This window comes from Centrocercus urophasianus, unplaced genomic scaffold (genome assembly GCF_019232065.1).
Source record: "Centrocercus urophasianus isolate 14NV4802_14NV808 unplaced genomic scaffold, USGS_Curo_1.0 seq_23, whole genome shotgun sequence".
In the NCBI taxonomy this organism is placed as follows: Eukaryota; Metazoa; Chordata; class Aves; order Galliformes; family Phasianidae; genus Centrocercus; species Centrocercus urophasianus.
The window spans coordinates 7788837-7860925 of NW_024884789.1; the positions used below are offsets into that span (position 1 = coordinate 7788837).

General features: G+C 39.9%; 3 protein-coding genes across 3 annotated transcripts; 1 reads left to right on the plus strand and 2 right to left on the minus strand.

Moving 5' to 3' along the window:
• The first annotated feature begins 4784 nt into the window (after positions 1-4784).
• On the plus strand, positions 4785-32683 carry IL16 (interleukin 16). Its single transcript, XM_042824491.1, has 20 exons — positions 4785-5111; positions 13028-13164; positions 13675-13783; positions 15979-16075; positions 16518-16660; positions 18628-18738; positions 19669-19783; positions 20005-20078; positions 20172-20385; positions 21272-21389; positions 22522-22654; positions 23607-23694; positions 23973-24448; positions 25874-26006; positions 27255-28347; positions 29362-29545; positions 30021-30122; positions 30506-30758; positions 31864-31989; positions 32246-32683. Exons 1-20 carry the CDS (start codon positions 4800-4802, stop codon positions 32437-32439), a joined length of 4212 nt encoding a protein of 1403 aa, XP_042680425.1. The 5' UTR covers positions 4785-4799; the 3' UTR covers positions 32440-32683.
• A 1597-nt stretch (positions 32684-34280) lies between these two features.
• Positions 34281-38480, minus strand: STARD5 (StAR related lipid transfer domain containing 5). The gene is made up of 6 exons (XM_042824493.1): positions 38391-38480; positions 38259-38308; positions 38044-38176; positions 36942-37059; positions 36206-36299; positions 34281-35680 (listed from the first exon to the last, which is right to left on the minus strand). Exons 1-6 carry the CDS (start codon positions 38478-38480, stop codon positions 35533-35535), a joined length of 633 nt encoding a protein of 210 aa, XP_042680427.1. The 3' UTR covers positions 34281-35532.
• A 1044-nt stretch (positions 38481-39524) lies between these two features.
• TMC3 (transmembrane channel like 3) lies at positions 39525-57520 on the minus strand. The gene is made up of 22 exons (XM_042824429.1): positions 57321-57520; positions 56030-56173; positions 55029-55104; positions 53559-53640; positions 52766-52872; positions 51827-51925; positions 51592-51734; positions 50067-50214; positions 49520-49563; positions 49216-49363; positions 48346-48455; positions 48126-48204; positions 47406-47612; positions 46117-46245; positions 45379-45446; positions 45032-45160; positions 43898-44008; positions 43266-43391; positions 41850-41928; positions 41625-41667; positions 40761-41052; positions 39525-40595 (listed from the first exon to the last, which is right to left on the minus strand). Exons 1-22 carry the CDS (start codon positions 57434-57436, stop codon positions 39740-39742), a joined length of 3336 nt encoding a protein of 1111 aa, XP_042680363.1. The 5' UTR covers positions 57437-57520; the 3' UTR covers positions 39525-39739.
• Between the last annotated feature and the right edge of the window lie 14569 nt (positions 57521-72089).

Here is a 72089-nt window from a genome sequence, read left to right on the forward strand (position 1 = left end):
AATCCTGCACTTGATTAGCACAGATTCCCCCCCACTCCCCAGTAGGTTCAGCATGCTGGGACCCCATCAATCCTAGGACCAGAAAGGGATGGGTGAAAACAAATTACACAAACTCCTTAAATAGTCTTGTCGTCTATGGGTAGCTGGGAGCTCGCTGGAAAGTTTCCCCAATACTGCATCCCATTGCTTTTGTTTATCTATCCTTGCTGACATTTTCTTCAATTAGGAAACAATAGCTCCGTTCCAATGTACTGAGCAGAATTACTGAAACCAAATCACGTGACACCATCAGAGTGTGTTTTCAATTATTCACTCTGTCTTTTTTTGCCAGGCCTATGAAGAGGAACAGCCTTCTGCAGGAGTCAGGTTTGTCTGCCTCGCTGTTGTAAGTTCCTCCTTTTGCATTTTTATTTAAGAATTAGAAGTTTTTTTAAACTGTAAATTCAGCTCTCAAGAGTTTCTTACTCTTTTATTAGAGTGTTTCCAAATCTCTAGCTCTTCCTACTGCCTGGAAATCGTTGGCTTCTGCAACAATTCAGTTCTAATAGTACTGCTCAGTAATGAATCTGATGGAGATCACAAGATCTAGATTAAAATGGGATGCAAGATATCACGCTGTTAGCACTTGGTAACATAAAACTTGTCTTGCTAGTAAAGAAAAAGTTCTAACTTTCCTACTGCATGGTTAACAGCAATGCATTCCCATTCAGCCTGGAAGCTACTTCAAATTATTTACATCTTGTAAATGCTTGGTATAATATCCAACCAAAAATTTGAACCAAATGGGCACTGCTCAAATCATTTACTTTGTTTGCAGAAGACAGACTGAGTTAAGGCTTTTTAGACTTAAAGCTGGAAAAATAAAGCTTGGGTTAAAAAAAAAAAAGAGAGAGAGAAAGAACATTTGGTTTGCATTACAAACCACAGACAACTTCCATCAGGCATGCTGAAGGTATAAGAATGGCGAGAGAAAATGACAAGCAGTGAGTGCACAGGAGGAAGAGATGAATGGTTTGGAGAACTGACTTTGAAGTAATTGTCTGTGCCCATTGAATTACATTTGTGGAATATGGCAATGAATCATAAAGCATCTCTAGCACTTATGATATTGTTTTCTGTGTGAAATAATACTTTTGGATACTTTTATTGAAAGATGTATAGAATATGTTTTTGGTACCTCCCGTATTTCTGTCACTTACGGACCAGCAGCCCTGGAAAGGATGCTGTTTTAGTTAGGAGCAAAATCAAGTATTTAACTGGAAATCTCCAGGTCTGTTGGGTTTATTTTCACTGCAGCTGCTGGCTTTCCTTGAGATACCTTGTAAATCAGGGTTAAATTTGGTCTTTGAGCTAACAGAGTTCTGATGGGGGTGAGGGAATGGGTAGGGGAGATGAGTGATGCAACATGGCAAAAAAAGATGTTCTCTCTGCCGAGGGTAATATTTTGCAGGAGCATTGCTGGGGGGTGGGAAGGAAGAGTGCACTTACAGCAATGTTTCCTTCCCTGTTTCAACAGGTGCTTCTACATGCCCTGCATCCCAGGTGCTTAGAAATAGTCAGATACACCTTCTGAAGCACTTACTACTGATGGCAGTGCTTGGTACTGATGCTCTTAAGATCAGCAGCCTCAGACAGAGTGAGGAAGGGCTCCCGCATCTCTCCCCATCCTTCATTCTAGCATACCAGTCTCCAGAGAGCAGTATTTTGACCATTAAGCTATTAAGTCCTCTGCTTACCCATTGCTTAATGGCTCTTTAAAAATTCTCTCTCTTCAGGGAAGCAAGAGTGCAGTTAATGTTTGTACAACACAGAAATCCGTGAATGAAAAATACTATTTCTTCTAATTTTTCCCTGAAGGCAAGATTGTTTAGGTCTGAATGCACAATTCAGGCTCATTTCTGACACTTATTGCTCATATCTAATAGTGATTGCCAGAACCACAGAAGGATCAACAGTCACTTTTGCAGACTTTCAAGTGCTGCATGTTCCATGGCCAGTTAGCTCTGCTGCTTTCTACCTAGATGCTGAGGAGAGTTACTTGCAGAAGTTACCCCAATATGACAGCAAGCTGTGAAGCTCCCCTCATCCTGACAATCCTATTGTTTTTTTCAAGTCCACACTCTGGCTCAATGGGCCAGATTTCATTTTCCTCTAAGATGCCTTCAGACATGCAGGAAATGCAACACCAACTTCACAAGATAAGCAGGTTTTGTAACTCACATATTGAAAATACATACAAGTTACGGTATACTGAAATTTTGAGCTAGCCAAAATGCTAAAAACACAGTCAATAAAAATCTGTAAACCTTGAAGGTCTTCACGAATTAGTGGCAATAAATGTAAGTCAGCTTGTAACTAATGTAATCAATGAAAAAACATACAAAAATTGCAAGCTTGTGATACTGAATTATGTCAACAACTTCCTATTTCAGTTTTCAAAATTATTGTTCTAATGTAATTCATTGCACTTTTCATCTCCGCATTTCAAACTAAGTTTCACCATAGAGGCTCTAAAAACAAACTTCTCTCAATACTGCAGAAAAGGAGATTAATCCTAGAGAAATAATACTGCAAGTCAACCAAAAAGACCATGTGTTAAAGCTGAGCTCTATGTCAACCTTTTCCCCATTCCCTCTGCGTCCTCACAGAGCCCATGCTGAATAGGACATCTGAGCCTACAGCCCACAAAGGGCAGTCCTCCATCCACACTTGTGGCTGCAGTTGGCCAGGGCTGCAAATTATGTTATTCATAAGAAGAGAAGGTATTCTCTAAAAACCAGTAGAAGATTCTATGCACTGAATAAAATACGCTGTGCCAAAGTGGGAAGGCTGGGAGCCGAGTGACTTCAGTTGCAATGTTCCTACCCAGTGAGATCAGACTCTTCCAGATCAGCAGTGAGGTTCCCAAAGACACACAGGAGAAAGGCAGAAAACACAATGATTTTCTTCAACTTGACATGTTCTCTAGAAATGTTCAAACTTAAAATTTGCTATGGGAAAACGTCTTGCTGGGAATCCTGAGAAGTTTCTGAAATGTTAGCATGAGTTTTTGAAACTGTAGGGATTTTGTTTGGGAAGAGACATCAGGGAATAGAGCAATATTAGGACTTTTGTGACAGTAACTTATACTTGAAAGCTATGGGAGCATCATCTATCAAATACATCAGAAAGGACTGTAGGCCTTGGTGCAAAAAGGGGCCTCCCTTCTCCTGAAAAAACCTACATGCGATTTTTTACTTTAATAAATCCAAACAAACTCTGATTCACACTGAACTGTATATTTCTCCAGCAATGCCATATAGCTCCTTGAGATGGGTACTCAACTGCATAGTGTTTATCATCTATGTATATATTTTTCTTTGTTGTTATTTCTATGAGAACACAAAAAGTGAAAAATATAATCCTTATGATTTATTATATAGGTCTGGCTTGGTCAGAACTTGCAGGCCTGTGTTTCTTGTCATGGCTGTACAGAGCCTTTAGAAAGTCTGCCTTCTGTTTCTGTATCACCAGTGACATTTTGGGTACGAAGTGCAGATGCTCCTACTTAATTCACAGAACCAAAACCAAGCAGCCAACTGCTTTGTAAAGTATTGTGCAAACTTTTCTCAGTGGTATACTTGAGAATGCCTTTTTAAATTGCAACCATTTTCAATTTTCAGTATAACACAGCGTTCTTTCATTTACACAAATCCTTCAGTTTCAACATGTATCAATCAGATGCTGAGAATAGAAAAGTTCTTGCAACAAACAAACCAAAATCAAATGAGTAAGTCAAAGTGATTGGTTTAGACTTGCTTGTGTTGAAATTTTCTTCTACTGCTGCCATATACCTAACAAAATATTTCTGCAAAACTTTTGAGAGGAAGCCCTTTTAACAAAGCTCCCCTTTGTTATCTTAACATGCTCATTACTTTTTTTATTCCACAAAAGCTCCAACCTCTGCCAAATCTTGACTGTATAGCATTTCTTCCACTTTCTCTTAATTTGCTCTGCTGCATCACACACTGAAACAAACCATTCCTGTAATGGAACTTTTTTTGATTGATGTATTGGAGCCATATACCCTTACGGAGTTCAATTCCTAATCAGCTATTCACATCTAAAGTGCTTCACTGGATCTCTGCATTACTGGTAAATGTGAGTCTTAAGTGAGTTCTGGTCTGCAAAGGTAGGAGCTTTACAGCTCCTGACATTCCTTACCTTCTCATGGCTAAAATCTACTTCTGCTAAGCCGCTTACAAATCAGATGTGCCAGGCAGAGAACTTAACGTTGACAATTTGATTAATCTTCTTTGAATTATAGTGGTTTCATGAATTAAACTTCAAAAGGAGCTTCCTCTGTTCAGATAATGTTAGCTGGATAGAATAATGCTTTTAAAGTATCTTCTTTTTCAATCTGGGATTTCAACATGCAAATTCAGCAGAAGCCAAAGGGAAGCAGCACAATGGAAGCATCAAAAACATTTATTAAAAGCACTCCATTGTGCTTGGGGAGCATGTGAAGAGAATGAAAAGGTGAAGGCAAATTTAGTAGAGCACTGCACAGAAACAGAATTAGCAAGTCATGAGCTATCACGTGGCTGTTAGCAGACTGAAAGGCTCTGTTGATTCGATTTATTCATTAGGGCTTTTCAGTAGTGTAGGTTATTAAGTGGGGATATATTACAACTTACATTTTATATTTCCTTTCCTGGAGGATATTTAGCAACAGAGAAGCAGATAAAGTTATTGAAAATATCATGCCACATAAATGGGAGAACGATAGGAAAAAGAGCAGCACCACCAGCTCTCTGAAGATGGATCGAAAGAGCAATGCTGGCAACAGGAAGTCAAGAAAGTTTCGCTCTATTTCAAGATCGCTTATACTGTGCAGTGCCAGAAACAGTGATGATGGATCAAGTCCCGACGAGAAATGTCCCGATCCCTTTGAGATCTCCACCAGCTGGGGTCAAGAGGAATTTGACTGCTGCCCTAGAGCACAACTGCCAAGCACATCAGAGACAGAAGACAGCCCACCTGATCCTCCATGTGTCATCACCAGCACAGCCCAGTCCAAGGCAGCCGCAAATGAGAACTGCAACAACATGAGAAGAAAGTTACTCATCAAGGTAGGCACTGAGGTGTACTATATCGTAAGGTTTTCCACTGCAGTAGTAACAAGATGTGTTAATTCATACTTCTCAGGAACATAGGATCCCACTCGGCATTTTCAGAGCTTATGGGCTTGCAATGTTTCTGCTGTGTATAAACTGCATGAAAATGTATTGGCTTCCTGACCACCCTGTAGCACCCTGTTGATTAGCACTGCACTGAAATCAGTGGCTGCTAGGCCATTCACTGTTGAAACTAGCACAGCTGGTGCTTTCTGCTTGCAATATGTATTGTGCTCAACATACAGAACTGTCACTATAGAAAAATGTACATGTAAAGCATGATACAATGAGACCTCACAAGCTATGCAAGTATAAATCATATTAATACCATGAAAGACACAGGAGATTTCACAGGCAGATGTTCCTTCTCTCTGATCCAGGAAGAAGGGAGTGATGGCTTTAAACCAGAGATGTCACTTTCTCTAGAGATGCAAATATTATATTTTCCTTTAATCTAGAAGCAACTATTTTAACCCCAGGTCTCTGGCCATTTCTCAGTCTAGGCAATATGTTTTAGAAGCCTTTGGAAATGCTTCCTTCTCTCTGATGTATCCTACTTGCTCATTTTTTCTCTTCCTGTTGGTATGTCACTGCAACTGTGACATGACTTTTAATAGCCTGTATCTTCATGGCATCTAGAACCATTCTAATACCCTGTATCACTTGCTTTTCACATGTACAAACAGTGGCTTATATTTCTTATATTATACAATAGTGCTTATATTTCTTTCACCTACACCTACATATTCTACTCTATTTTACTCACTTTCAGTAGAAACTGATGAAACCAGACCTCTACATCAAAAGACAGATTGCACTGGAAATCTGAATCTCCCCTAATTGTTTGAGTTTCTTATTAATGATCACAGCATGTAGTCCCATATTGCAAAGTCTGCAGCACGACAGAAATTGGGTGATGATGCATGTCAGCCCCTAGGCAAAACCACAGAAAAAAGACAAAAAACAAGCCAAGTTTCTGCTGCATTCTGACAGAAAACCTAAATAGGTAGAAATGACTGAAATACAAAAATACACCTGCAAAACCATAGCACCTCCTCTCATTTGGAAACAGCCTGTATACATTCTGCTGATATTCGTCTGGGAGTAATGAAGGAGCTGGCCTCTGTCACTCTCCCCTTTTCTCTTTTTAGCACAGCTGAAGTGTTTTCTTGGATATGTGTCAGTTATTGCAGCCTGCTTTCTTGCATACCTCCAAAACGTCCAGGCTTCAATAACCATTGTGATCCATAGCCTTGTGAAACTACTCAACATCTTACTGCAGACTGTAAGTTATTTGGTCTTCTAGCTGACAAACAGCTCAAACAGGGATCTGGGGAACAGAGTAATTCTCATACCTAATGCTGCTGTACGGATAAGTACCACTGGTGAGGGAATCAACCCCCTCTGGTTGGTGTGTTAGTATCACTGAACATGGAGGGTCAGGAACCTGGATGGACAGTGACATAAATCAGTCAGAATTAGGCCTTTATCAGTGCAGGTGGGGTGCTCACTGACACTATAGGTAATGGGCACACTGAATTCCCTTTTCAGAGCTTTCATAACCATACAAACTTTTTCAGATGCCACTTGCTAATATTCCTGCCTTTCAGAGTCACGGATCAGTGGCTGTGAGAAGCCTTATCTCAGCATGCTAAGTGGGATGAACTTCAGTAACAGCTATACTGACCTTATCTGTACCGCTGACGCTGAGGCTTCGCCCTATATTATGAAAACAGTGATTTCTATTTTCCATACGGCACAAGCCTGTCATCATCTTTCTATACCACGTGTCTTATCTTAAACTTGAAAATTCTCTGTTTAAGAAAGGAGTCAGGAAGTGTTTTTCAAGTCTTAAAGTACGACACTCTCTTCATCTCCACGTGACTCTTCAGAAATTCACACTGTGTGATTCAGAGCTGAAGGATCCTTGCCTTTGTTCAAGAAAATTGATTCCATTCTTTCTGTGGTGTTGTTGAGGTTATCCCACTGCTCTTTTGCTTTCCATTCCCTACAGTCTTAAGTATGTTTCTGAAGGTGACAGCAACTCTCATGCAACTGAACAACTTCATTTTTTTCCTGTTAAACATGGAATGAGAGAAGAATGTTTAAAAGTGCAGCGTGATTTAATGCTCCCTGTGTCTCCCTTCTTCAGGACTAGGGGAGAATCAGAAACATCAGTCTTCCAAACATTAGTTTCATTCTTCTGTTCAAAAACTAAAGTATCTCATAGAATCATAGAATAGCTTGGATTGGAAGAGACCTTAAAAATCGTCTAGTTCCACCCTCTCTGCCTTGGCCAGGGCTGCCACCCACTCAATTGCATGAGATTCACTGTTGCACAAGCCATAAGCAAAATGTTTTGGGACTTCTGCATATGGGTCAGAGGCACATATTTTTCCTCTTCTGCCTCCCTACTGCTCTTTTTACCACACCAGAAAGCTATCATTTCATGCACTTCCCAACCATTTCTTTCTTCCTGTCTGGTTGATTGTACAAAAAGCAAAAGTAGTAAATAACACATCACCATGCACAGCCAGGCAAAGAAAAGCTGGATCAAAACCGTATAGTATGCAATGTATGAACTATAAGATGTTACCTGGGAAATAATTTCTCAGTCTGATCCATTAATCTCTCACACCAAAGACTTCAATGTATGTCCTCTACTTTCATTATATTTTCTAAATAGCCAGGATTTTTTTTCTCCTTTAAATGGAATGCTACAGTAATGAGAAGGGTTTTATAATTCATTTGGTTTCCATGTTCCAAGATTCACTCATATCAACTATAGCTCACTGTGCCTCCAGCACGTGACATTACTTGGGCATCATCCATCCAACCAGCTTATGGACCACTTACCTTCTAAGATGAGGCACACTTACTCTAGCACTGACACAGCTGGGAAACCAGCTTCTCAATTTATAAATAAGAAGATCTCCTTTGTAGTTTGCTTCTCACAAAATTAGCAGGTTTTTGGTGGCCTGTAATGAAAGAAAAAAATGTCAAGCAGCATCTGATACCTGATGCATTTAACAAAGTAAACTGTCAAAGACAGCCTTGCCTGCTCATGTCATTACAAAATCTGAGGCTTTGCAATTTGTCAGACGGACAAGAAGGGAGAATATTGATTCATTCTCTGGAAAGCAGCAGTCTCACGGGGTTGGAGAGATTCTTCCAGAAGCATTCCTTTTCACTCAAGGGCTCTCCTCCCTGCACCAAGGACAGCCTAGGAAGCACCAACAGTTACCAGTGAGTGTGGCAGAAGTGGGTGAAAAACCATCTAGAATAAACTGTAAAAGGGATGGACGAGTTCTTTATGTAAACACTCGATTCGAGCTGATCTGCACTGCCACATTCAGTCCCAGAACATTCTCTGTTCTTGCTTCCCTTGGTTTCTGATCTGCTTGAAGGAAAAAAAACACAAAAGGTCATTTTCTCCCTTGGTTGTCACAGAATTATTTTTATTAACTTGCCTTTGTGCAGAAGCCAGTTAGCTGGCTCCTTGGTACCAGGACAAGTGTTATGGCAACAGACTGTAATGTCTTGAACATGAGCCTATGGCGAGGATGGAAAAACAAAGCAAGTAGAGGAGACTACATTCATTTGGACGTTTCTGCTTCCTCCTCCCTTTTTCTGTTTTCTCTGTCCATCCTCCCAGCCTTCTCGCTTTTGTGACATCAGGGCCATGCTATCCCCAGAGCAAGTTGGGAAAGAGGCAGTAACGCTAAGACGGTGCATGCAGCAAAATATGGGCCAGGGCACAGGCTGCCCAAAAAAACAAATCAAAGCCCAGATGATGGGTGGAAAGGTCTGTCTGAAATACATGATATGCTGATTGTGTATCTAGGGCAGAACCTGAATCCCATGCCCCAATTCTTGCATCATCCCAAGGCTTCCTGGCTTCTACCATTTTATTAATTGCAAAGGGAATATGCTGCTGGGAAAACGAATTACATCTACTATAAATATTTTGGAAGGACCAAAGCTTTGGCTGAGGGATGTCAGAATTAGTGGAGTCATGTCAGTTTATGCCAGAAGAGACTCTTTGTTAGAAATGATGCAGGAAAACAGGTTTCTTGAAGAAAATCCCAAAAGGCTGTGTTCTCTTCATCTTCCACTTGGAAATCCCAGTCATTTCACAGCTGGGAAGGCAGAGAAGCCAAATATTTAAATTCACTATTGTACTGTTGTTAGATTTTTTGCTTTTTTGTGTGTCTTTGGCCTTTTTTTAACCAGCAGTCAATCAGCTCATTGTCATATGCTTAGTTAACAGAGTCAAAGACCTTATGTGAACCAGCCTTGTATAACACTTCATTTCAGACAATCTAACTACTGTGTCTTACGTTGAGAGTGCACAAAAGTTTTTTAGTTTTTCACAGATGCCATGGTTACCCTTAATTCAAAACAACATCTGGAACGAAACGTTTTGAGAAGGGACTCTGGGCTAGAAATGCCTAATAAGAACACGAAGGGAAAAGAAATCTCTTAAATGGCAGATAGACAAACATCCTCCAAAATTTTTCATTTAGCACAACAAAAGAAGGAGGGCAGGAGGAGAAGATTCACCTGGACTTCAAATTACTTTTCCAGAGCAAAGCACATGAAATATTAATTTACTCTCACCTGCAACATAAATGCATTTAAGAAGACTCTTGAACACCCTCTTTGATTTTAACGTTTCAGCCAAACAGGTTCAGCTTAAAGACTAATTTTGTTTATAATGCACTCCTGCAGACCATCTTCATTTCAGTTTCACAGTAATGGGCAATGCAAACACAAGTTTCCCCTGAGTCCTGAAGTGCTGGGTTGCAAAGTCCCTTATAAGCAGATAGATTTTATTCACTGGCAGCAAATACACACTTAAAAATACGCACTAATAATGAGTAGGCAAAGTTGACCTAGAATCCACCTGCCTATTCCCTCCCTCCTCAACCTCTCAGCCTCACTTTAGCAAATTTTCAGCATTTGCTACAGAGCTATAAATCACCATGCAAAAACAGCAGGGCACAGTAAAAGGGAGGAGAATGAAAACAAATGCTGCTTTTACTCTTGGAACCATCAGCAATATTTCTATGCATATAATAATAAGTGAGACAGGAAATAAAGGACATTAAAGAACAAAACCCAAAGCAAATTGACTGCTGGCACGTGAAGTGGTCAAATGTTTACTTTTCTAGAGAACAGCTTTTATTAATTTTCTGTCATGTTGCAATAACTTGGATGTGAACACAGGAATCTATATCCAGGGCCCAAAAGAAGTGCAAATGCTGACAACATACAGATATTGCCACGTGTCCCTCCTGTCCAATAAACTTTTTTTTTTTTTTAAAGTATTTCACATAAATGCATTTAAAAACTGTTGACACACAGAGTCTATTTGAAATGTTGCCCTACTTGGTAAGATGACCACAGAGTTAAAAAAATAAAATAAAATTATTCCCAAAGCTTCTCTACAATGCACAATGAATTTAACTTCTTTCTTTCTAAATGCATACAACTGATTGCTCTTGGAAAGAATATTCTGTTAAGTTCTCACTGGTGTTATTTCACATGCGTGTCCCAATACAAGCCAGAATTTCCAGCCTTGCACTTGTCCCATTGCACAAAACACCTTCCCCACAGGGCTGACACAGCGCACAATAAACAATCTCAGAGCCAAACACACTGCACCTCTGTGATGTCCTGGGAAACTGATGATAGCCAAATGCCTTTCTGACAAATAACTACAAAGAGTATTATAAATACTGTGTGTGCAGCAGCTGTGTACTAAGAACAAGTTCTTCTTAAGGGAATGAGAATGAGAGAAGCTGGGGGCTGCCTGAAGAGGCCCACCATTAAGTGGAAGTTAAGACTGCAATGCACAAGGACAGCTACATGAAGCTCTCAGTGTGCATGCCTGACCAGCAGCAGTGAAGGAACATCTGTATATTTCAAGGGAGCAGAACACAGTCATAATGGCTCCTACATTTAGTATCTTACATCTCTACTGTTTTAGAATTAGCACACTGCTCTTTCGAGAACCCTGTTGATTTAACGGATGCTTCACATATGCAGAATCTGGTCTGTAAGTTTTCACTGATGTATAAAATGAATATTTTTTCTACTCAAGATCTGCCATTTCAAGACATCCGAATTTATTTTGTTACCATGCTGAAGACTTTAGAGCACTGCCATGAGATGGAAAATAATCTAACACAGTCCTGATTTCATGCATATATTTCCCCAGAATATTTTACCTTGGGTGAAAAGTAAATGCAGAAGTTCCAAAACCAATACTAGAGTTCAGACAAACTGGTTTAAAACAGAATCCTGTCCATACTCATACACTTACTTATTACTAACTGGAAGCACTCTTCAAAAAAGCAAAAGAGCTTCATAAAATTCAGACGCTCCTCATTAATGGCAGACAATCTGGAATGCAAGCAAACCCACAGAGTTAACAAGTCAGTCAATACAAGCACAGCCCTTATCTGTTACCTACTGAATTCAGTCTGTAGTGACTGCAGGGCTCAAACTCAAATACTTCATTCATTCACAGCCTTGGATTTACTCTGGCAGGTTTCAGAATGGGAACCAAGCTCCAACAGCCAGCTGGGATGATAATGACCTGTATTGAAATTGCTGTAAATTCGAAGTTTGCCTTTGCTGACAGTCAGGTATAATGTGATCCCTATTGATTTGTGGTGAAAGGGCACAATAACCCTTAGGGCTGGATGAACTCTGCTTAGGGGAGGAAGCAGCTCCAGAGATACTAAAGAAGGTGGTTATATAGCTTCCCTTGTGCTGTCAGAGAACTACCAATCACTGGAAATAGTCCATGACACTCTGAGAAGTGGGCCCTGGAGCAATACAGACAGCTGACCTCTGCTGTGCCTGTGAACAAGACAGTGCTGCTGACAACAGCCTGTCCTGATGTATGGAGTGTGCATCCAAGTCTGAAATCTCAGCCGTACAGCTCTGCTGGGAACAAGCGTGGATCCAAAACACGCTGAGGACCTTGTTCACTTTGTGTTGTCTGGGGAGGCTGGTGTGGGCAGGGAGAGTGGATTTAGCTCAGTGAGAATGAATACTTGAATTAGGAGGTGTACTGAGAAAATGGAGAAAGAATTCTGCACTAACTTGCCAGCTTTCTTTGTCTCTTCAGACTGTTTAAATGCTTAAGTATCTGTGCTGCAGGACTGTGTTTCCTAGACAAAAGTGTTTCCTTTGTATGCTTAGTCAGTCCATTCTTTGCTTTATTTACTCACATGACTTAAGACTATTTCTCTTTCTGTATGCCCATATGCTAATGATTCATAACTGTGTTACAAATGTGCTTACAATTAGCCCTCCAGATGCAGCACACAGACTACAGCAACGTCAACCAGACTGGAGATGACAAAACCTTCCAGTGCTGCAGTCATCTTTGCTCCCCTGCCCACTACTTAACAAGTCAGCAGCCAGGGTGGAGCTCCTCATGTTTTGTATACACTTACTTTTCATTCACAGCTATCATATTTTTTTGGAGTATTTCCTTTTTCGATGTGTGTTTACTCTTCCTCCCCGTCTTTTCTTAAAATTGTCAGCATGAGCAAAATTTAGCCAGTTACTATTACAAACGTATTATCAGTTCTCTTCCCCTATATGCAGCATTCTTCCTCTTCCTTCTTTTAGCCAGAAGCTAAGGAAAACAATTTTTTTTAAACACTGACTTTATAATAAAATTATTCTTTCACAACTGTACACCATTAAAGGCCAATTCTCATTCCTCTTGGAGGCAATCTGGTTCTAAGATAATTTTCAGCATTTCTTCACAAGATGCAATATAAATTTATGTAACTTTTAGCAACCATGGAACATTTTCTTGAATGCAATCTTTCACCTTTCTCAATCAGGACAACTGCATCTGCAGACTGTGTGCAACCAGAGGAAACAGCAGCTCAGGAATCAAGCTTTCCAGGAGTCCAAACTGTGCCTCTGTCTGGAAAGGGTTCTCAAGCTGCCAGGTACCTGCTGGAAGCACAGCAAACAGGTACAGCACATGTGGAGTTAGCAAGCTTCTAAGGGAACTGTTTGCACAGTTGTTGCACAACCAGCATTCAGCAACAAGTTTGGGCTATTCTGTGCTGTCATAATCGCCTGGACACAAGCCCTTACTCCTTGAGCATCTACCTACATATAATAAGCTGGCCAGTATGGGAGCTTCCAACCAGGGAAACACAAACTGGAAGGGAATGTCTCACACATGAGCTCAGTCCCCATCTATAGCACATACATCTGTGGCTTGAAGCCTCTGGCTCTGAAGACTTAAGGCAAAACAAGAGCCTCAAAAGCAAAGGGTAGTCATAGACTACGAATGGGGTATATTCCCTGAGATGGAGTATATAATATATCAAAACATGTCAGAAAGTGCTCTCTCCAAAGCAGAGGGAAGATTGCAGTTGACTCCTGAAGTGAGGCACATAGCACAATAGTGTCATATTTTTCTTCGGATGTAAAATGGTATGCATTTATTTTCCTCTATTCTTTATTTCTTTTTAAGGGATGGATGTCTGAGTCCAAGGAATGAAGTGTTAACACTAAATGGGCAATCACTTAAAGATCTGCCCAGCAAGGAGGCTGAATCTCTCATTCAATCAACAACACAGCTGGTGAGCATGGTGATGGCTAGCAAAGTAAGCATGAAAGTTGTGTTTCCCCCCACAACTGTGGGGTGATTGGACTAAGAGAGAGGAAGGGAATTTGTGCAACAGACATTTGAAGGACATGGTTTTGCTTTTTCTGACTAAACCCCAAACCTCTTGTGGTCAGACTAGTAGCTTTCAGCAGAGATTTTTTTTCCCAGATAAACAGAGGTTATGGAGAAGCCCTGGGAAATTCTAGCAAAGTCTGTACAATCCATCTTTTTAGAAACACATAGGTTGCCAGTGCTCATTTTCCCTTTGGAAGTTGAGAAAAAGAAGAGGTGGATTAAGGATCCGTGAGTCCAGAAGCCAGAAAGCAGCTCGTATACTGAAGTAGAGGTTGTTCTTGTCTGTTTTCTTTTCTTTTCTTTTTAAATCTAGGATCTGTAGCTAGGAAGTTCTTATGATAAAAGTTAAGGGTCTCTACAACAAAGAGGGAAATAGGAGGCATTTGCAGGTCAGCAGCCCTGGGTTATCATTAAATCTTTCACGGAGAAACCCTTTAGATCTGTTTCTTTGGATTAGACCCTTTTCACCACCCCAAACCAGATGGCACTAAAAGCTTTTCACTTGTAAATGTTGGAGGTTGGTCCCCTAATCTCACGTTTGCTGAAGACAACAGAGTTTAGCCAGAGGTTTGTTGCAGGCTTAAGGTCTTGCTTGAAGTTCAAGGAAAAAAATTACCATCTGGTTGTTGTTTTTTCTTCTTTTTGTTTAATTATTATTATCTACGGTAAGATCACATAGAAAACTCTGGTATAATCCTAGACTGAGGAAGTATTCCTGACTGGGCCTGCTATCAGGTAGAGTCAGACTGGGTAGAGAGTATTCCCTTCCACGACTGCAGTTATGAACTGTTTCACCCAGATGTCTACAGAGTTCTGCCAAGATTTTTGCTTTTCTTCCTCTTCCTTAAGCAGCTCAGTGGCCAGAAATATACCAAACTATTGTAGCACAGTACCAGGCAGGTGACCTGTGCTGTTAAAGGCAAATTTGCATCAAAATACTTAGGGGTTAAGAGTAAAAAGTATTTTGATGCAAATGTGTCTTTAAATTCTTCTTGTAAAAGAAACTCTGCAAAATCAGTTCCACAACGCCTCTTTGAGGACATTCTCTGCATTTTTTATTCTCAAGAGCTCATAGGAGAAAGGGAGCAGAAAGCCCTAGTATGATTTAGCTACATGACTAATGCCTCCACCTGCTGTCAAAGAGGAAAATTACCATTTGTCAGTTCTGAATTAAAAAACAGCACTATTGAAAATTTGGCTCCTAAAATTTGGAAGAAAGTATTTGTCCTGGTTGGCTCCAGAATTCTTACTGCTTCTTATTCTTAATTCTTCTTACTGCTGCAGAATACTGCTGAGCAAAAGCCTTTTATACCCGGAGTTCTACTGAATCACTTTCCCTACACTGTCTGCACTCAATAATATTCTTCCTTTGACTGTGATTCCTTCATGATCAATGGCATTCTCTATGACATGACAGAAACAGGACTATCAGGAAATATATGCATCCAGACGTTATTCCTAACATCAAACTATTAATCAGATGTTATAATTTATCATCATTTATCGTGTGTTTATTATTTAGTTTTTGAAAAATGCTCAACCCTTGTCCTCAACAATGCTAACACACATATTTGGGCATTATTTTAAGACGAGTGGGAATTAGACACCCATTCACTATTGTAAAGCTGAGCCCAAACGTTTTTGTTTTGAAAATAATGCTCTCCTATAGTAAAAAAGTAACTAAAAGTGCCTGTCATCCTCAAAAATTAGAGCAGGATGGCTACACTTTATCCATACATCAAAATGTTAGACTGTCTGAATCGATTAGTGATGTCCATTAATTTTATGTCCGTTCTGACTAAAGACCAAAATCTATTTCTACCTTATTGCTCTGGCAAGTTATAATCATATTTCTTTGACAAAGCACTGAGCTATCTACTATGTTATCATCTGCTATATTTTAAGTAATTAATTTTGCACAATGTTTTCACATTTGGCTACAAGCCAAATTAGGAGAAAATTTGTTTTTAAATGGAGATCACTTTCAAGAATTTATTGATAGCAATGTAATAGTCTTACTAGAAAAAGTCAACAAATGGAAGTATTTCTCTTTCATATATTCTCAGTTTGTTTGTTTGTGTTTTCACCTCAAAGGAAACATCAACCTGTAAGGAAAGGCCTTTGGAAGTACAAAATGGTTGTTTTCTGCAAAGCAAAGCCTTGTGTCAACGGACACGCAGTAACTCAACCAGTAAGTTGCAAAGAAATCGTTTTTTCTCTTGTAGTATTCTGGGTGTTCACAGCACAGTACTCTGTTTGCAGTGTTGGAAGATAGCACAGCTGTTGTCCAGACACTCTGAGATCCTCAGCTAAGAACTGCTGCCACATAAAGGCATCAGTATTTATATTCTCCAATCCTACAATCAGGGGTTTTGCATGTAAATGTTCTCTTTTATGTTTATCAAAGTGTACTCTAAATAAGCCAATGCTCTTGTGGTTGGGAATGTTTGTTTTTAATATAATTAACGCTAATTGCTATTCCCACAAGTTAGAATTAAAAAGATGGCTCCCTTCAGAGAGATTTACAGCTGGAAAAAAAAACTTTTCTAAGGGAAACGTACCTGATCAGATGAATATGCAGAGCTTTCCAAAGCTAGCAGATGTAACTTGGCCCCTCTCCCCATGTCCTGCAGGTGTAAACCCGTACTGGATAGGGGACATGGACTGCACAGCACCCCGGAAAGCCGTGCCCTTCAGAGAGCGGCAGCCCCATGCCCTCCATACCAATCGGAAATCACTTTCCCAACAGCTGGACTGCTCTGGAGGGAGAACCCCAGTAAGTGCTATGGGAAATCACCTGAAAAACAGAAAAAATAAAACTGAAGATCTCTGATGGATGTTGGAAACCAGTCTGGCCATCAAAATATATCTTCCTCTCAGGCCCAAACAGGGAAAATGGCACCAGAGGCACCACCAGTCTCTGGCACACTTGTTTCCTCTCCCCCATGAGGAGCAGGAAAGGCACTATGCCAATGAAACCCCTTTTCTTCAGCACCTTCTCCCATCCTCTGCCCTGGCAGGCTTTACAGTGTGTGCAAATCCCCCCCAAGGTGGTTCATACCACCTTGCTAGCTCACTACCCAGAGCTCACTGCTGAAGAGGACCCTACCCCAGCACCTCCCCACTGCTAGCCATGGAGATGCTCTGTGCACATGGCCTGAGCTTTGGGCCCTGCTGCTGTGAGCATCCAGACTTCCCTCCGTTAGCCCACTTATGGCCACATGCGGGTATGGAGTCACCTCGTGGTTGGTAGTCACCGCTCATGCTGGCTTCATGAGGCTCTTTCTGGTCCACTGGGAGTCAGACATATTTCAGCAACCATGATAATGTACACCCCTTTGCTGTCTAAGCAATCCACAACCCAGAGGAGCAGATACAGTTAAGGGAAATGAGGGTATTTGAGGTCCCATGTGGTGGGTGCTGCCCATCGGCTCTTTGGTTGGCATCCCAGTTCTGGGTACTGCAACCCATCACACAAACAAACAGAAAGCAGAGCTCACACAGCCAGAAACTCAGGAAATTTGAAAACTTCCACTTTCAGATGCAGGAGGCCTGCAACAGGGAAATAAGCAATGACAGAGATGTGGCAGAGCTATACGTACCAGAGAGCACATTCTTGGTCTTGCACAGGCATCTTCCTCCTCCTCGGCATTTTTTCATGTTCTCAACATGATGTTGAATTAATAAGCTTGTTTCCATGTTACAATCTTGACTTATATTATAGCATATGTGGAAGTTGAATTTTTGACTGATGTTCCATGCACTTTCACACCTGTTAGTTTCATTCTACTGCTGAAAAAAAAGAACCCCCCCCCAAAAAAAACAACATTGAAGTTGTTGGGATTTTTAATGAGTTCTATTAACTCTGGCCCTGCTAAACTCTGTGCATGGTTAGTTTCAGGTAATGACTTCTGTTAATGCTTAAATTAGTTTGTAATACTCAATTCTATGTTAGGTTTCCATTAAACATTTAATTAAAGGTTCATTAAAATGGGTCAAATCTCAGGGGGTGGAATGAAGAAATCCACTTGCTGTGGCATGGACAGGTCATGAGCACTGAGAAATTGCTTGCCTTGGTTATCAAGCAAAAAAGTTGTGCTTCATTTGTTTCAGCTGTGGAGAGAATCCTGTGTGTTTGCTTAATGGAGACAGTGCAGAGTAGTTTACAGACTGAAGAAATATCGTAAGCACTAATTCGTATTTTTGGGGAAATGCAGAAAGGAAGTTCTATATGTCTCATTGTAAATTATTCAGTAGCAAGATGAGGGAAGGGGGTTAGAATTTCTTGTTTCTGTGTTCAGTTCTTAGAGGCAAATACAGCAATACTTCTTTAGGATCCCTAAATGGGATTTTGGCATGGGGAATCAAGTGAGAGCACAAATGTATCTTTCTATACCACCACATATAACTTCAAGGGCCATTCTGGCTTTGGACAATTTCAGTGAGCAGGAGTTCAGAGGTCAATTCACATGCATTGAAAGAAAGCATAACACAGATCACCAACAACTGAATGTATCACAGAGAAGATCTGTTTTCATATAAAAAGCCCCAAACTCCACAATGCAATCCATGCAAATTGTTTAGCTGAATAACAACCGGCTTCTCAAAATGAGAAGGATTTTTTAAGCCTTCAGTAACATCGGTTACTGTAAAGAAGAAAATTTAAAGTAAACAAGTAACCCTAATCTGCATCAAAGAACAGCTGGTTCTGCATGAAAATTGTATTTTTTTTTGTGTTCTCAGGCAATTTCAAGACCATCTAGATCACTAAGTACAGCACAGCTGGTGCATGCATCTTGTGGCTCACAGGCTTCGGTGATCTCTAACATCGTGTTGATGAAAGGACAAGGGAAGGTGAGACTGGCTCTGTTGACTACCTTGTATGGTGTTTTGCTTCATTTCTCAACTGCAAACTGATAATGACTTCAGGTGCTCAGGTTTCTAGTTGTAGACTGCCAGTTCATACTAGAATACAGAGAGGATGTGGGTTATGAACTTAGACATACAGCTCTTGAACTAGTTGAACAGGGTTCTAAGTTATTAAAACTTATTTGTGTCATATGTTATTTGTAACTATTTAAGCTGTGAGATACCTCTCAGAAGTTGTTACATGAAGTATGATCAGCATCATTTACAAAATCATCACTTACTGTCTGTATTTTGTGAGCACAGAAGGACATCATCAGCACTGTACTTTCCTTTCTCATTTAAGGGATGTTAAATGGCCCCAGACATATGAATTAGTCTCACAGCATCCTTCTGAGGGTAGTAGATAGTTTGTCCTTTTGCATAAGGAGGAAAGACAAAAAAATAATCAAAGACAAGCATCTACTTAAAAGAATCTACAGTCATTGCTTAAACTTACAACACACATTAACCTGTTTGGTAGAGGATAAGAGAAAGATTCTCTCCACAAGATCTGAGTGCCTAAGGTTAGTTGTAAGATCTTCTGTGATTATTTTATCAATTTCATTTATGGGAAAGGAAATCAAGAAAACACATGAATGGATCTCTCAAGGTCACATATTGGCCCAGGGGCAAAATGAAATGTAGAAGCTTTCTTATGTGTTTATAACAGGGAATTAATTGATTGCAAGTGAATCATGAGAGTATTCAGCTGAAATTTTCATTTGCTTTTACTACTGGCATGTGGTTGCCTATCTTTCACAGATTATACTGCTTTGTTTACTGGTATTGCCCATGTAGCTAATGCTGATGATTTTGCAAATGGGATATGAAGACTAAACATAGGCTCTCACATGCCATTTTTCTTCCATAAATCAGGGCTTGGGCTTCAGCATTGTTGGAGGGAAAGACAGCATTTATGGGCCAATAGGAATCTATGTCAAAACCATATTTCCTGGTGGAGCTGCTGCAGCTGACGGAAGACTACAAGAAGGTGAGAAATCCATCTTTTCTCCTTTTTCCCACTCCAGATTCCCAAAGAAAATCTAAAGAAAGATTAAGTGAAGATGAAGGTCCACTGAAATGAGCCACAAGTGACTTTTACATCTGCATCCATTATTACGTTTGCAAGACTCCTTTTTTAGTACATGCATATATCATACAACTTATTCACAATACAGTAATATTAACATGTTTTTTTATTTTGAAAAACAGGTGATGAAATCCTCGAACTGAATGGAGAATCAATGCATGGATTAACACATTATGATGCCTTACAAAAATTCAAGGTTACGTACTCTCCTTTCAGAGCAGTTTCAGCCTTTACATGCAACATGCATGTGAACTCAACCCATCCAATTGTGATCTCTTCTTTCCAACAGGCCAAAAAGGGTCTTCTGACTCTAACAGTCAGGACAAGCTTCAGCACACCTCATTCTGCTTCCAGCTATTTGTCACCCCACTTGTGTCAGTCACTCAGCTCCAGTATATGCATAACCAAAGAAAACAGCTCTTTCAGTTCCGAAAGTCCAGTGTTCTTATTAAATGCTACAAAGCCCAATGATAGGGTCATAATGGAAGTTAGCCTAAACAAAGGTAAGTGCTAAAATTGATTTAGCATGGACAAACGAGGCACTGATTCACAAAACACCACTCATGCTATCTGCATGTCTTTCCTCACTAACATCATTATTTTCCTGAACTAAGTTTTTTAATATACTAAAGTAGACCATGATGCCTCCAGTGCTAACAGCAATCTATCAGCAGTGGCTTTTGAATACCATCTGTCCTCAAGAGTCAATTATACCATTTCTTCACTCAAGTGTTGTCACATTTATATCCTTCAGATGAAAAAGTAGATCTCTTAGCAACAACTAATTCCTATGCAGTTCTTATCCTTAATTATTCAAGTAGTTTGCTTCATTCTTGAGGTGGCTAAAAAGAAGTAAAATACATACTTATGTCTTCCTGTATTTCTGCCATTCCTGCTCCAACTGTTACCTTCTCCTATTTACGAGCAATAACTGACTGAAATACGTTTTTAAACACAGGATCAACAAAACAGTGAATAAAGGCTCTATGAGGTGACTTACCAAATAGAACGGGATCTCACATCAGAGTATGCAGAGCAAAGAAGTATATTTGCAAAAATCTTGAGCTGTACTGTAGAAAACAAAAAGAGGATTGAGACTATAAGAAACGACCACACACTTGCTCCTTAATTTTTGGTCTTTTTGTTTCATTCACTCTCTGTGCAGTCATTTGAATTCCACTGTCACAAAAAATATTTTGCAAAATAAACTTAGATTGCATCTTATGTGTAATATGTACAAGTTGTGAAAACAAGAGTAGGTTCCTGGTTCGTAACAGAATAAGTTAAATAAACTGAAAACAGTGTTTTTTAAAATTATTCTCTCCAATTGCTTGTTTTGACTGTTTATTACACTTTTCTTATTATTATTATTATCACTTTTTTTTTCAGAGCCAGGGGTTGGCCTTGGAATTGGGTTATGCAGCATCCCTTACTTCCAGTGTATTTCAGGGATTTTCATTCACACCCTCTCACCAGGTTCTGTGGCACATATGGATGGGAGACTCAGGTAGGATAAGAAAATCTGTCTTATGATAACTTTTTTCCATTGTTCTAAAATATTTTACAACTTTATATTTTATCTCACAGGGCAGGAGGTCAGTGCCTTCTGGAGGCTTTGGGTTAACAGCACATGCTATTCTGAGGGTTTGAGAATGCAAATGTTTGTGATAGCCAGAATTTCCAGAAAGATCACAGCCCAGTGGGATTGTTGTCACTTGTCTATACTTGGGTTGCTTTGGAGGGTTTAGACAAGCACAGAAATATGTTCCAGAATGAATTCCATAAGTGAAACAATGAGGACATATTTGGAAAAAAACAGAATACATGGTATTTTCTGACTTGCGTGGATTTTAGATTTTCCCAGTTAAAGCTCCTCAGATTCTCTCTTCTTCCCCAGTGGAAATGCAGTTTTACTGAAATGATCCCTAGTGGAAGTATAGAAATTCACCTCATAAGATTTATGCTCAAGTAGTCATGTTGAGCATACTTATAATTGAACAGAACACAGCTTTCTCAGTGACTTTCTTTAACTTAGGTTCTCTCTCTACATGCAGTACTTAGCTGAAAGAACAAAGTGGTTGCACACTTGGAAAGTTTGATAAGAATCAATGCCTTCAGAAGGCTTCGTAATATATATGAGAATTTGTAATGAAACAGGGAAGAGTGGACAGCTTGGAAAGATTTAGTTCAAGCATCACCAGGATTACAATCGTTTGTCACTAGAACTGTTGTGTTAGCAAGTTACTCATATGTAGCAGAAATATGAATATCCTTTCTCATCTGAAATAACACTAGCAGACCATAACAACGTGAGAAGTGTTAACTTGATAGGAAGGAAGCTGTAGGTGGAAACAGCAGCTGAGCTGCATACAGCAGAAAAATCAGACACAGAGTATGAGTAGCTAAGCATGAACTTCATAAGCTGCATGCAGCAATGCAGCAGATCAAAAAAAACCTGACATTCAACTCATCCCCATTCCATTTTCTGTGAAGAGAACAATGAGACAATGCAATTTATATCTGTGATCAAAGTAGAGGTCAACTACACGAATCTGCTTTTTGCATATCTCTGCATGGGTGAAACAAAGATGGGAGGAAAAATGTTTTATTCACACTTTTTCTTTTAAATATCTCTGCAGGTGTGGAGATGAAATTATTGAAATTAATGAAGCATCAGTGCAAAATATGACTCTGAATGAAGTTTATGCTGTACTAAGCCATTGTGATCCTGGTGCAGTGCAGATTATTATCAGCAGACACCCTGAACCACAGGTAGCACTCTGTATTCTCATTTTCAGTAAAACACGTAATGATAAACTAAGATTAAGAAAGAGAGGAAGTGTTAATCTACAAACAGGTTAAAACAAAAATGTTGCTAATGAAGGTGCTGATCTCATTATAAGCATCACTGCAAGTATCTGAGACTGATTACGGTATAAACCTAGGATATGTCCTTGCATATAATCACAAGATTTAAATCATATTTAATTTTTAAAATAAAATATGATTTTTAAATCATATTTTAATCATAAGATTTAAAGATTGCTTCAACAGTTTATGTGCTGTGAATAAGGAAATTACAGAAATAATATTTAAGGTATAAACAAAATTATATAGATCAGAAAAATAAACTTTAAAGAAATGATTCTTAGTAAGAAGACATAAATATGAAAGAGGGATTATATTCCTCCTTTCCCTTCTGCAGCCTCCCCCCCCTCCCCCCCAAAAAAGTTTATAGAACCATTTTCTATACTGTAATTAAAATTTAGGTCTTCCTCAGCTGTTTGCTATTCAAGTAAAAATTTTGTAAAATCAGATATTTCTCCAGAATGCTTCCTAACACAAAGTAGAGCATAAATGATTAACTTTAATTTGTTGCACTAAGTTATCATTAGAAAAAAATCAACATTAAACTACCTTACACTGATAAATCCAGTATTAAAGTTCTAGAGAAATATGCAGAAGTACATTTATCCATATAGAGCCTATTTTACCAAAACAGCCAACATAAATAACACACACACAGAAAAATTTCAGCTCTATTAGTATAGATTCCCCTATAACAGTATGCAATTGCTTAACAACAGTACATGATGTAACTAGGTATATTCACTTCAATTAGAAGACTTAGAGGGGTTGGAAAGTTTTGTGAAAGGAATGAAAGTTTAAATGTTACTCGCCACATAGTAATCTTGTAAAAATATAATGGCATGGTATTTCCTAGGTGTCTGAGCAGCAGCTAAAAGAAGCTGTTGCACAAGCTGTGGAAAACAACAGATTTGGAAAGGAGAAACATCAATGGAATAGTGAAGGTAAGGGGAGTGCATTCATTGACATGCAGTAATTTTGGTTTTTGAAGAAATAAGGACCAAAGAATAAGCAATAAAACGTACTGCTGATACAGATATAAGGAAAACAATGCTATTTTGCTGTCCAAAAATCTAAGCCTTGACATTCTCTCACAAGCCTTTAACTCCTTGTATTGTGTGTGCCAGATGATGGTGGGAGATAGCTACAAATTTAGCCAGCTGGATCTTAGAAGTAAGCCCTTGTCACATATCTAACCAGACATTTTGATTGTGTTTCTTAGGCGTTAAAAGACTAGACACAAGCTGGCATGGAAGACACCCATGTGAAAAACATATTGAAAGAAACACTGCTTATTGCAACCGTAGAGCCCAGAAGCTGATGACCCGCTCCAGCAGTGACAGCAGCTACAACCCCAGGTCCTTGTGTAGTAATGGTGCTGCATATCAACTGAGTGACTTGAAAGAAAGGGTACACAGCATTGATGTACCAATTACCAGACAGCCTGGCCTGCTGTACTCATTGTCTGGAAACAATTTTGAGAGAAGTTCCCCTCTTACTTGTAGTGAAGGAAGTCAACCCTTGCAAAACGCTAAGAAATCAACAGAGATTCTTGTTAGAAAACCTAAATCATCAAAGCCCAAACCTCCTCCAAGGAAATATTTTAAGCAGGACTGCACAGGAAACGACCAGTATATTGCAGATAGAAAAGAAAAGCTTGTATCTGAAGAGACTGAATCACCTTCTGCAAATGTGCAGGTAAAGCAAAACGTGTGTGTGTGTTTGTGAGTCTGGCAGGGGAAGCAGTAGGGCAAAGAGAAGGGCTGTGTGTGATAACAGGAAGTAAGTCAGGGAAAAAAAGAGAAGTGTGCGTGTTTATGGGGCCTGGGGGAGAGTTTGAAGGCCTTCTTTTTTGAGAATATAGGAGTGAGCCAGTTGAGCGCAGATTTGTAGGTTACTCAGTTCCTTTTCTTACCTAAGATAGAATAGAAGATGTTTCACATTTGCATGAGTGTGAGGGACTGTGAGATCTGCATGTTGAAACTAAGTTGTGGCATGTTTAAAAATGGAACTGTTTCCCTGGGGTTTAGCAATATGCCAGTAAAAATGAACGGAACTGTACGCAATACATTTCCCCAACTGGTCCAAATAAACCCATGCAGCTTAGAATGAACTTTGACTATAATGTTAACATCCTAGAAAGTTTCAGTTTTCATCAACAGCTACTAGAAAATTACCTACCAGAAGTTAAATTCGGAGCAGTTAAGTGGCTGTTGGACTTATCACTGCATACGACTCTTGAACCTTCACCCCTCAGTTATTCCAAATAAGGAAGAAAAAATCAATCTTAAGATCAATAAAGTCAAAAGCTTCTCTATTAATGAAGAAAACCTCCTCTGGAAAGAGGGTATGTATGTCTCAGGGCAATATTTCTTTAAGTCCCAAGAAGAAAAGGTTTCTTGTCGGAATGCATTTTAGATAATGAAGAGAAGGTTTTACAGCTGCTGTAAGCACGGAAAAAGGTTTTCCTAGAATAAGTTGCATAACAACCACCACCACATTACAGAAACCTTAAGGAATTCTTTAATTACTGACTTTTTTCAGGACATACACAGTCCTGATTGGTTTTGCTTCCTATTAGCAATCCTGTAGTTTAACTGCATAGCAGACAGCACTTCTAGCACCGTGGTATGGCAGCTTAGTGTCATTGGTTACAATGGAATCAGGTAATTCAGGAACATCTGTTTATGGTGTTGAGTAATATTGATTGCAACCTCAGGGTAATCCTCTCACTCTATTTTTCCAGTGAAAAATGAAAAAGGGAGAGTTCCGAAGGTACAGTAATGATTTAGCTTTATCCAGCTTGTCTTTGGGGTAAAAGATCTTCATCAGAAGAAACTGGCTTATGGTGTTATTGCCACTGACTACATTTTTGAAATGTCAGCTGCATTTTTTCAATCTGTTTACAAAAGTAGCATAAAATACCATGCTGGCCCTCTTGAAATAGAGAAACAATTAACGTTGTATAAGGATTGCTTCTCAAGCAGAAATATAAACTTGATTCCTATTCAAATATCTTCTACCAGACTGCAAACAGGTGAAAATATAATTTTCTTCAGAGTCATGTAGTGTGGTTTGCATAATTACATTCTGACACACTTCTGTTTCCTGTTTGCTCAGCAGGAAGTTAGAGAACCAATGCTAGAGGGACAGCAAACAGACGTAACTCACAGTGTCTTCACCACTTCTCCTACAGCTTCTGAACACACAACTGCTGTTCCAGGGGGCAGAGATCAAGAACGAAAACCAAACTTAGGTATGTTTAATATGATGCTTGCAGCTGAAAATAGCATCTTTAAATGCGCACTTCACTCATAGCTGTAATTCTTGGGTTGAAGGAAAGAAATTTCAATCCATCAGTCTTTGATAAAACAGAAACTACATTGAAAGAAGCATACTAGACTAGATGATTTATTGTAAAAAGTAAAAATGGACAATTATTACCGTATTTTTATATTATTGTATACTATTACTGTATTTTTTCAATATAAATAAGCCTGTTCTTATTTAAAATGAAAAAATGACATTAAAGTTTTACTTCAGCATTTCTAGAATACACTGTTATGCTTAGCCTCAAGGAAAGTATTGTAATGGTACGTATCACTGATAATAAATTACTATCTTCTTGTGTTTGATAGACTAAAAGAAGCAGTTTTAGTGGAGACCTGAGTGCAGCTTCTCAGTATTTACAGGGGGGCTGTAAGAAAGAAGGAGACAGACTCTTTAGCAGGGTCTGTAGGGATAGGACAAGGGGAAATAGTTTCAAACTAAAAGAAGGGAGATTTAGATTGGATATAAGGAAGAATTTATTTTTTTATTTTTTTATTTTTTTTTTTACAATGAGGGTGGTGAGGCACTGGCACAGGTTGCCGAGAGGGGTGGTGAGTTCCCCATCCCTGCAGACACTGCAGGTCAGGCTGGACGGGGCTCTGAGCACCTGATCAGCTGTAGGTGTCCCTGTTCAGTGCAGGGGAGTTGGACCTGATGGCCTGCAAGGGTCATTTCCAACTCAAACAATTCTATGATTCTACATACTAACTGATCTCAAGGAGGTTCCTTCCAACTTAAACTGTTTTCTGCAAATCTGTAACTTCTGGTTCAGATCGTTAAAACCAATAATGTTCACTTATACAACATATCTTTCTTTACACTGATGCAGACAAAAATAACTGCAACTGCACAAACAAAAATTTGTTTCCATTCATGTGTACTTCATCTAAGCTATTTGGAAGTTACAGGACCCTTTAGAAAAGGGATCATGTTCCTGAGCATGGAAGAGCCTTGTTTTTCTGATAATTTCAGCATCAGGAAACTGAACTTGTAGATCAAGAGTTGTGAATTTAAATAAGGCTTAAATTTTCTAGAAACATTTTAAATAAAATACTTATTACATACTTCTCAGAGACAAATGAAGTTCAAATTAATGAAGTACTAAAAACGCGTAAGTAAAAGATGGATGAGGAGAAGTAGGAGGCAGCTTAATAATAATGTTTCTTTAATACAGGAACTCCAGTTTCATCAATACGAAGGCCTGTCCTTAAGAGGCAAGCACGGGTAGATTATACTCTTGATACTACAACAGAAGATCCTTGGGTTAAGATTTCTGATTGCATAAAAAGCTTATTTAATCCTACCATGAGCGAAGACAACAGCCACTTAGATTTGCAACCTGGCATTGACACAAATGAAGAACACGAAAATCGAAGCAGCTCAGAGGTGGTTCTGCAGAAATCAGAATCAGAAACAGTCAGTTTGAAAGGGTCAAAATCAGATGAAAGTGATGCTCTGAAAAAGGGCCCTCCTGTAGCACCTAAGCCAGCCTGGTTTCGCCAAAGTCTGAAAGGACTGAGGAAAGCAAATTCAGACCTCAAACCACAGGCAGATCAAAGTCCTTCCGACCTTCAGAGTGTTTCCACCAAAGAACTGCAATCCAGTTTATCCCATCTGTCTTCCAGGGGATCATCGATCAAACAGAGAATAAGCTCATTTGAATCTTTGAGTGCTCCACAGTCACCCGAAAAAGTACACCGAAGGCTCAGCCCAAAACCATCAGTCCAGAAGGAACACTCTCCCTCTGCAAAATGGTCAGAAGGGGCTCCAAACCATTTCAGCCAAACCCTTCTTCAGTGCTCTGAAAATAGCCAACAGTCAAAGTCATCTGTGGTTATAGGTACAAAGAGCTTAGATAGATCTTCCTGTCCCAAGGACATCCTTGCAGCCAACTCAGAGAAAAGCAACAATGCCAACACCAAAAATCCTTCAGGCCTTCTCATTGCAGAAGCCATTACAACTTCCCATGTAGCACCAGTAGCAAAAGTACACAACCTGAGATCACGAAGCTTTCCACTTACTGCCACCCAGTCTTGTGAGATGATGAAGACATTTGATGAAAACTACAGTAAAATCTATTCCATCAGTAACCAGGTGTCATCTGCTTTAATGAAGTCTTTGCTTTGCCTTCCCCAGTCCCCAGTCCCTTCTGGGAACAGTGCATGGGAAGCACTGGACACATTATCTCAGACCTCTGCAGAAGAGGATGGGACTTCTCTCCCACCTGCAAGTGAGAACCATCACCCAGACACCGGATTTTCTCTGAAGTAAGATACTGTATTTGAAATCAGATTTGCAGATCAGTATTGGTGAGTCTCTGTGCTGATTAGCTAATAATATTCTCAGGCAGGATCACACAATAGTAAAGAACAGTGATTGGCAGGATGCCTCACGTAGCTGGTAAATTTAATTTGCTTTTTGTAAATATTGACATATTTCAAGTTTCCTCCTCGTTCAAGAAGAGTATTTCTAGTATCTGAGTGGTAGAAATAGAAAGTGAAACTGACATTGTTACTGCATGTACCAGTGAGGAAGCAGAGGAATTTTAGTATGTTACTTCCAGAAGAAGTGAAAACTTTATGGCTTCCCAAAATTAAACTAGCTGCAGCTAGTCACTGTGATGAGATGGTGCAAACATCCTGATGCTCCTAACATTTGCCTTTGGTTAAGCTGCATATCATTGAAATACTACTACTTCTAGCCTAAAAAGCAGGTCTGGCTCAAATACATGAAGGTGACGTAGACAGAGCGAGGCACAGGCATTCCCCAGGGCAAAAGGCACCAACAATACTAAGCTTGCTTCCTATAACGTTTTATACGCATTTCCAGTTAGTCAGAGATTTAGGAAAACAACAAAAATCAGAGGTATTTTTGTCAAAATATTTCAAAAGCACATATGAGCCTTCAAAAATTCTTTCAAAACTCTACTGCACAGATTACAAAAAATAATAACAAAAATCTACTGTTTGCATTCTCAAGGAAGATCATTACAGTCGCATGAAAATGAGAAACTGAAAAACAAAAGCAACAACAAAAATCACAGACATGGTTTAGATCTATTCTATTCTAGAGCCAAGAGATTATTCTTATTCTTCTATGTGACTGATCCTACTTCTGTTAGGTATTATGATATATGGAAGTATTCATAATACTTATGACGTGAACGACCTCCCCAGTGCTGGGGGATCGAAGGATGACTGCTCTAGAAGTGTCTGCTCTGTGCTTTTGTATGTCCTTTCATAACTCAGTGTTTCTTTTCTATTCTATTCACAATGGGACAGCCTCTCTGAGCTGAGAGAATACACTGTGAGCTCTGCAGATAGCGAGAAAGAAGAAGAGAAACAGGAACAAGGCTCACCTCAAGCATCCGGTGTGTCAGGGCAGTCTGTCATCTCTCTGCTTTCTCCTGAAGAGTTAGCAAAGCTCATAGAAGAAGTCAGATCACTAGATGAAGCCACGTTAAAGGTAAATCAGCCTTTGCTCGGTGTGATTTTTGGTGTGATTTTCAACATGTGGAGTGGCTGTGCCCGGTTCAGCTTTGCATCTTTTTGTTATCACAGATAAAACTTGGAAAAAATGTTTAAGCTGTGGTACTTATATCTGTGAGCTGCAAGCCACATTATTTTTTCCTGTTTTTCTGTACTTACATCATCAAGCACTGATTCTGTCGTACTCTTAAATTTGATTAAAATTATAGTCAGATCTAATTGACTCATATTTGCAGAAACATAACAGTTTTGGACATAATAACATTTCACAATATAGGTAATTGATAAAGAAATTTGATCAAAACAAAACACTTGACATGTCTCAGCATTATGCTCAAATCCTTAATCCTCATTACAAAATGCTCAGTGGACAAACAGAAAATGCATGGATTTTCCTGTCAACTCAGCTTATATATTGGGATGTTCTCGACACAATTTATTTCTCTGCCTAGGAATTAGATGATATTCATGTTACAGTTCTGCATAAAGAAGAAAACACTGGGCTTGGATTCAGTCTGGCAGGTGGCATAGATCTAGAAAACAAAGTGATAACAGTAAGTAGTATCTTTCTCAAAAAATACTCTGGAAACAACTACTCTCTCTAAAAATACATATAACTTTCTGGTTTCCTACTACCGAGGTTGGCTTTTGGCATAATTAAAGTAAGCAGCTGTTTACATAGGGTCAGAAAAATCTTGGTTGTGAGTGAGAATGCACAGAGCTGTCATCTCCAGGTAATTATTAGCAGAAGTGTCCTGTTTCGTTGGGTATTACCCTCCCACCCAACAGTTCTTAAAGCCAACAGCCCTCAACAGCAGGAAGCAACCACTTGGCAAAGAATGGAAAATACACACAGTGAAAACTATTAACTGAATAATTTCTTTTTTTTTTTCTCTCTTTTCTTGTGTGCCTGTGTGGTAATGGGGCTTTTCAATAGGTTCACAAGGTGTTTCCCAATGGACTAGCATTTCAGGAAGGAACTATTCAGAAAGGAGATGAAGTACTATCCATTAATGGAAAGTCTTTTAAAGGGGCAACTCACAATGATGCCTCTGTGATCATGCGACAAGCTCGACAACCCAGACAAGCTGTTGTTGTCACTAGAAAAGCAAAAGATGGAGAAAAAAGTCACAACGTTTCAATTGGCTCTAGCACATCTTCAGTTGCAAGCGATGTCTCACAAGAATCAGGTAAGTTCAGCAGCATTACCTCACAGCTGCTACCTACTCAGTGTTTAATCAGTGTTTGATTTAATCAGTGTTTGACAGGACGAGAGTAATGGCCTTGAGTCAGAGGAGGTTCAGGTTGGATATTAGGAACAATTTCTTCTCACAAAGAGTGGTATTGGAACAGGCTGCCCAGGGAGGTGATGGAGTAACGATCCCTGGGGGTTTTCAGGAGTAGGGCAGAGATTGCACTGAGTGACATGGTCTAGAGCAGACACAGGCATGGCTGATGGCTGGACTTGATGATCTTACTGGTCTTTCTAACCTTGATGATTCTGTGATTCTAATATCGTCGCCTGAAACCATGGGTACTAATGGAGCTGCTCAGCATCGGCTGGGTAAATTGAGAACTGTGATCAAGGACAGCACAGTTTGTGAAACACTCCTGAAAGAGGTATTTGGGATAGCTTTGGAAAGAATTAATGCATTTCTGAAATAAATGAACCCTCTGAAAAAAATCAGACCAAACCAAACCAGGAAACCAACCAACTGTGAGATCCTCAGTATGAATTTCTGAAAGCATGTAAATACTGTTATTCTAGTAACAGGCCTAACTGCAGTTAAAATGAAAATTCAGTTTCTGAATTCTGAAAATTCAGATTCTGAATTCTGATATTATGGTTTCTAATTTGAAGTTTTTACTATGCAAGACTATTTTTCTTTGTGAAAGAGTTACTGGTTTAAACAACATGCTAGTGATTGAGGTAGCAGGTGGCTATATCCACAACACATGGGCAGATTAAATTGCAGCTTTTTGGTTAATAAGAATTTCAAATCTAATGTCAAATCAAGTATGCTTACTGCAAATTTTGTTCACTGAACAGATTTTTTTAGTTCTAGAAAATATCACTCTTTCATTTTTAAATTTCATTTCTGCTATGAGTTCAAACACAACATTCTCTCTCCAGCTTCCCAAAGGGCTGTACAATCACAAAATGAGAAATTAAAAGCTGCCATCTCAATTGGGCTGTTTGCCTTTGCAAACAGAACAGAAGCTCATTTCTTTTATCAGATCTTACAGTCTTCCAGGTATTTTGTGCCCACCTGCTAACTTTCCATTTATTTCCAGCAACTGAAGATGCAATCTGCACTATAACTCTAGAAAAATCAGCTGCTGGTTTGGGATTCAGTCTGGAAGGTGGGAAGGGCTCTATTCATGGAGATAAACCCATCATCATCAACAGGATATTTAAAGGTAAAAACACTTCAGTGTCTGGCTGGCAGGTTCTTTGTTGATAAAAAGTAGCGTAGTTCATAACTGACTGCTGATTTATACTTATTAAAAGAGATTTTTGGTAAATGCAGCATTATCCCATGCAATGCAAGTAGTTTTTGCCTCCTGGGAACAGCTGACTTATACCAAACACAGTAGTGAACCCTAATGAATGAAAGACTAACTAAAAACTCCCCCACAGAGAAAATTCTTACTATTTTTCTTCCTTCCCCTACAGGAACCTCACTGGAGCAAAGCAGCCCAGTTCAGCCTGGTGATGAGCTATTACAAGTGCAAACCACAGCCTTGCAAGGACTCACTCGTTTTGAAGCATGGAATATAATCAAGGCATTACCTGATGGGCCCATCACAGCTATCATCAAACGAAAGAATCCAAGCTCTGTTACCAAGAAGGCATCAGAAACTTTATAAGAGGAGTAATTAGACTACTGCCAATACTACATACAAAAAGAGATGGTGTGGTTTATCACTTACAGACATCTGGCTAGCATGTCGTGATACTCTGTATATGGAATTTTACTGCCTGTTAGAGACAGCTGTTTGGGTTAAAATGAGAAGATGTGAAAACGTACATGATTACTATTTCAGAAAATTGTTTCAGTGTCAAATAATAACAAAAAATGACTTTATAAATAATATACTGGTTGTAATAAGATGTGGAAGCGATAGTACTCTTATTTTAAGCCATTCTCTTAAAGACTGAGAGCACATCCTGCAACAAAGTGTTCACTTCTGCTTTACTAGTTTTGCTTGCCGCTTTATCTTCCCAACAGGAGGGAATGTGCACACCCCCAATGAAAGACAGTAACACAGCATCTGTGAAACGCAGAGGAAGTAGGATGCAACTTAGTACTTCAAAAATACAGCGTGCCCTGGAAAACTCCAAAGTTTCTATTCAAACTGAAGAACAGCCTAAAACTGACTAGGATAGCTTTCTATTAGCAGCTGAAAGAGCTGTGTTGACTCAAGCACCCAAACTAGGGACAAAAAAAAAAATAAAGGGAGCATCTCATAGTATTGCTAGGATGAAGCAGGAAGCTGAGGGCAATAGAATGAAGATTCTTCTGACATTCCTTTGGTCAGAGATCTTATGGGACCAGAGTCAAGAACAGCAAGGCCATCTAGAAACAAGAGTGCACATTACTTTTAAATACCTTTGTATAATTTTTGTAAGGAAGTGTCAGTATTTAGAAATTCAGCCTTCTGAATTCAAACTTTTACTCTGAAAACACTGATTTGGACACAAAACTACGCAGCAAATGCTGCTGCATGTATTCTGGCACCACTTTCCATATGCTGTATAGAGTTCCACGAGAACAGAATGCCTCAGATTACCTCAGTGTCATTTGCCAAAGGTGTCCTCACCCAAAACAATTTAAAAACTGACACAGAACCACCAAGGTCAGTTGGATCTTTTTTTTCTCCCTCTTCCAACTGTGTTTTTCTTACCTCACTTTCAGTGTTTTCTTTTGCCTCTGTTTCCTGTCATCTGTCAGGATCAAAAGAAGTGCAAACACTGTCAGAAGCAGCACATCTCACTGGAGGCACTCCAAGATCTTACAGGATGATCTTTGCTATGACATTTGCATCTCTGATTTGGCATGGCAGAAGGATGAATGTTAAGTGCTCTTAATTGCTTCTGGATAGAACACACTGAGCACTCAGAAAAAGCAGCCTGAAGTTATTTTAATGAAAAGCCTCAACCACCACCTTTGTTGTTCAGAGTAGTATAAAAATATAACAAATGTTTAAAAAGAACTAATTAAAAAATCCCACTATCTGCAAAAGGTTTAATTGCAGGAACAGCAAGTGGTGACTTGAGCTCCATTCACTGAACCTTCTGAAAATTAAATTAACCACAATCTTGCAAAGACTTGCCCAGTTACTTAACATGAGGCCTGATACTAAAACCTGCAACACATTTAGGGAAGTAAGTATGAGCCTCTGTAACGTCAGGGCCCATCTCTCTCCTCATTGAATTTGTTACCTTTCTTTAAGCACAGAAAGCAGCAAACTAAATAGGAAACAAGGACCAGCCATGGACAAAGAAGTCAAGAATGAGAGCCCTCACCAAAACATTATATCCCCACTTAGTGGGGAGTGCAAATTAAAGGGAAGGCTGTTTGCTGTCTCGCTGCACTGAATTCTGAGAAATGCTGGAGATCCAAGTGGTGCTTCAAGGTACCCTGTGAAGGGGTAGGAGGAACAATTTTAAAGAGAAACAGGAAGATATAGCAGGAAAGACAACAAGGTACAGCAGAAAAAAATATTTATTTCATCACCCTCATAGAAGTTTTTACATCTTTGTACATAAAAAGGACTGAATTAAAAACTGCTTCCCTAAAAAAATCTATTCCACAAGGTGAGAATTACAGTAGAACACTTTGTATGCAAACCTATGCCCCACACCAACATAACACAAATACACGGATAAAGAGCAGAGCATATTAACTTTGTTAAGTAACCAAGTTAAAGCATTAAAATCACAACCTACCAATTGCTAATACAGCAATTAATTTTCCTTTTGTAATTCTATGTAACCCATAGCAATGTCTGACATTCCCACGGTAACCAGCACCGTAAATATTTTTAAAAGCTGCACATATCACAACACGCTTGATCAGGAGCTGATTTCCCAAGTCAGTGCTGTCAGGTAAGTATTAAAGAGAGTATTAAAGAGATGGCCTGCCAAGTCATGACTGAGCTACAGAAATGACTGTTTACCTGTTGAGACCTCTCACTACAAGAAGCTGAAAAGTGTTTGAAATACCTGAGTATTTCAAGTGCAGTTAAAAAAAACAAGGCAAGTAAAGTGCTCAATCCTCTTTATTTATTGCCACTCTATCAGCGCAGTTTGGTTTGACGCTGTGGAAATGACTGTCATGGTACAGAGGGGAAGAAAGAAAAGTGTCTACAGGCCAACCCACAGACCTATTAATTGATTTGCATTGCTAGACTTTGATTTAGGAAAAGCAGCACTTAACTTGTATTTACCACAAATATCTACATCTGTGGGAACAAACAAGTGGGATCCTACACACAATCCAATTCATTCTGACTTTTCTGAAACATCCTAGCAGCTCTGTGAGGGCTGGAATCAGAAGAGCCACCTATTTGCCTGTTAAGGAACATTGTTCCATGGGAGTCTGCACAGAGCTTCAGAGAAACTCTGTTTTGCTTGCACCTGACTAATGCTGGTAGAGTGGATTTTATGCTATAATCACAGACTCTGATGAAGAACAGATCTAGTATATTTGTCTCCCACAGAAAGCCAGCAGTGCTGCCTGCAGGATTCTTCTTGCCTCCAGTGTGACATCTTCTAATTACAGAAATGAAGGATATCCTATTAGAAAAGTATGCACTACTTTGAACAATTTCAAGTTTACCGAGGATCTTTGTCAGCAGAAAAGTGTTACAGGCCAACTTCCTACTTCTCATGATCACTACCCTCAAACTGCCAGTTCATTTCCTACGCTCAGCTGGTGATGTCAGCATTTGGTCTCATCATGCTTTTAATGCCTTAACAGCTTTGGTCAGATTGCTGTAAAATCCAGCTATGTTAGCTGGAAAGAAAGAATCCACGACAGTCTGGGGAAGATAGCCACCAAGATCGGTCTGAAAGAAACTGAGGAGCTGGGTCCTGTCTGGTTCCCTGAAAGACAATGCAAATGATTTTATAGCCAGAGGTATTAAGGACTTTACAATGACTCTCATATATGAACTATGTGATGATAGATATTTCTAAGTTAGTTTTTTTTAAACAAACAACAGACATTAATTTTAAATTTCTATAAATGTGTGTGTCAAATTACAATTAAGCTAGGCCCTATTGAGTACGTGATTCTGTTTACAAATTATGGCATTGTAACAAACAGCTAGATACACATTTACCAAAATTAAGACCATAACCTATGCTCTGCTGAATCTCCATTTAAGAGGTCAGCAAGAATTGTGACAACAGTTCTTGTAACATTCAGAACTTCTCTCAAAGAAGAGAACTCACAGCATAAAAGAGAACAGAATAGGCACTCAGTCATAACAATTACATGTCACAGGAAGATAGAAACATGTCATTGCCAAGGAACTACACATTGCAGATAGCCACATACACACAAACACACTGCACAATGGGTAAGAAAGGGTTCAAAATACAGTGGTCAAATAGATCTCTTCTTACCCTGGAATTGGTATGCAGAAGCAGCCACAGGGATAATTATACCCTCTCACAAAATTTGCTTGAGGGGGACACAGTGGGTGTTCCACATTGGTAGCTATAAGAAAAAGCATTCAGGAATTATGTCATTTACACAGGAGATGGGAAAGAGTCCTTTGTACTCAAAGCAGCAGCTGAGAAGCACATTCACTCTAAGAAAACATATTTGAAAAGAATAAGCAGCATAACGCTCCTATTATTGGGCTGCATCATACAAGCACAGAAACTACCATTGAAGTAGAAACTGCTGGGGCTGTTGACCTGAGAAATCAAAGAAGTGTTACATTCAGAAGTAACTGTTGCTGAGCTCTGAACCAAGCATCAGGACGCCCTGAGAGAGTGTTCATGAAACTGCACCGCCTAAGTGCATTGCTGATCTCTGGGTTTCAACCAAGTTGCTTCCAACAAATCCATAGCACAGAGGTATAGACCACTTCACTGCTAAGAAGGAGCACTCCAGGAGCAATACTCCAGGAATTAGAATTTCTGGCTAACCATTCCTGAATGGCAGGGGAAAATTGGGCAGCTGAGCGAAGAAGCAATAAAAGCAGTGATTTGCAGCAGGCAAACAATTGCGTGAAGATGGAAAAAAAAAAAACAAACCTACAAAAGAATATGACTTATGCCTAAGAACAATGCAAAGAGACCACAAATATTTTATCCTTTAATCAAGATTACAACACAAACATAAGCATCTTACCAGCAGATAGCATCGTCCCATCCTCATACTGCCTCATTAAGATCACATCCACAAATTCTCTTGGTGAAATAATCTTCATGAAAGCTGAAGGGGTTGTAGTTCTGCATACAGAGACAGCCTGGAAATTACAAAGGACTTTACATCAGTTGATGTTTCCAAAAGTACAGCATAAATATCCCTGTGCTTTCTTGTACTCTTTCAGTTACACTTGATGAACTTATGAAGGAGTTATATTACACTGTTCACTGAAAAAAAAAAAAGAAAAAGAAAAAGAAAATCAGCACAGGCAAAAGGCACCATGGTATGCTAATTAAATTATTTAATGAAGGAAAACACACCAATGTTGCATTGATCCCAGGTTGTTTAAGGAAAGATGCCACAAAAGATGCTGAAAAGCAGATCTGGCACACATGTGCTCAGTGGACAATTAAAACACTACTCTTTTTCAGGATTTTCATGAAGATACCTTCTCTGTAACATGTCGCTTAAGAAAGCAACTTGATACCCAGATTCTGTGCTGCAGAAACCTTCATATTTCCAGTAACTAAAAGAGGGGAAATTTAGATTAGATGTTAGGATGAAATTCTTTACTCAGAGAGCAGCGATGGCTGGGCGCAGCTGCCCAGAGCTGTGGGTGCCCCATCCCTGGAGCAGTTCCAGGCCAAGTTGGATGGGGCCGTGGGCAGCCTGAGCTGGTGGGGGCACACTGCCCATGGCAGGGGGGTGGAGCTGGGTGGGTTGTAAGGTCACTTCTGACCGAAGCCACTCCATGATTCTCTAAACATCTGTGAGGGAACAGGAAAGACTGCTAACAGAGATTCAGCTTGCCTCAATTTGCAGCGGTAACACTGTAGTGCAATACCTTCAGCGATATAAGTTTACTTATCTTTAAAATACATCGTATTTAGCCCAAAACATAAAGCTGTCTTTCAGAAAGACAGCCCTTCAAGAGAACAGATACAATCTACTCCCATAACGGTACGGAGAGGCACGGATCCCCCATCCCAGCACACCGCAGCCCTTTCCCCGCAAGCGACGTCGGCTGTTTCGTAAGCGGCACAAACAGGAACGCCGAGTCCCCAAACCCACGCTCAGCACTCACATCGCTGACGGCCTCCACCACCTCGAAGTCCTTCACGTTCTGGTCCCACTGGGTCCTGAGCCCTCCGGCCACCGGCTTGATGCACTCCCAGACCTGCTGCGGGCGGGCGGCCACGGTGCCCTCGGCGCGGTACCTGAGGCGAGGCGAAACGAAACCGAACGCGCTGCCGCTCCCGCCTCGCCCCGACCCCGCTTCCTTCCGCTAAGCTCACTTACACGTTGCCGGCGAACTCGGCGGACGGCCTCCAGGACACCGCGACCTCGTTCTGCAGGCAGGGAGAGCCGTCAGCCGCCCCGCCGGTCTGACCGCCCCACGGCCCCGACCGCCCCGCATCCCCCGACGCTCACCGTGCGGCGGCAGCTCCGCCAGCCGTCCGCGTCCCGCCGGTACAGCCCCATCTTGTCGGCCGCCGACTCGGCGAGCCCCGCGTAGTCCATGGTCAGGGAGGGCGGGGCAGCCGCTCGCACAACGCCTATGAGGCTCCGCGCTGCACCGCCCCCGTGGGCCGATGGCGGCACCTCCCCCTCACCTGAGGGCTGCGACATCCCGGCGTGGCGCGGCGGAGGGTTAACTGCATGGACTTCCAGCCTCCATAGGCAACGAGTAGGAGACCTGGGATAGAAAGGATCGGAACACGGCTCTGCCGAAAAAGGCTTGGCGGTGCTTCTGGATGGCAGCTGGGCGTAAGCCAGCGACATGCCCTAGCAGTCCGGAAAGCCAAGCGTGTCCTGGGCTGCATCCAAAGCACCGCTGTCAGCTTGGCGAGGGAGAGGATTTGCCCCTCCGTTCTGCAGTGTGAGATCTCACCTGGAGTACCGTGTTCAGATCTGAAGTTCTTAGTAGAGAAGAGACGTGAACCTGCCAGAGCACATCAAGAGGAGAGCCACAGAAATGACCCAAAGCATGGAACACAGACTGAGATCTGGGGCTGTGCAGCCCGGGTTGTGGGGAGACCTGAGAGCGGCCTCTCAGAACCTAAGGGGGCTGTAAGAAAGAGGGGACACTCTTTAGCAGTGTCTGTTGTGATAAAACAATGGGAAATGGTTTCTGACTAAAAGAGGGGAGATTTAGACTGGACATAAAGAAGAAGTTTTTTTATAATAAGGGCAGTGAGGCACTGGCACAGGTTGCCCAGAGAGGTGCTGGGTTCCCCATCCCTACAGACACTGCAGGTCAGGCTGGATGGGGCTCTGAGCACCTGATCAGCTGTAGGTGTCCCTGTTCAGTGCGGGGCAGTGGGACCAGATGGCCTTGAAGGGTCCCTTCCAACTCAATTCTTTGATTCCGTACTTCAGGGAGCAGTTCTGTGCTTGTAGGATGGTGGTTACCTGCTGCATGGATTCAGTGGGAGCATGTTTCTGCAATCACATCAGAGAGCCTTGTCTGATGTACTTCTATACAGGTTTAATTCAAGTGCTCCAAGTACACTGCTTTTGATTTTCCAATAGTTTTTTGGTTTTTTTTTTTGTTTGTTTGTTTTTTGTTTTTTGTTTTTTTTAAACAGCATAACATGTAATAAAGGAGAATGATGTCAAAGCAAGGTACAGTTAACAGTGAAACACAGGACTAATTATGCTTTTCCCACCTTGAATGGCCGACTGTGGTAGTTATTCTAATAGACCTTAAACAGGAAATACAATGACTGCACAAACCTGTGCACAAACCTGTTCTAAACACAAAAAGTTGGGGCACTTTCTCAGACATTTGAGCATACCAGTTCATTAGGCTCAGACATATTTAGTTCAGTATTGTTTTTTGATTTCTTTTTGGTGAGTTTTGTCCCAGGTTTCAGGTACTTTTCCTTGCTATGAATGACCTGGATGTATTGGTCATTGCTGCTGTTCTGTGGATCACTGCTCGATTCAATGGAAACTGAATCAGATTCTGTTAGAGACTGCTCCAGTATATGCTTCATTTTAGGTTTCACATGCGGCTCAAGATAGTGCTGATCAACATTTTTCAGGTGCACTTTTTTGTAGGCATATGGAGGTCTGTCCAGGTCTAGCTCAAAACCATCATCCCAGGATTTGTAATGCACTTTGGCTAGGTCTTTGCTTGTAAGAACATGGCCATCAGCACGCTCCCCAATATAAAATCGCGGTGCTGGGCGAAGGTCAGACAGTGACCGAGGGCGATGGGATCTTTTCATATAGCGTCTCCCAAGTTCCTCTTCATCCTCCTCATCTTCACTGGGATGAGGAGAATACATGCGTTGTGGTGTTTGAACCACATATCTTCTGATATTGTGCGGATACAACTCAACAATATCTTCTGGCTCTTCTATTCGGAATTGCCTTTGGAGTCGGGAGGTAGAACGGCCTGATTTTTTACGGGGTTCACTTTCATTAACAACATAGTATCTGGTAGCATGTGGTCTGCGTCCCACAAAAACAGGAGCCCCCGCTCCAAAAGCATCTGGATTTACCTGCCGAATGCTTTTCCTAAAGAGAGGCTCAGAGTGAACATCTTCGGTACGTTTTTTGAAAGTCACTGGTGTATAGGCCTTTGTTTTACAGAGCTCACTTGCACTCCCATGCACAACACTTGGGTACCTTTAGGAAAAAAATAAAAAAAAAGGGAAGAAAATGTTAGGAGATATGCTTACCAGTATAATTAAAACGGAAGATATTCGGAGTGTTACCGGCATTCTGAATAGTATCTACAAATGATTCTGCTTTTAAAAAATTCCCCAAGCTGTTGTACAAAACCAGTCTTGCCTGCTAGCGGTATGGTCGTTTCTTGCTTTCTGTACACTTGATACTGAGGGCGTTAAAGAAGCTGAAGTTGTGGGAGTTGCATTCACAGGTCTTGCTGCATCACTCGAGGGCACGGTGTGGGGCACAGTCTGGGAGATGGTTTGTATTCTGGTGCCTTTGCTCACAGGAGATTCAAAGTTCAAGACACTGCCATTCTTCCGTGGGGTTGAGGCCCGAACAGAAGACTCCTGGCTAATAAGACCACCGTCTTGGTCTGGTCTTTTGTCACTCCCATCCAGATTCTGGAATCTGGCTAGAAAACAGAATTTATCACAGGAACTCTCCAAGCCTCTAAATTTAGAAGTTGTGTAAATGCACTGGCTCAAATTTACCCAAAGGTCAGAGAATTTAATGTAGTTTCTCATGTCTAAAATCTGAGAGGTAAAAGGTGTAGGCACAAATCCCCTCAGGCACAGTAGATGATTAAGTCTGAAATCTCTTCAATGCAGATGAGATGTTTAACTTAGAGAGGTCAAAGGAGCCATTCCCTTTTCCCCTCTTCTACTTACTACCCTCTGAATTTTGAGTAAAATCTGACATGATTTAATCATCAGGAATGTCTACCAGGTTCTGTCCTGTGGGTGGTAAAAGCAAGAAAATACCCAGCACAGAGATCTCAGTGAAAACTACATGCCTTGGCTTTCAGTACTACCAAGATTAAGTCAAGCTGGGCTTAAAAACCATCTAAAAGTATGACTACACAGGAAACATGTGTTTTGTTTTGTTTTTAATACAGTTGAACCTCCCTATGTGTATGAGAAATAAAAATATCTTCACGTCCAAATCCCTTATTAATAGTGGAATTTCCTAAGCACAACAACTTACCTACTGCCATTTGCACCACCTTTTTCTTATCTTCAGTTCTTTCCTAAAACACATTCAGGAGAGTGAGAAGGTTATTTTGGATTAGAAAGTAAATCCAGTACTGCATACAGATAACAAAGGCAGGATGGATTTACATTGTGAAATATTGAAAATGACATTAGTTAGGCTAGCACTTCCTTGAAAACCCACGAATTTGTATGTGAAAGTACTTTGAGCTGTACTTACTGCTTGTATCTTCATTCTCAGCTGATTGTTGGTGAATTTCAATGATCTTGCAATACTTTGTAGGTAATAGATCAGCATGCTAGAAGTGAAAGAGGTGATTATGAGTCACATTAAACACTCTTGACTGTTTTCTCTTTAAAGGTTTATGAGTCATCAAAATGGCAAAGTCAGTCCTTGTGTTCCAGCATTTCCTTTATACTGTGATAATGGATCATAACTTTCTTTCAGGCAAGCATATATGAAAGTTTGACAAATAAGTGATATTGAAAACAGATTTAACTACAGGTTGAATTGTGCCTGTGCTTTTTGCAAGTCTTTTTATTATGCATGTAGCCCTGTGTGCATTTCTAGCTTATTCTGTTTCAGTTCCAGACACACTCAAAATGAAAATTGTGATAGATGCTTTCTCCCCCCCACTTTTTTTTCTTTTCTTTTTTTTTTTTTTTTTCACCCCAAGGTTACTGAACTACAGCTAAATTGTAAGCTCATTCCACTGTCATTTTGTTGGCTGGCTGGAATAACACCTTCTTACATTAACACTGACCCAGCTGACATCAGATCTAGCCTGACAATGGCTTTCAAATGAAACAGACTTATGGCTGAACTAGATAACATAAACATTTATGTAGGTACTCAGTCATCAGTTTGAAGCAGTCAGTAAATTTTTGTGCATTTCTAAATACGACAGAGGAAAAAGATACAAATAGTAAATACTGCTTTAGGTCCTTTCAATTAATCTAAAAACCAAGCTGGTAAAACAAACTGCGCTCATCTATTTATGGAGAAAAAATGATAGAAAGGCACCTGCAAAGCAAATGATTCTTTACAGAAGCAAAGTGAATTTCCAACAGCTCAAAGTAAATATTAATTCCCAGCTGTGAACAATTATTTAGAGTCTGGCATAAGAAAGGACTTCCACTGGATAGTCTGCAGGAAGCTGTATTACATTAACACTTAAGAGCAGACCTTCGTAACTGATTTATCTTGTCAGGGATCAGTGTGACTGAGTAGCTTCTTTCAATGATAGCCTGTGAACAGAGTTCAGTCTAAGCAGAACTAATCTCCCTGAGGAAATGGAAAATTATCTTCTGAGGTGCTGTTGAGTGGGAAGAAGGATCTTAAAACTTCCTGGAGCCAAGAGCATTGTAAGCTTTAACACAACAGAATGGACTTCCTTTAACACAGGGTCCAACTTCCTTTAGCACAGAAGCAGCTTTTTGAAAATAGGGTGATGGTTATTTTCAACATATTCTCATTCCCATCCGATGCTTATAGCATACATTCAGTAAGGTTGTTTTTTTCTTTGTATATGCTTAATAATGTTACTGTTCCTCAGTATCAACATGAGACTGTCTAGAGATGAAGTTAGTATTAACACAGTGGAGTTAAATTTGCTATGAGAAACAAAGTACTTACAATAGAAGTAAGAGCGCAGGGAGGACCACCACAGGACTGCTGATGTAAGTAACCACTGAGTTGAACCACACAGGAAAATCATTTTTAATTGTTTCAGAAACAATATCATATATTTTGTCTTGTCCACTACAGGGAAAGAAAAAATAAAATTAAATCGTAAAAAAATCCTTGGTGTGTCCACTTTTTAAGCAGCGTTGCACTGAATAATAATAAAAAAATTAATCTAAGACCACTTATATACAGTGTACTGAAGGAAAAAAAAAAAAAAAAAAGGCAAAAACAAAAGCTAAAGGCTACTTGTTCATTACTTACATTTTAAACAAATTTGCAAGAGTGCAAAAGCGCTGACCAGGCTTGAAGGGTACCAATATGTGATAAATTTCTTGATGGCACACTGCATCATTTAAATATGAACTAGTGGAACCATGTATATAATGCAAAACACGTAACCTCATTTAGGATGATGAGGTATTCAACTAATTAATTCTTAAACTGGAAAACATGGGCAGCACGAAAGCATTGCCCCATCCAAAAACTACTATTTATTGATAATTTGGGTATTGTTGAACCTGATTAACTAATTGAGGGTGAAATAAAATCATTGCCATTTTCATTAGTCCGTTATAACTTACCTGAAAGGACCACAGGTTAAAGATGGCTTGTATCGGGCAATAGCAAAAATTGTTGGTAACATGCACAAAAACAACATGAACAGCAACATGGCCAAGTAGAAATTATTGGATCTGCAAGAAGGCATAAATGTTTCAGATTACCCTAATCAGGGAGAAAAGCAGAAGCAACATGAAAGATGCAAGTCTTCATCTACCTAACAAGTTCAAGATTACGTTTCCGAAAGATCAAAATCATTCTGTTCCGATTAAAAAGTCTGAACAGAGCCACTTTAAATAGACCCTTAATGGTCACAATTTTATTTGTACTGCTTTCCAGATACTGCTGCTACAGTCAGAGAACTGTTTATAGCACTGTTCTATAAAACCTCGCTTGACTGTCCAGATTTGTTGGGGAAAATAAGAAAAAAGCAGAATTTGATTCATCTTCAAAACATATTAGAAATAACTGATTCCTAAGATGTAAAGATGCCCTAAATTATTTCAGTTTGAAAAAATAGTTCATCCTGATAGTATAAAAAGGGGAAGTTCTATTGTGTGATGCAGCAGATAAAATAGGATACTTAATGGTTTTCATAAAAAGAAACACCAAGATACAGAACTTGCAGCGATTTACACATGGAGCTTATTGCACTTAATCAGATTGGTATGGAAATAAATGATCTCCGTCAGGCCGCATTTCCTGGTCTGGGAATATTCTGTGACATATTATTTAGTTTGATTTCTGTTTATCCCCTAACTTTCACAATAAAAATACTTTTGATGGTACTGCTTGATTTCCTCTGTGAAACGCCAAGTTTGCTACGAGTCCTTCTGCCCTGCATACTGCCATTGAAACTCATACCTTCCCTTTTCGGAGAGAATATCTAGATGTTTTCAGTACAATCACAAACCAGCTTTGGGCAATTCAATCCCACTTGAGTCTCTTTTGTGTGTATCTAAGTACCCTGCTGTAACTCCAAATTCTCCAGTTTCTTGGTAACTAATTTTTTTTCTTCACAGGCCTTTGATATCTGTCCATTTTGATTGTCAATTTTCAGAACTAAAAGCTCCTTTTGTTTTGTTTCTGCACACAGAAGACATTTCCATTGACTGCGGTGCATTTATTCTTTATCTTACATTCTTATTTGGACTAACCGAGAGGCTCTAAAAACCTGCTGATGTGGTACATTGCACGTTAATACAGCCCAGCTCCTCAGGTACATGAGTCCAATCAACTTGAGGACATTGAATGCCGGTAAACAAGGTGAAAAGAAGGCTCCCATCCTGGAAGAACAATGTCATGTCAGTGCTCAGTGTTGCCACAGCAATTTTAACAGCAAAGCATTGCATGAAAAGAATAGGTAAGCAACAAGTCACTAGCAACAGACAAATTCTTAATATAATAAAGTGTAAGAGAATGCACTGGTAGTATCTTGCTGGAATACATTTCATTAAGAACTGTCATACTTTGCAATCAATCAGATCACTTGCGGATTACATACCAGATCATTCCTTGATTGTAGACCAAATGCAGTACATTCTCTGCAATTTTGAATTCACCATATTCTGGCTACAAGAAACAGAGTGTAGGATAAATATTTCACCTTACTCTTACTTTTTTTTCTGGATCACTTATTAGAATCGTTTGGCTTACTCCATTTTCAGACAGCACATGGCCTGAAATGTCTGGATCAAATACCACCTTCTGGCAGACAGTGAGAACCCAGTAAAACCTACTCAGTATCAGGGGATTAGATAAACTAATTCATCTCTAGTTTACTTTGTTTACTTAAGGACAAGGAACAGACTTAGCCTTTCATGCCAACAGCTGCTTGCTAACCAAATACTACAGTAATTTCCTTCCTTCTTGGATCACTGTCTCTATTATGGACAGTTGTTACAGCTAAGAAAGGAAGATATGGGATGCAACATGTTCCCTCTGTTTTTCTAAAGGCCAACAAATTACTCATCATTTTCTATGGGATTGTTCCATAATCTCATTCTGGGAAAGACAAAAGTCTGTGCACCACAGCCATGGGAGTAGGCCTGAGAAAAATACCCCATCTCAGCATTTATCCTGTACTCTCCAAATAAAACTCAGTGCGAGTTGTGCCTTTATAGATTGTGCTATGTAGAAATAGGTAAATACTATCAAAAGGCTTTCAGAACATCCAGTACTATGGGAAGGAGCCCACCCATCACCAGCATCTTTGTTTCATAAAATAAAAGCCTGTACTTACAAACTTGCTTTCTAGGTCCCAGCACCAGCAATCACTTAAATATCGGACACACAGTCCACGGAAAAAATCAATTAGCAGGATGCTCGCAACTGTGAATATCATGTCAATGATTGACAGCTTTAGCATCTCCTGTAAAACATATTATTCCAACATATTGAGTCATTCTGGAAACAAACTGCTTTGCATACAGCTCTTTTGCATTTATACTTGCATTTCATATTTTGGATCATGCTCAGTACTCTGATGAAGCATGATTTTATACAAAGTTTCCTTATATGCATTTCCTGTTTGACTTTACCCTTGTCTTTGCTCTAATGTAAAGAACAAACATAATTAGACTTCCAGTGTGCCTTCTACAGTTTGCAGCAATAAAACTCTGGGCATGGTGGTCTCAACCTTTGTAATGAGCCTACTGAATATTTATCTAGATAGACAGGATGCAGCTATTTTCTCTATTGTACCCAATCCTTTGTCGTACTGACTCTTGAAATAGACACTTAATAAGTCCTTCACAAGGAGAAATGCTTGTTGTTCACCAAAAACCACAGCCCAATGACAGTAGGGTCACCAAGCCACAACAGAAGTCTGTTTAGTGCTTACAAATTAATGGGGTTGCTCCTTAATTAGTTGAGCCTTGAAAATATACAATTAAGTAGAAAAGATTATCTAAAAATAAAAACAAAGATCTCTAACCCATTCTGTAAAAGAAGAAAAGAAAGAATAGTTCAAAAAAATACCTGATGCCTGTGGAATAGGGAGGGCAGCAGGCAGAACAGAAGTCAGCCTAATAGACCTAGGAGGAAATTTGGCTCCTGATGATCAAACAAGACCTTTGATATTGCTCACTCTGGAACAATGAACTAAGCAAGCCAGAAATGTGCTAGCATCATTTTTCGTTTAGTGGCCTGGGCGCTGGATGAGTGCAGCACTGACAGTGACCAAAGTACATCAGGATCAAATGACAACCTTTGTAATACGCATCCCATTAAAATGCAATCTATCTGCATCACTCATCAGTAGAGATCTGCCTGTGCAGAAGACAGAGACTGAAGGCTGGCTAAGGACACTTGTACAACACTAAGCACATTGTATATACTGAACAACAAACAAAGCTCTTGTGTGGCCATATCAATCTGTGCAATCTTCCCTCTTTCTATACAGCCCTTAGCTAAATTTCTGGAATTTACACCAAGAAAACCTCTAAAACTGAACACAGTATGACATGGTTTTAACTTCTGGTGAAAGAGGAATTAGGAATAAATAGATTCAATAATATAACAGTGACATACTTGACCAACGTAGGTCTCCCAGCACTGATTCTGCGCAGAGCTAGAGGAAGCTGTGTTGTTAACCAGTGAATCAGAGGTTGGCAAGCTTTGAGCGTGAGATTTGTTGCTGTTCATTTGTGCATCAGAAATAGTTGCAGATAAATTGCCTTCTTTAGGAGGAGTTCCAGTTGCAAAAGAGGGGATAGAATTACTTGAATTGCTGTTAACCTGAAAAAACAAATGTCTTGAAAACTGCATTTTCACCTGTACTTTTTCTCTCTTTCTTTACACCTGCATACATGCAAAAGCCTCATGCCTTCAACAAGGCATATGTACACATGAAAACACTTCACATGTTTTCAAGCAGCAATTAGGTGACTTTATAGTAGCTGCCAAAGCACAAATGCAGTTGGAAATTTTTTTAGAACAGTGATAGAAGCTGATTTTAGGTCCAGTACCTCCAAATACCTAAAACGCTGACATTTAAGTAATTGAGGAATGCACGTAAATATATTATTTATTTCTCTACACGTCAGCAATCAAATGGATCCAGTTATCCAAACGACTACAAGTATTCATAAGTGAACATTACAAAATAAATGTCACAATCCTTTCAAATTGTAGTATGCTGTAATGCTTGGATTTCACACTAATTTTCACCTGAGTTGAAATATACTACGGATGGAATTCTTTCTGTTGTAAAGTCGACTCATTTTGCACATTAGCAAACATTAAACTTACACTGTCACTCATACTGTTCACTTTATCCAGGAGAGCAATGATCAAACTGTAGAGATTTCCCAGATAGAGAACAAGAACTCTGAAAACAGTAAGACATAGGTTATCGACATCCCATGAACTTGTAATATATTCTCCTGTCTGGTAGAAATAAAACACCAGCAGAACTTTCTTCTTCCTCCCTTGTTCTTCACATTCTTTCTACACTGTATCATGTCCATACCTTGCAAGCTGAAAGCGAAGAGTGGTCCTTGGATGGTACATCTCTAGAGCTGCCACGAGTTCAAAAGCAGAGGGTGCAATCATGGTAATCAGTGACACAACTACGCTTACCTACAGAACAGAAAGGCACAGCGCTGTTGTAGCCTCGCATGCTGATATCCTATGGTGCCTTTACTGCTGATTGGAGTATTGCTGATGCACGTGCTTTTGTGACTGCTTTTCTTGGAGAATATACTTTGAAAAATTATCATTGGCATTAGTAATAACTGCAGTTGGGACCCAAGATTGAAGACCTGACATATCACTCAGGAATCTTTGCTGTAGATAATTATATTCTAGCTTTAAAGCTATTAGCTTATGAATATCAAAATTCACCACGTTGGAAATACAAAGAAAGTATCGTCCTCTGAAATGGATGAATTGTTCTCTGTACACATTTTCTTCCTATTCTCAGCATCCACTCCTTCCTCTGAATAAAAATATTCACAGAACATGCAGTATTCTTCAGCTGACATCAATAGCCATTGTCAAAGCTGATTCCTTTCTAACAGCTCTTCCTAGCTCTTCAGCTCAGTGTTCACTCAGCTCAATCATGGGCAGAAAAGAGACTTCAAACTTTGTCTTCATGAAATAAGAGCCAACTAGAACTGCAGTCTCAGAGCAGCTTGCTGCCCACGCCAGCTCTGCTGACACCTTGGTGCAGACAAAAGGAGCAGGCGTGCAGAGCTCCAGGTAAGCACAGCTCAGCACTCCCACTGCTCATTTCTCCCGGCTCATCGCTTGCAGTTTACACCTCAGTGCACACTATCACTACTGAGAGCCCTGAGACAACAATCCTGCTTCTAACACAGCGGTGACAAATATGGTGTACCTCATTTTTTTCCCAAAGGGTCAGTTCCCTCTTCTTGCTCTCTAACTTTTGGGATCGATCCACGACAAAGTAAATGATGTAAATACTTCCAGTGAGTGAGAGAAGCACGAGGATGTTTGCAATAATTCTTAAACTGATTGTCACTGCCCTGAAAAACAAAAATCACCCAGCCAATATAGCAGGCTGCCTTATTACACCAGGGCTCTTTTCTAACATGGCTTTTATAGGCATGAAACAATCACAGAGCCCTGCTGCCTGCACTGAAGCAGTGCTTTGGAAAGTGCCTCCAATCTTACATACATACAGGTTTTTGCTTTTCTTCTTTTCCTGCTCTTCCAATATAGCTTCCTTGAAAGAAAAAAATATATATTAAATAGCATTCTGCCAAAATGATGCTAATCTTTCATAGAAGGCATCAAGTAAAATAATAAAAAACTTTCCAATGTTGATGCAGCCAGGTACTCCCCTGGACCATTTATTATGGAGAGATTAAATGTATCCATGCTTTTACATCATTAACGTAATTTTTATTCTGTTCAGTGAAACTGCATCACAAGCAAATTTGTTTTTATTTTTTTAGCTTTTTATCACACATATGGTGGCAATAAACAGAACACAACAGGGACAGAAGAGTTGTATTAACATAGGGATAGAAGAGACTTATGAAATGGAGTGGCAGTGTCAGCAAGTGCAATGTGACTGCAGTACCACAGGGAGGTGTGATATCCTCCCCCAGGCAAATGTATCCACCGGTGAATGCCAGGAAACAAAAAAGAGCAAAAAGAAATGAGAGGAAAGGCCTATTTAATTTCAAAATAGCCAGAAAAATAATTTGTAGAGGGGCAGATTACCCGAATGCTGTTAACTATGGCAGCCGCTTTGCTCTCTGCAGCCTCAGGGTTTCCTATTAAATAATCCCAGGCACAGAACAGCCTCCAACAGAAAGTGTAGTTTTCATCGGAAGCACTTGCTAAACTCATTCTTGAGTTCTTCGCCATTCTGTGAATAGAAAAACAAAAAATGATTGAAGCTGGTGTGTGAAAACGTATCTCAAATCACTGGGATGGTTCATAGTTTTCAGTTTCTTTTTAGACGTGCAAATAGTTTGTGGCAATCAGTGTAATTGCTGGCAATTTTATGATGAAAATAAAGTGGGGTGAGGTTCTGAGAATGAACTCGATGTTTGCTCTTGTGCAGAAGAGACTCACTGATTGCATTTTTCATACCTGACAAATTAAGCATGTATATCTCACTACAGATGTGAACATTTTTAAGATCACCAGCTAGGGTTCAGCTAGAAGATACTATCGCTATTACTGTATGAACTGATACTGATACAGAAAAACTAGTGATCATGCAAAAGCCGTGTTTTGTTTTCTGTTTATTTTCATCCTCAAAAATTATGTTATTGTTAAATAGAAACCTAGTGATGTTTTACAGACCCTGGGAAAAAGGAAAAAAAAAACCCACCTAGTCGGCTCAGGCAAAAGGGCAGAATGTTGCAAAGTCTAAGAAATGAAATGAAGATTAATAGCTTATGAAAGGAAGGGCAGCCAAATGGACAATGTTATATGGGGAACAGTAACCAGGCAGGCAAGAAGTCAGTGGGCTAAATCAAAAAGAGAAAAGCTAATCGCATCCTGAAACTGCAGATGTGTAAATCAGCATCAAGAACACCAGTGACCCTCAGATCAAGCTGGAAGGCAGAATAAAAATGGATGGAAAGAGAAGGATTGGTTTTGAAATGTAGTTATTACAAACAACACTAAAAATTGCATTAGACTGCACTATGCCAAGTAGACATCCAGAAGGGAAGGGAAAGTGAACCAAGAGGACAGAGCGACCTCACTCCCTCTCGGCACTGCACATTCCTGGATTTTATGGCCAGCACTTGCAGTCTTGCTCTCTCCTACCTCCTGGCTTTCAAACAGCACAGGAATTAAGCTTAATATGAATGGGATGCTACCTATCAGCTGAAACAATGCAAAGGCTATATTGCTCCTATGACACAATTTTTGTATTAGTATTTCAGTAGGTGAGAATAGTAATGCTGAAAAGCATTATACTTAAAATCGATGTTTCTGTCAGAACAATATACTAGAAACAAGCATAAGAAACTTGCACCTCATGCTGTACAAATACAAACCACATGTTACCCTCCTTTTATGGAGTGAGAAACTGAAGGGAGAACCAAGATAAACATCAGCAAGACAAAGAGCAAGCTAGAATTGAACTCCATCTGCATTCCCACCATTAGCAGATGCAAACAGGTTAACAGAACCGTGCAGAATAAATGCAGAGGAAATGGGATAAGTGTGCCATTAACATCTGCCTGAACATGCAAGCTTACGGATAGCCATAAGTGAGAAATATTACTTTTTTAAGAGGATGATGAAGCTGTAAGCAAACACTGCCATGCCAACCAGGAAGTAGGCGAGAGGCAGCCGGTATCCTGCTTTCCCAATCTTCCTTTCTCTGCCATAGTAGCCATAAAACAAAACGGAGTACTGGAGGTAGCCCTGCAGAGACCAGAGTCTGTAAGTAAGAGTGGTAACAAATAGGTACAACCAAACAGCAGTAACAGAACAATAAAGAGTGGTTTTAGCCTTGCCCCAAGTGACCAGATGGTGTCCAGGTCTTGTGCAGTTTTCATGTCTTCTGGGCGAATGGTTTTGCTGACAGTGCTGCCGAACGGTGCACCAGCCAGTAGCTGGGGAGAGGAGAAAAGAGGTCTCTGACATTGCATCAACCTGTCTGACCCACAAAGGGTCATTCCTTCTCCTAAGCTAGAAACTAAGCATTTTAAAGCTGACTGTCCATTTTAAGTATTTTTAAGTTACATATGACAGTGTTTCATCTCATTATTTTTTTTAATTAAGTCTACTCACAAAAATGAAGTAAGAAACTGAATACCTTCATCACTTCAATTTGCTCACTTTTTCATTTGGTGGCTTTTTGCATTTTGGCTTAGCCAACAAGAAGAAAAATCAGATATTTACATGTTTTGATGTAAGCATGTAAGCACAGATGTAATGTTCTGATGTAATCTGAAGCACAGATTGAGGTAAAATCCTATCTATGAATTATCTCACAAAGTTAATATATAGCCTAAAATTGCATGCAAGATCTAAACAAAATAATGGCTGTTCAAACTTCTAGAAAATAATTTCTAATGAACAACAATTTGTCTGGAGGGAGATGTTACTTTTTTTTCCTGCCTATAAATCACATTTGTAAGACCTAAGCATATTCAATACCAACTGTAGCTTTTAGGATTTGGTTCTCCATTTTAGTAATCGGATACAAACATATTCTATAAAAGCATTAGTACTATGTTGACAAAATATAATCTCTAACACTAATAGCAAAATTATCCTTTGGCAGAAAAATGTAGAACCCTCTTAATAATGGTGTTTATTTTAATAATTCATTTGAAACTGTGCATTTCAAATTGATGTACGCCTTTAAGTGTGGCATTTGTTTAATTCAGAAAGGAAAGCACAACGGGTAAGCAAGCATGTTTCTGTAAATATTAGCAACGTGTTCTTACCTCTGGTAAGACTACAAATGCTCCTGTCATTATGGTAAGTACAATATTGATTCCAAATAGCCATCTAAGGAAGATGAAGTAAGAGGCAACTCCAGACCCAAAATGACCTTAAACCATAGAAAAAAGTTATCTGAGCAGCACAGTCTATAATAGCTCCCACTGTTTATTCATTAAGTATTACCTGAAATCTAAGCAAAAGAAAAACCTGCCTCATCGATGCAGTGTGAACAGCGAGGTAGAGAAAACATCAACGTGTCAATGAGGAAAATATGATTATGCCCAAAGCTCTGCTGGATGAATCTGTAATTACCAGCAGTATTTACTCAAGAAGCCGCTGCACTGGGTGATGTAATGCAGCAATTCCATTTGCTGCGGAAGCACAGCAGCACAACCTAAGTGCTGATGTGATGTTCAGGGCTGCCTTGATTTAATCTAGGACTGCTGAGGTGCCTTCACACGGCTTGGTCCTGGGCTTGACCCATGGATGCTGGACCACAGACTGTGATGAACTATAACCAAAGCTGCAATGGACAAGGCAAATTTCTTATTTCTATATTTGCTAATTTTTTGGTTACACCACACTAAGATCATCAATGAGATCTGTGCAGTGCCTAAGGCATCAGGAGGAGTAAAAAAAGTGAAGCTCTACATCAAAGTCATACTGTGGGTGGAAGGTCGCGTTTAACACTTCCTCCCAAATACTGTTTGATTCAGTAAATCCAAACATGAACCTTAAGACCCAGCATTTCATCAAACGCTTTACAGTTCCATCCTGTTAAATCCTTATACTTACTCTCAATTTTTTTAATTCGCATTTCCCAAGGAATAAAGAGCACCACAAAATTATATGCCAGTCGAAGAAACTTCCTCCAAAGCTGTGGGAGAAAAAAAGCAGAGAAGAAAAGAAAGGTGATAACTTTGTATGGAGAGGAAAAAAAAAAAAGGAAAATAAAGAAATGCATCAGTGTCTCTCATCTGGTATTGCAAGAAATACTAGCAGTGTTCTTTATCATCATCTCAGACCATGTCTGTGGGGTGGAGATGGGCATGGTGAGATTTAGAAATGCACACGATGTGGGAGGGCTCCTTAGCTTCCGTTTTCATTAATAATATTATGAAGGGGTTTTCCTGTTACACTCTTTAATTTGTGCTTAAAGAAATAATATAGTTACCCTACACATAATGAGTGGTCCTGATTAACTTCTGAATTATATCCCTTGCAGAATATCTTCAAGCAAAAACACACAGTAGAGACAATTAGATTAGATACAGACTCTAGGATGAAAGCCTTGATTTTGTCATAGGAAGAGGAATATGAACAAGAACGAAACCCAGTGTCTGATTACCAATGCAGACTCTTAGCAACGCAGCCCCTTAGCACACTCCTCTTCCTGGTTGACATCCTAGTTCCACTGAAGTCCAAGACATAAAACAGTATTTATGTTTACAGCATCCTACTTCCACTGCATTTTCTACACACAAGGGCAGAACAAGGAAAGATGACAGTTATGCATGTGGCCTCTCATTTGTTCAGATGAATAAAATGCATGGTGTTCTGTTTTACCATTATAACCCTGACTTCTAGAATTGAAATACATTGCACTGTGAAAAGTCTACTCATTGTGATGACACAAATGTTATTGACTGCTTAGATGACCAAAGAACTCTTCTCTGTTGGTTGCATATTAGGAACAGTTTCCTGCATGTTATTAGTTTCTAGTAATCAGGGCCAGAGTCTATTTTCAATTGTGTAAATAGATTTGCTAAGATTAGATTCAAATTCTTCGAATATGATGCAAGCAAAATTCTTCAACAATGTATTTACAACAAGCTATTGCAGGATTGTCTTCCAAACTAAAAGCTAGACACATTTTTCATGCTCAGCTATTGAACTGTGGCCCCATGGTCTGCTGAAATTGCTCTTCAGAGAATACTAACATCATATTGTTAGCATCCCATTCCCATCACCCTCTCTGGCAGACATCAATATCCGTATGATTTGAGAAGGACGATTCTAATGTGTTAACACAAGGAGATTTATCCCTCACACATCAAATTAGCCTGAGAAATTGTAATGACTAAATTCACAATTAAAAAAAAAAAAAAAAAAAAGCCAAAAAACAAGTTCTTATCTACTTCTTCCTCAGTAGAGCTCTCAAGTTGGAAATCAGAATGACATAGAAAACATACGTATCTGTGAATAAAAACTTTAGACAACTTTTAGTATGAAGAAGAGATATAATTTAAGAAAAAGCAGACATACCTCCGCACCAGCAGCCTGGTAACCTCTGGTTCTAGTGAGCCTCCCTTCGTACTTCAGCACAATCTCCTTTGCCTGTCTGCACAAGAAGGTGGAATTTTGCTTGACATTGAGCCCAGTGCTCTGAGCCTTTAGTTCTGCACAAGCAGCAAACAGCTTCAGCAGAATGCTCTGAAACACTGCCATGGATTAGGTTTCCCTATGAAATCCTTAAGCAGGCAAAGCTTTTTTCCTATTGAAGATTTACTGTCACATTAAAAACACTGAGAGCTCTGCCTGAGAAAACTTGACATTCAAAACTTTTATTGCAAGAAGGGTTGTCTGTTCATTTATTTCTTTTTCCTCTCTGTCCTTTTAACCCAATATGGCACAACCAAAATGCCTAAAATAAGATTGTCATTAAAGTGTGGTTCGTTTTATGTGGATACGAAAGAATTGCTCTTGCAAGATTCCAAGAGGTGCGTATTCATCTGATCCTACAGTCAGATCCTACTGCTGCTCATACAGTCTTTAACCTCAGCAGCAGTTGGATGGGGACCACTGGAAACTCATAGACACAGAAGTTGTGGGGCAGCAGGAAGGCAGAGAGTCACAGACTGTGTAACTGAGGAAAATCATAGAATGGCTTGGGTTGCAAGGGACCTCAAATGTCATCGAGCTCCCCCCCCTGCCATGGGCTGGGTCCCCCACCAGCTCAGCTGCCCAACATCCCATCCAACCTGGCCTTGGGCACCTCCAGGGATGGGGCACCCACAGCGCTCTGGGCAGCTGTGCCAGTGCCCCTCCACCCTCAAAATCTCTTTGCTTCCAAGATTAAACAAGGACTCTGCTGGGATTTCCTCAGGACTGTAATGCTACCCTCGCATCAGATGGCTTTTAAGAAAAAGATGCCACATGAAGAGGAAGAAAATAACGTGATCCCAAGCATATAATGATGTGAAAGACATGACAGAATTTAGTCCAAATGTTGGGCACGCACCCTTTGCACTGTTTGGTGTTGTTACCTGAGCGCCCGCAGCTTCTGCCTCATCGGCCACGGCCTGCAACGTATGTTGGACATGACCTCCTTCTGGTACTGGATGTTCTGGAAGACTTGCTCTGGGTCGTGGCTGTTAGCCTTCTCTTCACTGATATCCTCATCTGAATTGCTGAACACCCCGCAAGAGGAAAAACAAGACAAATTATTCCCACCTAGATCCCCATCATCTGTTGGTTTGTGCAGTATCCAGTTTATAAGAACCACCTAACAGCAATAAGGGAACTCACAGAACCCTGTTGTTTCAAAGTTGATAAATAATCTGGATGACTTCCACATTGATGGGATGTGTCTCTTCCTCCCTACCTCTTGCTGCTCACTAACTCATCCATGCTCCCCAGCTGAATTCTAGTCTTTCCTCTGAGTGTTTCCAGCTTGTACATCATGCTAACAAGATCTTCCACATATTTTTCTGGAACAAAGTGCCATCTAAACTTTTCCATCAGAAGTACTTAAAATTCATTTACTTTCCATGCACTCTCAGCCTTTATCTTTGATTTTAATAGTGATAAAATATTTCCTTGTTAAAACAGAGAGGGAACAAAGGCTTAGCACATTCTGACCCTTTGCTCCTGTTCTTTGCTGATGGGGATGGAAGCACAAGACCACAGTGCACCAGGAATTAAATTGTAAAAATTACACGTGCTCTGATGTAGATTTCTATGGATGATTATTAAATCTTCTGATGCTGGCACCACATTCACTTAGCTGCAGCTCTCTCGTCCCGTTTGAAACAGGGAATTTCATGTGAGAGCAGCGTGAACAGAACCGAACACCTCCAACATCAACCAGCTAGCAAGTTTTCCAACTGCATCTCTGAGTCTTCATTGGGAAAATTCTCTGCAATTTTGCTGAAAAAGCAACATCTTTGAATCACTTGGAAATAAGTCAGAACCTCACTATTGCCCTGTAAAAACATTTGAAGGATGCACTTGGCCAGACTGTGTATCCATCAATCCACATTCTGGCTCTACCCTCGGCCACTGTGGACATTCAAGGAAAATGCATAATACATATGAAAGGTATGGAGATTTCCTATTCTGCTATTCTGTGGAATTACAGTGAAGGTGCTTATGGTGCAGCAGGGAGTATGACTGGTAGAAAGGGAAAAAGAAAACAGCTTTAAAATCCATCTAAATATAGAGAGAAGAGTGATTCTTCTTTTTCATGTTACTGCACTCTAAATAAAAGACAGACAAAATCTCTCTTTTCTGCTCGATAAGGAAGATCTGCACTTCAGGAGAGAGGAGGATCCCTACCTGTGGGGCGGCTCCTGGTAGGTGTAGATGTTGGTGTGCCGCTTCACCATCCGAGACTTCTTGCTGGACTTTGCAGGCTTTGCTGCTGCTGCAGCAGCGCCCGGTGCTGCTTCCATGGTGGCAGCTGCCCCAGCACCAGGTGGGACTCTGCCACGCTAGGAGGAAGCCTTGAGCCCCTGGCTGGGCGTCTGTGAAGCAGCCAAGTGGTACAGAGCAGAGAGCAGTGAGCAGTCCAGAGCCCCGAAGCAGAAGATCTCGCCCTGTGCTGCAGCAGTGGCAGGACCTGAGCCTGGAAGTGCGTGCATGCCTTAAAGTGGCAGTGCACAGCAGCTCCCGCCAGGCTGCTTCCAAGGAAGCTTCCCAGGAGCAAGGAAGGGAACTGAATCCAAGGGCTTGCCAGCTGCAGTCCTTACTGCAGAGCCAAGTTTCCCTTGTAACATGATGGGATCCCTCCAAATGCCATCCTTCCACTGGGCTTACCCACTCTGGGTGATGTTTCCACTGACATCATTGCTTCATATGTTCGAGCAAGTGTTCCTGCTGACATAAAGCAAGAATTGTTTGTATTTTGGTCTTTGATAACAGAGAAAATGTGACAGCAGTTTCCGGCAGGGCTTCAGGCTCTTTTCTGAAGGACAGACCCCGCACAACAGGGCCGCCTCTCAGCATGACCTGCATTCACCATATCTGGATTTAAGAATTCTCTTTTGAAGGGATCAAAATACCAGCCCTTCAGACAAGCTCACACGACCAAGAAATTCACTTTTTGTCAACATCTGCAGCACCTTAAATAAGCTCAATCTCATTACTTACTGCATAATTTTTCAACATTTACTTTAAGGATGAGTTTACAGAGAGCATTCACTTATTCCTAACTTGGAATTTGTTTCCCTTCATATTTCTGTGCACAATGTGGCAAGATTTTCAGTTACATAAATCAGCAATGTGTTGTAGCTCACTTTTATTTGCAGCCTTTCACAAGAAAGAACATTAAGTTCTCTCTGCTAAATTGCACAGGCTGCTTTTTTTTCCTTCTGCCTTGAGATAATCGAAAATATTGCTACTTGCTGAAAACTCTTACTTTTCCACTGTTATGGTTCTGTCTGTTGTACTCTATGTATTTAGTTCAATAACTCAGCAGCAACTCAGTAGTCACAAGCCTTATTACTATGTAGGTAACTCTTGGACCAGAAAGAATGAGGCTTGTGAAGCCCAGAGCCCAGGTGTATCTTGTCCGAAGCCTTGCCAGAAACCTGGGACAAAGCAGAACAGCCTCAGAACAGTAAAGAAATGCCGTGTCCAGAATTCAGTGAAACCAGGCAGCTGTGCTCTGCACTACCCTTTTCATTCCTTCTTTTTGTTACATGCACATGGCATGTAACACAGCAAAAACCATTGGTAGAAACATCACTTAGCCATGTTCTATTTACAATATAGCTTTTTCCATGAATTGACCTTGTTGATCCCAACTGCGTTCTGAACATCTTCTGTACAAACTGCCCTTAGACACAACAAAGACTCCGGTAATCAGCTTCCCAAGAAAAACAGAACGTAATAATTTTAATTTTTCTGCGCTGCATGTTATTATTTTTCATAGTAATCTGTAGAACAAAGGCCGTTAAACTGATAAGCCAGAGCTCTATCTGTGTATACTTAAATTCACTAGCTTTTGGAATGGTCTTCGCTGTTTGGCTTCAAATCCACAGGACAGAAGAAACACCATAATGTCCTTTCTCCGTGTCAGAGCATCCATCAAGTGAAAGCAAGCAGCCAAAAGGGGCGTCTACCAGCCCCGATTCATATCTCCATTAAAGGGCTAATCACTTCTTTCCATCTGGAAAAACAAATAGGGGAACAAAGCCAGAATTTTCTCAGTCTGAAAAGCCCTTTAAAGCTCTGATATTCAGGCAGTGCTGCAAACACACCCACTTCACCACTGTTTTGAACCTGCTGCAAGATATGCTTTCAGCTTTATAATTTAAAAACAATAAAATGTTAGTTCAAATTATTTCCTTAGTTGTAGTTAGTTATTTGCCTTTGCATTATGGCCAATGGCACAGAACTGGGAGCAAGATTCTGTTGCTGTGCTCAAGAGAATAAGTGAATAACTCTCTATTCAGGCCAGCCTGCTCAAGTCCATTAGTTTGGTGCTTATTCCGGTTATGTCTACTCATTGCTCTCATTTAGAAAATTGATTTTTTTTCTATAGATGCATCATTTCAAGCAATGAGAAGTGGCAATGGCTCTTTGTCACCCTGTATCATACAGAAATACTATTCTGGGCCAGACAAGCAGAGCATCTAACAAATCTGTCCACCTTTCCACCTTTCAAGCTGACTGTGTTAAACCCAACTGTTTCTGCCTCTGCTTCACTGTTCCTACTTCCCAGCAGACCGTGGGCTTCCAATGCAGTACTTTTCATCCGAAGGAGCCACGGAGTAAAATTTAACTTCATTTGTAGTTCCCTGTGATTACACAGGTCACAGAGAAAGCAGCGTCCTTTTATGTGATGATGGTACAGCACCAAAAACATTAAAATGCCAACATTCACAATTTATATGGATTTCAATTAGCTGAGATATCTTAACACGTCAACAGGGAATATATTAATTTACTTTCTCTTTATAAGAAGAAAGCCTAAAATCTTAAAATAAGACAACAATTCAAGCCTGACGTTTATACGACTCTAATAGTGCCAGTGCTAGAATCTCATCTATCATGTGAAGTTACTACCAAACACTAAAAGCACAGTGAGCAGCCAGAGACTCATGAATTCAGAGCCCATCTGACAGAAGGATGCACAGGATTAACAGAAAATAGAAAGCAGGCTCCAGGACCTGATCTCTGAAGTTGGTGGCACATCCTCCATGGCCCATATCCCTCACAATAGCTGCTCTCTAAGGAAGGAAGGATTCGCTCAGATCTGCAGCAGGGCTTTAGGTTTGCTTTTCAGCTCAGCAGACAGTCCAGCAGCCACGACACACAGCTGCCTGTACCAATATGCTCTGCTGAATCCTTAAACATACTGGGGTTTGTTTACTCCGAATGAATACTACAGTGGTTATAAATTAGACTTCAATTGCCATTAAGTGGATGCAAAACAGGACAATAACCTTTTACTGCAAGATGTATAATAGCAGCTATCTGTGTGTAATAGGAAGTCTCATGTTTGATGCATAGGGCCATTTTGCATTTTCAAGCAGTTAGCCACAAAAAAAAAAAAAAACCAAAAACACAACCCAAGCTGGTAAACGACAAACATTGAAAATTCAAGCAAACAAGCTTTTTGTGCTTGTTCACTCCTTTAGAGATTCACTGTAGACTTCCCATCTTTCCACCACTATAATTTAATTTGGACCTTTTCAACATTTCCCCCCTTGGGAAATTCAACTCCTAATACTAAAGTGAAAATTCAAAAGTTACGAATGTTTTCAGTTACCTCTGTAAGAAGAGAGTACTGTCCATTGGACAGGACAAGAGGTTTCATGTTGGGCCAGAAAAGGTTTACTTCACCTGTTTAGCCCCTAAACATATTTAGAGTTGAGCAGATGGATTAGAACAGATGGGATTTCAAGGGTAACAATGCCAAAAATATTTTCTTCACTTACTGGGAGAAAATTGTTCTACTGGACTGTACCAAATCAGTGCCTCCCCATGAGTTTGTTTGCACAGCTTTATTTCCTACAGTAGGTTTACTATTCAGCTCCTGCTAGTAGCCCTGGCTGACATGTATCTGTATCATTCCTGGATGAAGGGGAATACTCTCACTGTGGTTCAATTTTCTTGTGAATGCACATGCCACATAAAAAAATCTCTCATTTAAAAAGCTTCCTGTGTACTTAACTGCTCTTACATCATCATAATAGGACTATTTTTATTCATTGGGTGATCAGGCATGACTTCTAAAATATACATTTTGGTGACAGTACAAACCACAGCAGCGTAAATCAAATTCAAGAAACTGTCAAGAACAAAATCAGGCAAATGCTTACATGTGTATTTTACAGCCTAAGAATGGCTGAGGACAGAGGGATCAGCCACACTCAGGACCCATGGTAGGGTAAAGCACAACCCATCAGCTTTTACAGCCAATGCAAGAGATGCACGTGGTCTGCAGCACAGCCCCTCTCTGCCTGGCACTGCACCTCTAACTTACAGCTTTCTACTTTCAAGTAGCAAAAAAGTCAGTCACTAGGAACTAAGAAAACTTACTTTTCAGGTGCAGTAGAATGCAGCAATTCCTTCGATGAGGGAATCTGTACTTTGTGCAGCTTTGTCTAACCAGGAGTATGACGTGCATCCTACAGACATATTCATTTCACCAGAGACCTTTCTGAAAGCACTGTAACTAAATTATTTTCCAGGCTTACGTGAGTCATTATAAGCCAGACCTTGGGAGTCACTGAAAATACAGAAGACAATTTTAGAACATTTAAAATAATAATAATAATTAAAAGAAATCACATTTCAGGAGAGAGGAAAAGTAGTTCAAAAAGTAACTGAATAGTCAGGTTGTTGGTTTGGTTTTTTTGTTGTTGTTTTGTTTTGTTTGATTGAGATGAAAACCTTGCATTTGTCCAATTGCTTCTAAAAGTCTTTGGGAAACATATTTTTCCATTAGATTATCTCATTCTGCCCAAGATGAAGACATGAAGAACTGTCAATGTTTGACATGCAGAAATTTTGTTTCAGTTCAATCTGGTTTTCATTGTCCTCTAAACATTAGAATACGGTTTTGCACCATTTCTAACATTCAATTTTGCATTCCTTTGCAATGGGATGAAGCTCTTCCCTTCTTCAAGTAGGGAGACCTGAAACAGAGCAGTTTTTCAGCAAGCACAAGGGCTTTGGAGCACCTTCTCGTGGCCCCTCAGAGATCAGAGCTCACAAAAAAAAAAAAAAAAAAAAAAGAAAAGATGAAATCCAGGTAATTTAAACTTATTGCATAAGGAATGTTATTAATTCTATTGCCAAATCACCTAGAAGGTCATTTTAGATATTCTGTATGTACTAGCAAATGATAATCATCTGCCCAAGGAAAAATCCCAATACAGCACCTCTTCATAATTCTTCTGAGAATCCCATCTCAGCCTCCACCTCTCAGAGTAGCTTTCAGCAGATCAGTTCTTTGATTCAGCCACCATTCAGCAGCACAGTTCTTACTGGGAGTTGCAGGAGAGGTGATGAGAATGAACCAGTAGGATGAACAGAGCTGGGAGCGCTCATCCCTCTCCACATTATGGTGGATTTATGTCAAAGGAAGAATAAGCAAAACATGCAAATCACTCACAGCTTTCAGTGGCCAACATGCTCATTTGTAACGGCCTTGTGGCCCATTTCTGTTTCTCAGCAAATGAAGCATATGGTGAAAATACAAGGAAAGGCAGCCAGAATATACAGACTTTGTGACATTAAGCTTGGATTCAGAAACTCTACCTATGCCAAGTCCACAAACCATCTCAACGGTACATAATGAAGACATAAAACATCCTTTGCCTGGGAAACAAATCTAGCTGATTATCTCTAGATGTAATTTAGACCTGGCTGGTGATGAGAGGAACTGGTAGCATAATGATTTATTTAGAAAAGTTTTCTAAGGAAAAAAAAATAAATCACATGTGGCATTAAGAAATATATTACTTAAAAAAACCGACGTATACATACACCTAGTATCGCTGCCAAAAAGGAAACTTGGAAAGCATAATAAAACAAAATACCAAAGCTTCAGAACATTATGCCCTGGCACAAAACCATTCTTAGTATCTTTACACAAAGGCAGCATGCTACAGGCTAAATGTCATCGTAACCCAACCAGATTCACCATTTCTCCTTTCTCGACCCTTAGACACACCTCAGTTTATAGGTATAATGGCGTTAAGATTGATGTTGATTAAACATAGCAAAGCATTTTTGTTTTACACAGCCTCCAAAGTGCCGTGCTGCTTGAGCTCACTTGTGTTGGTTGACCTTGGAAGCAGTTGAGTCATGGGCAGTTCTAGCTGCAATCTCAACAACCATCAAATCATATGCATTGTCATGGTCTTGTTACCTGGACTTTGTACTTTCCTACCATGGAAGAGTTTTCACATACATTATACAGGAAATGAAGCAAAATGTAATTATAGCATTCAACATCTCCAAGACAGATAGATAGCATGAGGCATAGAACAGAGTTCAGCAGTCAGCTTTCAATAAATCTCACCAGGTAGGAAGGATCTGAGTGCAGCATACATCACTAAGTCACCTGCTTCAGAATTGTATCATTATCTCATCACAGGAACAAGGGGTTATAAGGTTATTGCAATTTCAAACAATCAGCTTTAAGCAGGTTTCTCTAAGGGACTTTCATTCTTTACTTTTACACATCTTCATTTGGGTTTTAACATATACTACAAAATTCTATTATGTCATATTAAATTGAGTTATCTCAATGAAAACATTTCTACTAAGGTTAACCTGGACATTTAATTCCATTAGTAACAGTTTTTCAACATAACAACTTTTCTCATAATAGCTTTTTATTCTCAAAAGGAAAAGACACAGCTACAGAGCTTTTGAATGTTCTGATGTGATTGAGCTGAGCAGATGAAAGGTACTATAATGAACAAAATCACATATTTGCCCTTGACTTCAGCAGACGATAAATCAGGCCCACAGCCTTTGCATTAAATGTTTGTAACCTCCTTTCTAGATGGGAGCACAGAAAACTGTCACATTTTCAAGGGGAGATGTTTTCTTAATTCATTTCTTACAGGATAAAAGTCTTGGGATTTTGGCATGTTTGGATATGGGGAGTCTTCACCGCAAACGATCAATAAAAACAATGCAAAAAAAGTTATAATATAGTTGGAATCTCTGTTTCAAATAATCCCAAATAATCTTTTCCCCCAACGACCTCACGATGCAAAAACCTGTGCCTTATGCTGCTACTAAATTAAATATTGATGTGCTTATTATGGAGGTGGAGGGAGTGTAAAGACTCTCTCGGTGGTTGTGATTTTTCCTCCCTGCCAGCACACATTAAAAATGCCATTTTTCTTAAGTTTATCTATTGCGTTCACTGCTCCCATGGTATTTTTATATGTTCAGTAGGTGAAATGCTTTGAGAAAGCCCCTTCATAGACAGTATAGCCTTAGCTAAATTACATACTATGCGATACGTGCTCTACAGATGCACATAGGCAGACTCCAAGGCTCAGCTTGTGCAAAGCAATTTAAGCCTTGGTGAAAGGACTGTGGATCACAATCTATTATTATTTAGTTTTTCACTGATGTTGCACAGCAGAAGTACAGTGATCAGCTTCATGTTTTGCTCTCCTTCCCCTTTTCCTTATGATGGTGTGATCATGAAGTCCTCCTGTACTCACAAAAATTCATTTTCACATATTTTTTAAAAAGCCTATGTTCTTAAAGTCTTAAGATACCCAGTTCTCTTTATAATTCAAGAATATATACAAGATGAAAACACAGAAATTGTATAAAAGGAATTGAAACTTTATTTTTTTTTCAGTTTCAATTACATAAGTGCAATTTCTTTATATACTCCTAAATCGTCTTAGCTGTAACTAAGATTAAGTTTTGGTAACTGGTTTAAATACCTAAAGAACTAAGCTGAACCAACTCCAGGTTAGGGAGTTATTTAGCTCAGTGTGTGCAATTTGTACGTACATTTAGACCTTGAAATTTGCATTCTAATTTAAAGCAAGAGAGAGAGAGTGAGATAATATAAACAACGAAAGTAATCTTAAAAAAAAAAAAAGAAAAAATGAAAAAGAACATGAGCCAGAGTTAGTTCTTTAAAAGTAATTAACAACAACAACCAAAAAAATCTTACTTTTATCAGCAAAAGGATTTTCCTTTGAGGCTTTGCTTCCATTATCGCACAATGAATCTTCCGACATCAGAAAAACAGATGTTCACTTAAGTCTGCACAAATGCCAAAAGCTCTTTGTCTTAATATCCACTCTGGAAGGACTTCTTTGTTAATGAGGACAGATTAGCAATTTATTAATGTTCCTGCATCTGCTGCTGCTCCTGAGTCTTTCCCTTCAATGTGGTCCAAGTCAAATGCTATACAAAATGAGTCTGAAAGAAAGCAAAGTATATAATGAGCTTTGTACAGGCAGAAAACCAGTGAAGAAACAGGGTGAGGATGGTGTGCTGCTACGGTTTGTAAATGTAATGGTATGTATCTGAAGTTGATGTGCCTGGCTATGAAAAATAGACCCAGGACCCCTACATCTGTATGCACCAGTAGGCTAAGCACAACCGTCATGCTGGAATTTGTTGGTCTGAATTAAGTGCACTGGTAACTTCACATTTAAATGTAGTCTCCAGAGCTGAAAAAACAGCCTGTGGACTCACTTCTCGCTACACAGACAGGGACAAAACCCCACGTAAAGAACGGAGTTTCGGGGGGAACTTAGAGGACTTGGTATCTCCCTCTTGTCCGAAGGAATCCGGCAGTCAGAGCTGCACGCTTTGCAGAGAGAGCAGAAGGCTCCACCGTGTGGTCAGCTTGGTTCCTTGTCATTATCAGACGCTGACAATCACGGCTATTGAACTAAATCGGTGTAATTCGGGTCTAGATGTCCATCCTATAGCAATGGTCTTGGCTCACATAGACTTTACTGATGCTATTCCTTCTGCTTTTCCTGTAACTTACTTGCAGTGCACTTATGATGTTTCTAGCTGATAAACAACTACATCTACTTTAACTGCACACTGGGATGCAATGATGGGAATCTAAGAGAACACCAGGAATGCTAAATTCACATGAAGTTAACGTGGAAGTCAATAAACAATTAAACCCCTACAAGAAATCCAGATCAATATTTAAAACTTAAAGGTTATCCCTCAAATTCAAAAAAGAAATGGTGAATAATTAATTAGGGGAAAAAAAAAAAAAACCACCTGAAGTTTGTAACATTCAGGATGCTTTTATTATTTGAATACCTTGTATTTACTTTATATTCTTCCTCAGCATAAATATTCCGTGCTCTGCTAACTACTGAGTATCTGTAGATGTCTAGAGAGATTATTAACACATATCAATGGGAAAGCCAAGTGATTGGATACTTAGGCTCTGATTCAAAGTATGTTGAAGGCTTTCAGTAGGTTTTTTTCAGCGCTCTCTAAAGACTTTGAAAATGCTGTAGCGGGACCAAGGAGACCCATTGTAAAGAACTTGAGAATATTATCACCATTTCTATAGAATGAGAATTCCACTTCCTATTTTACCCCTGTAGCTGAAAAGGTGGGAACACAGTGCAGCTTCCTTCAAAGTCTTCACACACTCCTACCTGAAGAAAATTCATACATTTATCTAAAAAACATCATCTGTGGAAAGGTAAAGTTCTCATAATAAATGTTTTTGGAACAAAAAGAAGTATCTGGTTCAGATGAGTAATGTGTTTTTCACATTTCCTAGAAATACGTAATGTGACTCTGTTGTCTGACTGTCATAGAAAACAATTCTTCCTGCAATGATGAATAATACAATGAACATATTGTAAATGCCAGAACACAAAATCAGCCAGGAATCCAGACCACATTATATGCCACGTTCACAGAAGATTCTGAGGAAGGTAAATGAAATATTTATAAAATAGGAGAATAAAAATCATTTCAACTGGCAGAGCACCTTTCTGAAAACTCCTTTCTTGGCTGCTATTTTAACTCACTGTTTACATATTGTGGAAAAACTTATTGAAAGGAAATGATAGATCAAATATCAAGTGGACATTGGAATAGATAAATAATGCAAAATATATGTTTCCAACTACAAGGTCCAGACATTTAAGCTGCTCTGTTTAAGAACAAGAAGCTAATCCGATTTTGTTTTAATCTGATTTGGAATTTGTAACATGACCTAATATGTAGAAACCAGATCAATGAGATTAGGAATCTACCCCTCTCTAAGGAAAAAGAGCCAATAGAATATTCCATAGACATACACAGAGACAAAACAATTGGAATCTGAGCTGAATGTAGCAAATCAAGATTCTATCATTTGAGATGACAAGCAATCATTTCCTGGAACGTTTAGCATTAATATGATTTGTTGTAGATCAGTCAGGAGTCAAGAATACCTGAAAGGGTATGGCTGATGCCACTGGATGACAAATCTGCATTTTAGAAGAAGACTCTTACTCATCTATTACTGACAATGCATTCTCACCCTGGCCAGTGCACAGAACCCAGCAAGAACTTCAAGAAAGGAAAGAAATGGCATCAAAACAATTCCTGAAGTATTTGTCTCCTGATTAGGGGAAGCACCTACAAGGTAAGATGTTATAAAATTGGGAAATGCAGCAATTAATCAGCTACCAAGCAGCAACGGGAAGAACAGGTGTGACATGCATCATGTAAGACCTGATGCTGGAGCTCAGTTCTGGAAATAAGGAAGAAGTTTCTTACAGTAAGGGTGGCGAGGCACTGGCACAGGTTGTTCAGAGAGGTGCTGGGTTCCCCATCCCTGCAGACACTGCAGGTCAGACTGGACAGGGCTCTGAGCACCTGATCAGCTGTAGGAGTCCCTGTTCATCAGTGCAGGGGAGTCGGACCAGATGGCCTTGAAGGGTCCCTACCAACTCAGACAATCCTGTTATCCTATGATTATTAGTTTTCAGGATGTTGCAACTCAGAACGACATAACCAAACCAATCTAAAAACAACTCCTTTGTGAGACCATTGTGATAAACAGCATGTTGTCATCTCTAAACATGCCAGAAAGTCCGGATATCAGAACATCTAAAATCCCATTAGCTGTGAGATACTCTGGTAGCTCACGAGCCATCAATGTTTCAGCAAATATGAAGATGAATTATCAATTAAGACAAATTATTGAGAGGTTCCTAGGAGCAGAAGTTACAGGGAATCATGGAGGTGCCTGAAGATTTTATTTCAGTAATAAACATCTGTCAAAACCCAAATAACCATGTCAATAATTATTAGATTCTTGGTAATTAAGCTTTGATTCAGCTCTCAAATCCTATCCCACATCTCAGATCTGTTTGACAACTGCTTAAATCAATTTATGTTGCTTTTTTCCCCAAAGGTAGATGGTTTGGCTGTTTTAATCCTTTTCACTGCAAGATCATCTGTAGGGAGTAATTGTCACTGAGCATTTAAATGAATGCAACAATAAACTGCAATTTCCTGTTCAAATAGCAAGACAGTTTCTTTCATTTTAATTCTTTTCTCTGTACTTTCTGAATCATAGCCAACAGTGCTACCCTCAGTGGTGGACCAAAGTCAGGATGAACCCAAGAAGGAAGCAAAGGGTGGAGCCTCTCCAATTACCCATCTCTCCATGATTTTCTGGTCAAGATATTCTTGTGGCAGTCTTTTGCCATAGCCTCCCAAGCCTGTGCACAGAATCTTGATTTCCAGTGCAAGAATCTCCCAGTGATAAATAAGGGGTATATTTAGAATAAAGGCATGAGCCACCACCAGGAAACCATTTCCACTCTCCCTATCATTGAAGGAAATAAAGAGATGAAACTGAGGATGGAAATCTGAACACCACCAGCACAAATCATAGAATCATTATAGTTAGAAAAGTCATCTAAGATGAACCTTCCACCTACCACTAACATTTCCCACTGAACCCTCAGTGTCACATTCTCGGAGTTCTTAAACACCTCCAGGAACAGTGACCCCACTACCTCGTTGGGCAGCCTGTGCCAATGCAGCATCACTCTTTCTGTGAATGAATTTTTTCTAATATCCAACCTGATCCTCCCCTCGTGCAACTTGAAGCCATTACCTCTCACCCTATCACTGCTACTCAGGAGAAGAGGCAAGAAGGAGAATAGCAGTAGGTCATCTTGCTAGAGATGCTGAGGAGGTTCTCTTAAGGAATTTGAAGAAAAATGATATCCCTTGTATGATATTTCTTAGAGAAGAATTCATTAATTGAATAACCTGCACCTACATGCCCTTGATAGTGTTGATCAATACCAATCTGTTTCCAAAGTAAACTTCTTTGGTCTCTGCCTTTCTATGAGCTGAATACACAAAACCCTCAGGGAAATGAATGCTATTGCTATTAAGTGAGCATCCTTTGTTTTGCTGGTTTGCAGAACAAAGTGCCAAGAAAGAACGGAGGGGAGGAGAGTAAAGCAATTATGGAAAGAAAGGAAATACCACCCCAAGTTGAATTTAGCTGGTTGAGTTGGCAGGATAGGAAGAGTAAGGGTATAATCAGAGACAACGGGAAAATAGAAGGCATCTAGTTGATGGAAGCATAAAACGGACTGCCTTTCAGCCTGTCTGTAATGCTATTAAAGCTGTTAAGTAGTTGTCCTTCCAAAGCTCCTTAAGGAAGCCTGCAGTGACTCTGACAACAGCTCTGCAACAAAACAGTGTATGGAGCTTTCTATGAAGCTGAGGATTCATCATGCCACAGGCTTTCAGCTCCACAGCACCAAAATCTTCCTGGTCAGCCCATGGCAGCTCATGGGGTCCTGTGCAGGGCTGAGGCATGGAAATTGCACGCAGCCCCAGAGCAGCGCATCCCTGGAGTGATTAGGGAGAGAAATGGCACGCCACAAGACTCTGTTCATTCTGACTCAGCCACAATTTGCCGAGGTGAGGAAATTGAACTTGCAAGCTGGCTGTTGGCAGCAAGTCACTGAACAGTGAACATGCCCAGAATCCCCACAAGATGGCTGCAGAGACTGCAGCATTGCAGTCCCAGTCCGAGGGCTGGAGGCTCAGGCTTTGAACACACGGATCTCACCGAGATTTTTCAAAACCCAGTGAGGAAGGATGAAAAATTTAAGTGAAACAACTCTTCTTTGTTTTCCTTTCGCCTCACATTCAGTTGTAGGTTATTATATACTGCATAAACATGTTTCAAATCATCAGCATCACATTGCTTTTCTTTCTACTTTTTTAAAGGAAATACTTTTTTTAGAAGATCTGAAACCATTACACTTCTTTCCTCTGCAAATAAGCTTGTTCTGTTGATTGCACTGATTACCAAACCTGTCTTCTTTCTTGTATTTGGCTGTCATTTAGCTGTTCTTGTTTATCACCCATGCTCAGTATAGATGAGCTATTTCTTTGTATTTTCTATTAATTGGCCCTTGCACACCCTAACTCGATACTAGCTGTGAGACTTACAAGTTCAGCCAAGCACACAAGGACAAATACAGACATAAGTTTGGGTATGAAAAGCCTAACGAGTCACCTTACCCTGGAAACCTTGCCCTGATGAGGAAGATCAACACAACTAAAGCCAAAACAGAAATAAATCAAGACAACAGAACAACAAAACAGAAACCTAAGCCGAGGATGTTTACTCAATCAGTCTTAATGTGAACAGCTGCAATTCACATTCCATCTCATCCTACCTCAGACTGTTTTAGCACAGGCAGTGCAACAACTTCAACACAGGAAGATCTACATGTACTTACATAACTCTATGTTTTTGAGGTCTGAAGGACATAACATTGATTTTAGCCTGGGAACATCTTCTGAAACAGATATTAAATGTCATCACAGTCCAGGATCTAGTTACAGCCCATCACTAATTGCTGCCTTAGTTTATAAAGTCCCACAATGAAAGGTTACACAAGAGTCTCCCAAATACATTTCTATCCTGCCCTTGGCTGAAACCTAGCATTTACCAACTTTGAAAGTTCTTGTACTTATTTAAAGCTATTTCATATCTCTATTGGAGGAAGTTTTGTAATAACCATTAAAGCAAAGACTGTTGGGCTGTAGGCATGATTACTTACAGGTTCACCTGTCCTTATAATGTACCCATTTTCAGTCTGATTCGTGTAAGCTTAGTCAAAGTGCAGATGTCAACCTCAGCAATATCCTCATCAGGAGCCAGTTACTATTACTGGCCTTGATTTCCATCCAGGTAACACATCTAACGAGTAACACACTAATGTTGTCCTTTAAATGTGATGAACCATAATCCCTACCCTCACACAAATGCTTAGTACCTTTGGGTTTTATCCTCCTCTTTCTGCCTGAGCAGCAAGCATCAGACCTCCATAGTTCATCAGAAAAACAAACAACACCAAACACACACAACTTTTCAACAGAAATCAAACTTCATGGCTTCATCTAAACCCAGGGCCTTAATTTTCATGATTATAGGGTATGCAAAGTAATGTGAGTCACACAGATATCCGCTTGGATATGACCATAAGACTTTGTTCTCTGAACCCTGAATGTGCACATTTAACCTTCTGAAATCAATTTATACAGTCATTACTAGCTGTCGTTTCATGCTTGCGGATCTGAGGCTTGGCTCTTATTGAAGAGTTGATTGATTAATTTCAACATTGCGGAAGCCTCATTTAGCTAGGGGGGCATTTCTGTAGTTTAATTTTCTAACTGAAAAACAACCACAAGAATACATTTAAATTATCTAATTTTGAAGCTTTTCATGAGAATTTGCATTTGGACATGTGTTACTTGTTTTCTGAATACACTTTCAGTCATTGCGTCACTGAAATTAGACATGTGTATGCATTTACCCCATTACCTACCAGGGAGTTTGAAGGGACCCTTCCTATAGCCCAGCTGCATTTTAAAACTTGTAAAAAGAGTGAGAACTATATATTTCAAAACAAGGCCCATCATATGCCAGGTAGAGGGGAAGGTGCTGGATCTGTATGAAAGGAGAGATAAATGCTAACCAGGAGAAACTGTTTTAGAACTATCTCATTACTAAAGCAGAAAGCACAGTTAATCATTTTGTTTCAGTTACCATGGGAAGCTGTTCCATTAAAGTAATTTCTC

Coding starts and splice junctions, on each gene's coding strand:
- IL16 (XM_042824491.1), top strand. CDS start 4,800: ATGGATCGAAAGAGCAATGCTGGCAACAGGAAGTCAAGAAAGTTTCGC. Junction 24,449..25,873: donor CACCTTCTGCAAATGTGCAG/GTAAAGCAAAAC, acceptor TTTGCTCAGCAG/GAAGTTAGAGAACCAATGCT. Junction 28,348..29,361: donor GACACCGGATTTTCTCTGAA/GTAAGATACTGT, acceptor ACAATGGGACAG/CCTCTCTGAGCTGAGAGAAT.
- STARD5 (XM_042824493.1), bottom strand. CDS start 38,480: ATGGACTACGCGGGGCTCGCCGAGTCGGCGGCCGACAAGATGGGGCTG. Junction 37,060..38,043: donor TGGTGGAGGCCGTCAGCGAT/GTGAGTGCTGAG, acceptor TGTAATTTCCAG/GCTGTCTCTGTATGCAGAAC. Junction 35,681..36,205: donor TTCTGCATACCAATTCCAGG/GTAAGAAGAGAT, acceptor ATTGTCTTTCAG/GGAACCAGACAGGACCCAGC.
- TMC3 (XM_042824429.1), bottom strand. CDS start 57,436: ATGGAAGCAGCACCGGGCGCTGCTGCAGCAGCAGCAAAGCCTGCAAAG. Junction 48,205..48,345: donor CTTCGCTTTCAGCTTGCAAG/GTATGGACATGA, acceptor TACTGTTTTCAG/AGTTCTTGTTCTCTATCTGG. Junction 46,246..47,405: donor GGGAGACCTACGTTGGTCAA/GTATGTCACTGT, acceptor TATGTTTTACAG/GAGATGCTAAAGCTGTCAAT.